Raw genomic sequence first — 72089 nt, 5'->3', positions numbered from 1 at the left:
GTATTTATAATATAGGCCTATAGCCTACAGAGTTCTTTAGTAGCCGCCATAGTATGCTATTATAAAAACATGATACAATTTGAGCGGAAATCTTCCATCTGTGCAATATTACATAGGCCTGGCTCTGACTCTGCTGTGAAATAACAGGTGTTATGGCACTTTTTTTTTTTAACTTTTGTTTTTTTCTGCCTTCTAATATTCTTTTAAGGTAATGTTTTTTTTTCTTCTATTTTTTCAGGAGTGGTTCACATCTACTATAGATCTTGGGAATATTAAAAAAAAAAATTACGTCTCCAATTCGACATTGTGTACATGTACCTTGGATGTTTCCACTAATTCCATAACAGATCATGATATGGAATGTATGTTGAACTCATTGCTAGATAATGTATGCCAGCCAGGACAGGGTCAAAGAAAACGTTACATTGATTTCCGTGAGATATAAAATGTTTTATTTGTGGCTTGTTTAAACATGCTGGCAGGTGGATTGCTATGCATGGCTCTGCGTAAGTGTGATACTGTTGCACTTCTGTCATGCCTCCGTTTGACATTGTCCCATTAAAGCCTGCTTGATAGTAAATGAAATTCATTAGCTCCGTGAAGTCTCTATGAATGATCAATAACTGCAAATCAATGGCGGGATTGGCGGTACGTGAGCACAGCCGCAACCCGGCGTCGTTTTTCCTGCCATATTTCCCCCCTCCTGTTTGCAGTGTACATAATAGCAGAAAAGCAGAAAATGGCAGCTTTGTGCTTGCAGCGGTACTTCATGCATTCCTGCTTTGTTCGCTACAAAGTGATATTTGAATAAATTTGGTTTATTATATATTATGATCAATTCCAGAGTTGCACTTTATATTACATCCACTGCAATGTTTGTAGGTAAAGTAATCAAATTTGTTTATTGCTACTTAAAAAGTAGTATTTAGAATTTTTCTGTTCCATATTATCCATCCAAGCTCCATTGGGGAAGTTGCAAAAGAATGCATAGGTTTGAGGTTCGAGCCCGGGTAGCATTTTACGAAGGTGACGTTAAATGTCGGTCCCTGATGTGTATTTTGATTGACACACATCATTCAGTGAAAATTTAACACACACATGTTTTTGTTTCAGTATCTACTAATCAATGTAATGTCAACTTCCAAATAATCACTGCACTAGAAAAAACTTTAATTGTGTATGCATAGATGTAAAGTACATGTAGAAATTTGTTATTTAACCCATTGGCTACTGAATCATGAAATTCTTTGTATGTCCTTTATACGTGGACCACCTGCTTCCGGTACACTATTAAACATGGGGTAAAAATGCTCTATGAGGGTAATTATGTGTCCAACCACATTGGGCATTTCTTTTGGGCATCTTTATTTATCCAGTGTGATGAAAACTTTGCCCATTCTTGAGAAATTGCTGCTTACTTTTTAACCTTACAGGACAATATGCTTTCCGCATTGGGTAAAATAATGCCCCAAATTTGTTGGACACATAATTACTCACGTGCTGGTTAAAATTTTCCCAATATTTTTTACAGTGTTGTAAACTGGAAACACGGGTCAATGTGAGGCCATCATTCTAATATGTTGCAATTACTTCATCCTCTCTTATTGTAAAAAACAACAACATGAATTTACTGCTTATTGATTCAATCTGTTTTGCGATGGAAATTAGCACCCGATTCAGTTTGTACGATGTATGGATTATTGAAAAATCATCACATGGGTACATGTACTTATAACGTATTCCATGTAAATATGACACTACAAATAATTCAATATAAAAGTTTCAGGTACATTTAACTTTACATAAGCCACTATTGATTATCCTGCAGAGGTAGAAAGATCAATGGATATGCATGTAAAGCTGATTCTACGATTCTACACATATGTATTCCTAGCACCACATTTTCTACCGGAAAGTCTTTTTGCTGGTCAATGATGGCTTCGTTGCTGGGCCTCCTATTTTGTATAATTTGTACATGTAACTGCATTCACTGTGCATGTATCGAGTAACATGGTCATTGTACCAGTATAGCCGGCTTTCTTGCAAAATTAATCTCATAAAGACGGGTAATCGGGCATATTGACTACTGATATAACTGGATAAAGATTCCTTTTCACTACGCTATGCAATCAATAGATTTTGAGGTCTGTGCAATCAAATGTCTGATGCTAAGGTTTGACTACATGTAGATGTGAAATTGAGCTTGCAATGTCTAATGGGTTGGAAAATTGTGAGGATTGTTTTGGAAATTTTGTTATTGATTATATTATTCGATCTGTTATGTTATCTCCCTGTGTTTACGTATACATTTGTCTGAGTTGATTTTTAAATATTCTATTAAGGACATCAATGCTACTTACGTACATATTATTGATAATGACGTTCTGTATTCAATTTTTTTATGGAAGAATGTTTTGATGGGGCTTGTCAAGAGGAGAGATCAATTGAAGTGAAAAATGATGATCAATATCATCTATTCAAGTCAAACGGAAATGATAAAAATTATAGATTTTTCGAAAGTTTGTTTTCCTGAATAGAGCATGCTGTACGCAGCTGTCAGATGATTGAGCAACATGCTTGTGTAATAAAAAAGAAAGAAGCATTGGGCTTTGCCTGGAAATGAAATTAAGCTTGTGAGGTTTAAAGGTTTGGAAAATTGTGACAGTTTAATTGGAAACTTTCTTATTAATTGTAAAATCTGATCTGTCTTCCTGTGTTTACAAGTCTTTAAAGTTGATTCTGTAACATATATGCAAGATGACAAAGACATCCCAATGTTATACCCAACATGACATTATACCCAAATATGCAAAGCTACTGATAAAAAATGATGCATTCAGGTTTTTACCAGGGTAGAGAGTGGCAAATGTAGATAAATGCCATGTCACATGAATGGGTTGACATGGATCCACGTTTCCTTTCTCTAAAAATGAATATCTTTTTTAGTGTGTCTTTATGTATATATATGTTGACATGATGTCATACACCGTTGGAATTTAGTATTTACACACTTTACACTATTTGCTTGTCAAAATACAGTTGATTTTACAAGTTACATGTAGATGGAATTTTTCAATTTTTAAACAATTTAGGAAAATTCATCCTTAATACTGCCTCTGTACTGTTCTCAGAAACTTGCCCAAGGCTTGAATCTTGAAGTGACAAAATACACAAACAAAACAGCTTGCCCCTAACATCAGCAATAAACAAATCATGAAATAGCGATCACCAGCTCGCATCTGTGCAGTCAATTACTCCATGTGTTAACGCAGTACATCTGGCCGTATGCGTTTGTTAAATCCACCAGCCGTTACTATCATCCATCTAAGCCTCCTATCCCATTACATATTTGTGATGAATAATGCACAGGCGATGGCCTATTTCTCGCCTCCAGACAAGTCCTTGTCAATACCGATTATTTTTGTTTTAGTGCGCCTAACATCTGCCTCCTGTTTTGCCCCCTAAAGCTACACTTCTCGCTGTCGCTCTGGCTCTGTCTGATCCCTTTATTTTTTTCCCCCAAAATTTGTCTGTCAATCAGTTTTTCTATACTGAATGTCTCTTTATGTCTCATGCAATCATCTCTTTGTCTCTGTTTTTTTTTTCTCTCTTTGTCCATCTGTATCCTTTCCCTCTGTTCTGTCTGCTGATGTATGTCTCCCTTGCTGTCTCTCTGTTTTCTCCATGTCTCCTTGTCTCTTTGTCTTTTTTGTCTATGTCACCCTTATTTCTCTCCTTGTCTTTTTCCATTGTTTCATCTTTCACTTTCTTTGTAATTCTGCTCTCTGCTACCATTTTCTGTCTGCCTGTCTGTCTTTCCCCCTGTCCTAGTGACAGGGTAGGAAATCATAATCTCAAGGGGCTATATTTTGTGGGGGGGGGGGGGCTCATTGGGGGTGATTGCTGAATTTGGGGGCTATACCTGTCTTTCATTCAAGGCCTGCCTTTTTTGCTCAACATGCAATAATGCTGTAGAATATTGGTTTACTATATGTTCTTGAATATTGTTTTTGGCAGATATTAGGAAAAGGTGCATGGACGCCCCAAAGCATTCCATGTTGCAAATTTCAGTTTCTCTTTTTGGATGTCATGAGGGTGAAAATGTCTGTCGCCCTGATGTATTTCCTATGCTGACAATAACGGTACTGTGATTTGTCTCTCTTCTTCTGTTCATAGGTTCTTCCCATATAGCACTGTAGTTAATTAACCCATTGCCGCAACCAATGGAAATCCAGGCATTAACCCAGTAGGCATTACCAAATCTAGCAGTTAAAGGGTTAGATAAATTTCATGTCCAAGAAACCCCTACCTCTACATTACATGTAGGCTCTTCCAGACCGACTCGATTACAAAAGTACCTGTAAATTACGAGAACTTGTTCATGCCTGAAAATACCTGATAATTTATTCATACCTATCTTTACAATTAAAGTTCTGAGCCATCAATGAGATATTCCTATATTTTGTATGAAAAGATGCACATTATTGTTTCCTTCATCTAAATGTAATAAAGTAGTTGAAATTTGCTTTCACACTGCGAAAATCCCTCCAACATTTGAGAAAACATTTCTGGTAATATAATGTATTTATCAACTTTTGATAATTTTCAATGGGATTATTAAGAAATTTGCTTTAATAGGCAAAAATACAAGGTGTTTTCTGATCTTGGTCTCGTTGCAACAAAAACATGCTTTTTAGTATTAGGCCTACTTATTTGTTTATTAGTTATTCATTCACATTTTATTTATTACAAATGGTAAAATAAGGTGGAGGGTAGTCCGGTTTAGTTATACTGCTTTACTCTTGATTATATCAATCCTTATGTGCCATGCCAATGTCATGATCAATCCCAGAAAACATTCTGGATCAGAAAAGAAAATACCAATCATTTTCTATGATTGGTCGGGTATGAAGATGCTGATAATTTGCAATCTTCCTCTCCTCCACGACATCATCCATGAATGAGAAGATTACTGTAAAACCGGTGCACTGTCTGATTTCATCCATGTCAATGGGCCGAATCTTGATTGCATTTTATGCCGGCTTTGCCTCTTCCACTTCAATAATGTCAATGAAAGTTTTCATAATCTTACATGTATGTACACGAACTTACATTTTGTATGCATTTTCAAGCTGCAGGGATCTTGTCAATAAACGACCGACTTCAAAGATATGCCGAGTTGGAAAAACAGGTTTTGTGAAAACATGGTTTACGGTACACTGCGTAGTTCAAGCCGACATTAAACAATATTAAAGTATAATTTTATAAACAGAGATAAGAGAATGTTACAGCAAATTGTTATGATTTATAAGGATGTCTGATTAGAGCAGAGCCATTTGGGAGATGGTGGGGGGGGGGGGGCAGAGTACTAGATTTATTTTTTGTACTCTTGTGGCAATAATAGTCTCTGTAAATTAGTTCTACAAAGGGAATAAATTTACAAAGTACTGCAAAATGAAATAATGAATTCAAGTTTTCCCTTTTTGATTAAGGTGTCCAATTATCATTTTTGGTGGGGTTGTATTTGAAATATTCAGTATACAGTATGTAAATACAAATTTCAAAATTCAAATGAAAAACGATCTTTATCTCAAAATAGACATGTCTAATAGCGTATATATATAGTTGACTTCTGTTACATCATAACCAACCATAACGAGCTTTCACTTCCAGTTCCAGTCTTCTCAATAGGAAAGGGTTTTTTGCTGAAATAATAGGTGGTTTCAGACCGCCTCGAAGTTCGTCTGTTCCAGGTATTTTCTGATTGGGAAATTTACCCGGATAAAAAAATACCAGGTAATATTGGCAATGTGAAAGTAAATTGCGTGTAATCTCCCTTAAAAAAAGTACCCACTAAATAGTAGGTACTTGTCAAAATAACGAGAACTTTCATGGGGATTTTCCAAGGTCGCAGGTATTTTGGTAATGTGAAAGCAATTTACGGGAACTTTTAGCCCAGCGTGTAGTTGGGTGGCTGCAGAGCTAGTGAATCTCGCGCCTCGCTTGCTTATCAGACCATACTGTGCATGCTTGTAACTTCAGGAACTTATTACGAAGGGTATGTTTCGGGGCGATGTGAATGCAGGAATAATTAATGGGCCCTTTTTAGCCTAAAAAATGTTCTCTTAATTTAACGGGGATTCTTATGATCGAGGCGGTTTGAAACCACCTTATTACATCACAACCAACCCTAATGAGCTTTCACTTCCAGTTCCAGTCTTCTCAATAGGAAATGCAGGGGAAAGGGTTTTTGCTGAAATAACGATAGACAAGCCCAGGCCTGTTAAACTAATTTCCTCAGAACCCATGAACTTTTAACTTCCTTCTAATATTAAAGAATGTTAAACCTAACACTACATTTGTTGAATTGAGCATCCTGCATGATAGATATTCTTCCAAACAATCAATTTTCAGTGAGTAATTGATGTTACATTTATTTTGTATTCAATTTTTTTTTTTTTTTTACAAAATCGTAATTTATTGAGAAAAATCATCTCTATGTCTCTATTTCATAAAGTAAAACTTACACAAATATGGTTATTAGATCAATGTTATTTCAGGTAACTTGTTTTTTTTCAATCATTTTGTTAAAAACATGGTGAGATATACACATGTTTGAATGTTTTTTTTTTTCATCTGCAAGAGCAATGCGCATTTTTAGCTTGGATGCAGCTTGAGCGCCGCAATGAGCGAGTGCGCCACGCATTTTATTATGAAATACACTTTTGGGGGGAAAAATACACTTTTTTAATCACAGAATACACTTTTTCATTCCCAGAGGTTGGCAGGTCTGAGGGTCCCGTCTTACAAATAGTTGTGATTGATTTATTAATGATATTGTTCCAGATTTGTCTCAAATTCTATTATGAAATTTTGTGAGGTCTACTATGAAACTGTATAGGGTATAGAGTCGAGTGTAAAATTTGATATTTTTGTAAGTACTCTTCATAGTCTCTACACTCCTATATATCATCTACTATGTATTCTCATAAGCTAATGTGGGGCCAGCAGGTTCCGATAGCCAACGCATAATTTTCGATGGAAATATCTAAAGCGAGAATCGAACAAGTTAACACCCCACAGGCTTTGGGCAGATGAAAAACAGTGGTGAATTATTCAGATCACCTAATGTTTCTGATAGGTCAGAGTGTTTGCCAAATGAAGGAATCACTTCGGGTGCCATTTCTAATCATCCCAGGCTTGAATTTTCATCCAAGTTAGACGCTTTCCGGAAAGGAAGGTGATTCGGGCGGCAAGAATCGCGCTCAACACAATAGTGACGAATCTCGCCTTTTAAAAGAGCATGACTATTATGAATTTATTACACGATAATGAAGGTATGGTTTATGGACTATGGTGCATTATCTTTCTAATTTGGTAGGGGTTAGGCCCTACTTGTTATTTATTAAACTCACATTTTATTTTGATCAAGGAGTTCTTTTATTGATATATATACAAAGAGAATTAGGAAAAAAACACATTTTTATTGACAACAGCTATATATATTTGTATACTTTGCTTTGCCTTTCTCAGTCTTTGATGAGATTATTATCACTATCGTTGTTGCATGATTAGCCATATTTCACAGTTATATTGGCATGGTTATGGAAGCATGTTAAATGGGATCTACAGATTTTGTTTGTGCCAATGGTAATATCAGATTACTGCATCGTCACTCTTGTGTATAAAAGGAATTGGCTTATGGTTTATTGTGAAAAGTAGCCTAACCCAAATACAATGCTCGTCATGTCAGTGCAAGAACGCCCTTAGGGAAACATTTTCGCACACCCCATCATCACCGACATGATGAATTAAACTTGTATGTACATGCATATCAGATTTTGAAGTTTTATCCATGTCCATACATGTACGAATACCTCGGTCTCATTTACTCTACGGCGAGTTGAAAACAGCCGTTTTATTCATCTTTATTCAAACCACCTATATGTAGCTGGTACAAAAAAATGTTAAAACGGCTGTTTTCGACTTGCCGTATGGCCGCCGTAGAGCAAATGTGACCGAGGTATAAATGTTGCATACTCTATATCAACCCACTTTGTGGAGCCTTGTGTTCCAGTGGATTAGTCTCTGGACTTTGAATCAGGGGGTCATAGGATCAAATCCTAGCCACGGCCTAACTTCCTTCCGTACAAAATTGATCCACAATGTGCTGCACTCAACCCTGGTGTCTCATTGGGTACCGGCAGTACAGTAATTCCTCAAAAAGCTGTGACCACTGGAATTGGTAGACTAGCTTAGCTAGGGTAATAGGAGTGCCTCGGGCACCTGACAAGGTAGATGTGAACTATATATATACACATGCCCTATTATATTAATTCAAATTTTCAATACGAATGAGTTCTTCCATGAAAATTTTCATGCAATAGTACTCCTTATTTGTTATGAAGAGATATGGTTTGTTTGCCATTTAAGACTTTTCTTTGATAGACAAATTCACTTATTTTACCTACATGTATTATGCTCCTCTTTGCAGGAGGAAATTTTAAAAATGTGGTTGATTTACTATTCAGATATTACAATGAACAATGGTTTGTTTTATGCTATGATTTGACTTTTGCTGTCACTGTTGTGGTCAATACAGGAAGTTGAGCACCATACCTTTTTCCATCATCTTACGCAACACCTTCCCAGTCCACATACACTAAAACTGTAGGATGACATGTACAGGAACCCGGTTACCGGTATCCTTAAAACCATACCAACACTTTCCGATCCCATTTTTTAATTCAAGAGAATAGCTCAGGTGTGTAAAGCGATAAGCACCAAAACAGACAGGCTTGTAGGTCATGCCTTACATCTGTGTCACCATGCCTCGATTGGGCTTCTCGTATTTCAAAATAGGACCTGGTTTCAAGTCAGTAGGCGTATTGTCATTAGCCGATTTTTTTTCAGAGTATCAATAACCTTCTTCCTAAAACAATATCCTATTTGAAGTGATACTCTGTCAGTTGGGCATTTAATAAAATACCAGTAAATTGTCATTTTAAAGAGAGATTTATCAGAAATTTTACATTGACTGCACCCTTTTAACCGAGTAATAACGGTAGTGGGGGTGTCGTGGTCTTGTGGTCATGACGCGGCTCTCAATATGAGGGATGTGGGTTCGATTCCAAGCCATGGCGTATTTTCCTTCAAGAAATTTATCCAAACTGTGCTGCACTCAACCCAGGTGAGGTAATGGGTACCTGGTAGGAATTTTGTCTGTATACTCCATCCTGTAAATGTCATTGTCTTTTGTTGATTAACTTGATGTATACCTCAAGATAAATATCAAACTTGGGCTAATGAGAATGGACCTAAATAGGATATGGACTGGAAGTGGTATCTGATAAGTGTTGAGAAAGTTTTGAGAAGTTTATCAACCTTGTTGCTAAGCTTGGTGTTTGTCTCTAGATTGTATTAAACTTGGACATAAAAATGATATGACCTGGAAGTGCTAGCTGATAAAGCGTTAAAAAGTTTATCTATCTTTGGGTGTAAGGCTTTGTGTTTACGTCTTGTATTGAATTTTGGATAACGAGAATGGACCTACATGTAAAAGGATATGACCTGATAAGTTCTGAAAAGTTTATCAACCTTCTAGCCTACATGTATCATAATAAAATCAAAACTTGGTTGCTAAGCTACAGATTGTGTTAAACTTAGGCTAATGAGAACTGACCTGAAACCACTGAACCACTGAATATGTCATTTTAGACTCTCTAGGTCCGTCTACACCAGCCAGAGTTTTCAAATGATCGCGCTATTTCTGATTTGGCAAATTATCCCGATCTGAACAATCTCGAGACTATTGTAATGGAGATGCAATCATTGGGATAGTTCGCTGGATTAATCTTAAGATGGCAATCCCAAGTCAAAAAAAGGATTATTTGCAAAAAAGCACGCTATTTATGAATTATCCCGCTAATTCGCAGGTGCAGACACACTCGGGATTATTTATTGATGGCGTCACTCCATAATGCATTGATGCCCTGCTTGAGCGCGAATTGCTCTTCTTGCGCTGGTGGAGATGGCGTTTCTTGAATCTTGAGATTGATCGTGAAGAGGGCTGATCTGGCTAAATATCGAGATTGAGCAAACTCGGCTGGAGCAGCACCGCCTATTGTCTGAGTTGCTATAAGCTTGATGTTTATCTATATAGATTGGATTAAACATAAACTAGTGGGGATTCTCCCATGATAAAGAACATGAACCCCTAAAGTGCTTTCTGATAAGTCTTGAAATGATTTCAACATCTTATGTTTATAAAGAATAAAAATCATTGTTTTGGGAGCCTCTGTCTTGGCCTTTGAGTATCTTGGGACTGATAAACTTGGGCTAATGGTGCTGAACCTAGAGAGGATACCAACTGGAAGTGCTTTCTGATATATAGTTTCCAAAGGTGTCCAGGGTCCCGTAATACAAAGGTTAGCAATTAATCGTACGCTTGATTTTCATGATTGATTGTACATTGTAGTCAATGCAATCAATCGTAGAAAAATGTTCTATGATCATTGCTAAGCTTTGTGTTATGGGCCCAGGATATGCTACATGTAAAGGAAGCTTTAATGCCCTTGCCATCTGGAAAATAGTCAATTAAACAACAAAATTATTAGAAAAAAAACAAATAATTGAAAGAAAATGTCACTTTATAACCACCATTTGCCCACTTTTAAAGCAATTCCAAATGATTAAGTTTACGAGAGGGAAAAAAGTGGAAAAATATGATTATAAAACTTTGCTCAGATTTTGTCTTTTTATATAAATAAAAGGCATGCACAAACTCCTAACAATGTTTAATACATCATCCTAGAAGCATAACTGAAATTCCCGCTAAAGTATAGTTTACATTGTCATTGCTGTACACAAGAAAACAAAACCATATTAAACAATAGGTCGTTCTGGATTCTCTGAATGAGGAGAATGCTCAGGAGGGAATATGCTGACTGAAATTATGATGATGATTGTGATGGTGAGAATAATGATGATTGTGGTGATGATAGTGATGATGATGATAGTGATGGTGATGGTGGTGGTGGTGGTGATGATGATGGTGATAGTGTTGGTGATGATGATGCTGATAGTGAGGATGATGATGCTGCTGCTGATAATGATTGTGATGGTGAGGATGGTGATGATGATGATGATGTTGATGATAGTGATGGTGGTGGTGATGGTGGTGATGATGATGATGATGATGGTGATGATGTTGGTGATGATGATGGTGATGATGATAGTGATGGTGGTGGTGGTGATGATGATGATGATGATGATGTTGGTGATGATGATGGTGATAGTGAGGATGATGATGCTGCTGCTGCTGATAATGATTGTGATGGTGAGGATGGTGATGATGATGATGATAATAAGCAACTTTATGCTTTATTGGCCTGTACAGTATTTTGTTGATTATTTCATGAAACAGATTGGTTTGCAATGACCGATGTTGAGCAAATTTGTATTCAAATGATCATTTGCAAATTTATTAATTTCGAATTGGAGATTGATTGTTGCAACTTGCAAGCAATTGATTGCAAATTAGTGCAAATGCAATCTCTGCAAGTAACCGCATGAATTTACCTTGTTTCAGACCTCAGTGTCTCTTGGTTAATATTGGAAGGGAAAGTTTAATTTTGAACATTGGAGCTCAATGAAACACTCGTTAACCGTCCGTCTTCGAGAGCTCGTTGAGGATGTCTGCTGCGTTGACATTTTGTTGAGATGTTGAAGATGTCCAATAAATCTGAGGTGTTTGAGTTGATTAAAACGAGCTGGATATTATTGGTAGGCTTTGAGCTTTAATGACCATAGAAGATTGAACAGAAGACAATTTATGTAAGAGATATGTTTTTATACTAAGGTGGAAAATGGGAAAGCATAGATATACTGGTATAATACATTCACATACCTTTCTTTTTAGAATATGGTTTGATTTATTATACTGTAATTATGTACATATGCTTTAATTTATATTCCCTAGATATTTGATGTTGTTGATATGTCCTTGGTCAAGGGACGATCTAGAGTATTTCATTAAGAGAGGGTAATATCCAGAAGTGTGCCCACATTATTTAGATAAATAAGGAGTGCGCAATGAATTACGTGTGAGTTTTCAAAAATTGTGACTGAACTTTAATTCAATAATTTGTTTAAAAGGCAAAGGGATGATTTTTATGTAAGTGTACATAAGACAATGCAGCTGAAGGCTAAAAAGCTTTCAGTACAATTTGCATACATTTGAGTTGATGGGTGATGATTCATTTCAAGAGAAAAACATTTTCAATTAACTCATGTGCAGCAATCGTTACTGTTTTTAAGCGAGTAATGGTTTCTGTTTTGAAGCTACATGTGCTGTAAGTATTAAAAAGTAAACCCTTTCATACTGCAATAACACCAGCACTGACTACAGGATCTATGTTTACATACATTGTTGCAATTATCTTCCTAAAAGCGGGTTTAGACTGGACAGTGTATTTGCTCATGTCGTTAATACATCTTTGCTTGCATTTCATTAGCGGTGTTGGACCAAGCAAAGATAATGACATGCATAATTCAACATGCAAAGTGAAGAGAAAATACCCTAAATAATAGATCTGCTTCAGCGGCGAGCTCAAACATCGGTATCAAATTGAGGTTAACAAACTTTGGTTATTAGGTCCTTTTTGCCATGACCCTATTTTTTGAGTCAGTGGAAATATTTTTTTCACAAATTTAAGAATTTTCAACCAGTTTTGTAACACATGGAAGTGAGTCTTGTTGATAGGTTGCCAGTTATAGTTTTAGCAAATGACTTTCTTGAAATTTGAATTTCAGGTGTGATTATAGCAGTGAATACTGAATACATAATTCGACAAATTACCACAATATGTGCCAACTAATTTTTGTTTGAAAATGTTAAATTTGCTGAGTTGATAGCAAAGCAAGAAAGAAATTTTCCCATTAATGGGGACTTTTCTCTTTATCACGTGCCCATGTGTACTTATTTGTGTTGGCAATTTTTTTTTCTCAACAGTTTGATTTTCAGCCACACGTAGTTCCCATTGTTTCACAACATTTGACTGCTTTTACAAACCATGTCAATCTTTGAAGGTGATCTTAAGACCACAATTAACTGTGAATTCAGAGAGTTATTAGTGGTTCGATTAACATAGATTGCATGAATTGATTTGGCTTTTAAAGACTACCCTTTGTTTCTTATATATGCAAAGTCATTCTACCTATAGCATATATGCTATAACCAGTAGTTTCACATCTCATTTAGATTATGGATATTGTTAGTCAAATAATTATTTATTTTTATATTGCTATTTTTTCCTCTAGAATATCAGATAGTCCAGGATTGTGGATGATGTTGTAAATTGAATTAATTGATAGTACTTGTAGTTTCATGTGCATGGTGTGTGTGTGGGTGTGGGGGTGATTTTTTCTCAAATAATGCTGCCCTGTTCATACTCTGTATGTTTCTGTTCTTCAAGGCTGGTAAAATGAGAGGATAATGCCAAATTTCTGTGCATGGGCCTTTTCCCCCATTTCGGCCCCTTTTCAGATTTTTATTTTTTTTCTTTAGCCCAGTAAGTAGAGATCTCTTGCAATTCAAAAACTTTTATTTTTTTAATATTTTTAAAATCTATTTTATTTTATTTACTTGGGGGGGGGGGTGCCTTTTCACTGACAAGCTAGTATTAATACCATTCAAATAAAAGCTATATTCCCTCTCTTTGAAAATCACTTCTCCCCAGTGGCACTATAATGTGATGCATTATAAAGTCATTCGCTGGTCTCATCAGCATGCAAGAACATGTCCATTGCATGTCATGAAAGTGAATTGTATATGCAGTCAGAGCGCACTCCATATCATAGTCACATTCATGTGTCCTAGGCGTGCTTTATTTGTGGATTGTATGACCGATCAGGAGTGCTTCGTTATGAAGAGGTGATATGAAACGCATCCAAATAGAACCCACTTCACCACTCTGTAATGGGGGGCCACTCCAGGCACTCAATTTTTTAATTGAAGTTACAACTGAATATTTTTGAGAGATTTTCGCTAAAATGAGGTTTTAAAGAGTCTGTAATACACAAGTAATGGCCACAATCAGGGGCCAGATGCAGAAAGAGATAATTTGGAATGCAACTATAGAAATCTAACTTTAAAAAAAAATAAGTCCTTATTAGACTCTTTTGAGTGCATGAAAAGCATGTTGAGCTTTATGTTGGGGCTTGTATTTGATTCCAAAGAGGCAAAAAATTATTTATTTATTTTTCATTTTCAGGGGCTACTTTTCATAACCGATTGCCTATTAGTCTTCTACATTGGTTAAGCTTTAATATTGCAGTGAATGGGAATTTTCAGGGGCTCTTTTTTAATTTACTAGGCTCGTTTGGGCATTTCAGAGACAAATTCGCTCTGAGCACCAGTGTAATTCCCCCCCCCCCTTAATTCCAACTCATTTTGCAATGGACCCCTGACTATTGCAGTGATGTATTGCAATTCGGTGGATTCACAATACGATGCGCCATCTATCAGTTGCAGCGGACAGGCCGAAAATTCGCAAGGCCTCATGGGAAAATGTCGGCATCTGTTGCGGGCGCTAGTACTAAAGTGCATGCATGCATGCAATAATTCAGCGCTTGCCGACGCGGCTCGACCGGATATGCTGTTTACTAGGGTCCAGGAGGTGGGAGAGAAATTTGCCCGCATATTTCTGTGCGAAATTTAGACCGTTTTGGTGAATTCCTGCCATATGGTTTTCATTTTTGAAGCATCAAAGTCACATATTACAGTACACGAGCTCTGTGCGCTGCCTGTGCGATGTCAACCCCAAAGTTTGAAATATAGCCTGTTCGCTGCAACCGATAGATGGCGTACCATATTGTAAATCCACCGGATTGATTGCAAATGATATCATGGCTGATCTGTAGTATTCCCATCAAGCCAGTGTAGGACGCTTCATTTGACAGACATGGATTTGTCCGAGGCTTTTAAAAGACTATTGGGTGTAAAGCCGACTTAGCCTTTCAATCCAGGCTAATCTAGATGTTGTGTGCTTGGATGACATACGTGTTGGTCTATGGTAATGAGACTCGACTGGTACGTCTGTACCAATGCACAACTTCAGAAATCCGATTTAGTCTTTGAATCCAAACTGATCTAGTTTTTAGACAAGGCCCGTGCTTGACGTGATTTTTTTTGTCGAGAAGCTGAATGAAGACTATCCTCGCATTAGAGGCAAATGCAACTTAATTGCATGGCTACCCAGATCTTTCAGACTCTCTTCATTGCAGGCTAGTCTCATTTCAGCCAATAAAAATGAATTGATTTGTGAGGCCTTGTCAAATTGCAAAACTGATCTGATGAAGGCCTCTCAGTTCTATATTAAAAAACGTTGAAATGCACAAAAAGTTCATTTTAGTGATGGTATGTTTACTATCAGTAATTTAATACTTAATATAGTACAATCTGAGATAATTACTTGTAGGCCTGCAGTGGAACATAATAAAGGATATAAATGTGTCAGATTGATTATGAATAACGTTTGATCTATATGAGCTGTTACACAAATATCACATCTCAAAAACTTTCCCAAGGCCAGCAACCTTTACTTTGCTGGGGTGTTAAAACCTTGTATCTCAAAATTTTACCTTTTTTCAGGACTGCTCATGAAAAACCTTGATTTTAGTGTTTTGGCTAAAGTTGCTACCTACTTTTGCCTAAAAAAAGTTCTCTACAGAAATGAGGAGACTGTTTTCAGACAAGAATTGAGGTTGCCACCTTTGCTATAATGTTAAAATATACAGCTTTTCAGAGCTGCACTCAACTTTCTCAAATTTGAGTTACAAGGTTTTATTGGACACCCCTGCGAGGCATTGCATACACATAGGGAGATTGTTCAGAGATTTGTTGGCATCTTAGCCATGTTATGGTTGCTAATGTAGCGTGATATTGATGCGAGAGGCTCAATCTTGAAGACATGGTCAATTGTGGAAGACAGCGGGTTATATGATCGGTGGTTATGTGAAGAGAGCGAAAGTTGACAGATGGGGATTCACATCGGCCCAGATCACAAAATTTCCTTCTTTTTTTTAGATATGAGAACTTGTGTAGGAGGTAAAATACCCGAAATTTCTTTTGCACATTTATACAATGTGCCAATACAATGTGCCATAAATTTGCAGTGGAAATTTGAATCATATTTTCGGTCCATATGCTTGCAAGAATATGCTCAGTGTGTACAAATAGAAAGTCAGCAAACCAGCTCTGCTTGGAATTCTAGAAATGATAGCGATGACACATGTACTAACAGAAGCTCTCAGTCACATCTTAAAATAGATATTATTGCGCAAGATATCCTGTCTGCAAAAAAAGGAAAATACATTGCTAAAAGGCCTGTCGACTTTCAATTTGAAGATGAGGTAATCACCTTTTTGGCCCACATGCTTTTCTCCCCCTACATTTCAAATTATTTCATATGGTGATATCCTGTTAGATGGACAAATGAACATAGGCCTACAATATGTAAACATTGGATGAAAATGAATGTCAGGAGAAAGATGTAGGAGTCGTGAACTTCTGGGTTGTTCTGGCAGGAACACACTCTGCTCCTGGCAGTGGTAAATTTCCATGCCTCATGCTTACAAATAGAACACGTGGAAATCTCTGCAAATAATTCTATAAACTGAAAGGATGTCACCAACCGCAAAGAGCTCACGTCTTTAAATAGACAGAATTCATCTAATCTGGTGCAAGATTTCTTGCTAAGATGGCCAGGGAGGAGAAAGCGTATTGTTGAAAAGCCTTTAATTTTTTTCTTTCTTCTAAAGAGGATGTGGGTCAGGGATCTTTTTTCTGTGACCTACTTGTACTTTAAAGCCAAAGTGACATGATCACATGGTATCATTTTTATACCCAAAATGCATCATTTTGATCATGCAGTTTTATGTTTAGTTAGAATAATTTTATGCAATTTGTTTACTGCGTCTTTACTACAATATCCCGCTATAAAAGGAACAAACAAATTCTTCTATGCTTCTTGGTAAAAATGACAATGTCAGCCTTGCCAACCAGTAGGATTTTAAACGGAAATGACTCAATGGAATTTATTTTCATTTAATAGGATTTTTGAAAACTTCTTTAACGCATATTTTTAGTTTTTTCAAATCTGAAACCAAAATAGGATTTGGGCTTGGAAATAGAATGAAAAGAAATAAAGAATAGGATTTTTCCCCAATGTGCGTTAGTGCTCAGCTCTTCCATGTAATTGATTATTAGAATTCAACAATTATATTTTAATTGATTTATACTTTAATAGTTGGACTATAATAGCACATTGGTCTATGAAGGAACCCCAGTTTGTGACTCACTTTATTGGGAGAGTGCTGCTTATTTCACCAGTACATGTACATTCATGATCGTTGTCAGGTAATAACTTTGCCACTCTTTATCCAGGTGTAGTAAGTAAGGATATGGTAGGAAGGAATTCCGTGACTGCCCAAGCACCTGATCAGGTTAGCCAAGAGCTTAAGTGGGGATAATACACAGCAAAAACTGCGGTGTTAACCGGTGTACATAGAGGACCACACCAGTTATTTTACACCGGTGTTAAATTGACAGTGTTAGTTTAGCACCTATAGGTGTTATTGCAACACCTTTGGTTGTTACATGTACACTCTTTGGTGTTATATTCAATCTCTAGGGTGTAGTTTTAACACCAAAGGGTGTGGTCCTCTATTAACACCCACTGGTGTCAGTTTTAACACCACAGTTTTTACAATGTAGTATGCAGCACTTACAAACATTGTATTATGAAGTGCTATACATGCAGAAGTCTTGCATATTAGTATTATCGTTTTTATCATCATGGTTATTAGGGGTTAATGCTGGCAACATGTAAATCCAATGTATCTCTCGTTCTCATAACACCAAATCAAAAAGTTTCGATGTCATATTTTCAGTTGCTGAAGGGAAAACAAACCCTGTCAGTGGGAAAGGACCCTCCATCTAATGCTCGGCTACGCAGTGTTTGACAGGTAGAAATCCTGATTATGATTACACGATTACGAGCTGCAGTGACTCCGATCAATAGCTCGCCGTAATATATCTGGACGGCACTTTCTCCCCCCCTCTGTCGTGTCAATTTGAGGATCAACTGATTTCCAGATAACGAGACCTGGGTAGACATGAGAGGCTTTAAGCATGCTTGCTTTAGTGTCAAGTTTATGCTTTATGAAAGCCAGTGCAAACATAGATGCTTTTTGCCCTTGTTCTTTTGCCTGGATGGTGTAAAGATCCAAGGGGTGTTTCCACTGAACATAATATACTAATTGCATAAAGGTACAGCAATGACAGGTGAATGATACTAAATTTTACCCGGCACCATTTTCACAACTTTATTTAACAAAGTGGATAATTTATGATTCTATGTTTAACTTATGGTCACACATGGTTTTCAGGAATTTGGTTGAAATTTGATTCGGAGCGAAAATATGTATTGCTTCTTCATGCATGTATCTTTCTACAAATGATTTAAGTAGATTAACAGAATTTGATCACTACTACATGTGCTATGTTACGCAAGAAAAAAAAATAGAAAGAGGGTAGATAAAAGGTAGAGATAGCGAAAAGGTAGACCAAATTGAGAATGCGGAGTAGGAAAAAAGCATTCGGAGATGAGTGATGACCTAATTTTTTAATATGCAAATTGCAATATTAACCACTTACAAAGTATCTCTCACCAAAACGTTATATGGTTATATCAGGCTTTGACTCTGCTTAGATGCTATACTCAATTCTTTTACCTTTGTAAAAATTTAATGGGTTAAGAAGTCCCTACGTCTCTGGAAGAATTAAAAAAAAACATGATTGAGTATTGATTTCATAGTATATAAAGAAAGAAAGAGGCTAAGCTTTGCCTACATTGTCATCTCCATTTTGCAATATGCTTCCATAATCCCACATAACGGAGGCAGGTGATGGCATTTATCCCGTAATGACCTCGGGGGCAATAATTTTCCATAATTTTGTTTCACTTCCCAACAATCTGTGCATCAAACACAAACAATCACAAATGGGCTACTGTAAATAGCTAATGGCTACATGATCGTCAAGGGTTGCTCTGTAAGGAGTCAAGAAATTTAATTTAGAGGTACTTCAACTAGGATGAGGTAGGCCTATATCGACTATACGAGTAGAGTGCATGCATTTTGCTATCGCCAGGCATATTCCCATATACCCAAACCCATAGATTAGAATTGGATATACAAAATATGCCTGCACTTTCCAACTGCCTGAAACAAGTGAAGTTGGGTATACATAACTTGTTGAAAATTATTTCATTCATATTTATTTCTTTATCTTCTGTCATTTTTTGTTTGTTTGTGTTTTTTTAAGGGGGGGGGGGATATCACGAGTATAGGCCATGTACTCAATGTCAAAATACCTAGTATTTTTTTAGATGATATGAGCAAGTATGAATATATGTGCCTAACCACACTGTATTCAACATGATCTGTATGAGTACAGGGGTGGATAGGGGGGGGGGGGGGTAGAATATCATTTTTTTTTTAAATTTCAGTCTGATATTCTGCAAAGACATATTTGAAGCATAAAGGGGGTTGATAATGTAGAACCGCAATCCTAAATGATTAAAACTGGATGAGAAATCACTTTAAAAAAGTGAAAAAGCTGTTTATTCTTGGTTACAATCCGATATGGATGTGATGGGTTGTGTTGCATGGCAATGATACTGTGCGTGATGTCTGGCCGGATCCCTCTCCAAGAAAATCATCTATTTTTCATTGAGAAGATCAATGAAATATTCATAACCTGACACACGATGGTTGAGTGAATAATTTCTCATGAATAAAAGGTCTTGCATGCATTAACCCGATCTCCAAACTTTCAGTTGAATGGGAAGCAAATGTAAATTCCAAAGAGTTATTTCTTCCTCTCAGACAGAGTGTTTTGAATGGAAAGAAGAGACAAAATGGTTTGATTCACTAAATTGGGATTGAAAAAAATTAAATGCACCTTAAATTTTTTGTTTGCCTTATAATATGTCAAAGGAATCACCCAAATTATATGATATTGATCAAATCCTACTCCTGAGAGTTTACAAGCACTGTAAGCTGAATGTGTGGGACTACACAGAAATATTGACCAAAATGAATACAGCAATCAGCTGGGGTTCCTTTTTTTCTTTTCTTTTTTTTCATGAATGTGAAATATCTTATCCTATATAAGTGGAACATTCATCTATAATATTGATCATTTTCTTTATATGGTATTTCATTCTTTTTTAAATATACTTTTTGTTGCCCTTTTCCTCATCCAAAGGGCAGGTACATCTAAAATAAATTAATCCGTACATTCCAACATAGCAGTTAACATGATGTGATGATTGCAGCAATAAGAAACCATCTGGATATTCCAAGCCAGCATTCCATGCCGTCTGCAAAAGGAATCGCCACTTAATGAGTCCGCTAGAACACTTTATAGTGATTTGATTAATTTGCAACTCTGTTGAGGGGCTCTCGTTTGAAATTTAATTGGATATTTAGCCTCTTATCACCACGTGATAGGTCTCCAATATGTTATCTTGCCATGTTACCTTTTCAATAATGTCAGATCTCTCCATTCCCCCCCTTTTTTTTCTTGGGGGGGGGGGACATAAAAGGCATTAAAAGTTGCCAAGTACACATACTATATAATTTAGAAACGTAATTTTGAACATTCTCGTTGAAAATCAAAGATGAATTTTCTAATGCAAACAACGGTGTGTGTTTTACCAATGGTGCCATTCAGGAACCCCTTTTTGGTGCAACTCCCATTAAGTGGCATATTGGTGGTGGGAAAGGGGTAAGTACCATATGAAGGGAGTTGAAGGGGGCCTTTTCCAGGGGATGTCAGATGTTTGAAGGGGGCAGAATTCCAGCTCTTAAGCTAAGTCCGGGGGGGGGGGGGGGTGCTTTTCGCATCTGCCACCAGTCTTTTTAAGTGAGTAGATGTGAACATGAAGATTCATCAAAGGGGGGGGGGTGTTGCTTTCTGCATCTGCTACCAGTCTCAGGGGGGAGGGGTTGCTTTCTGCATCTGCTACCAGTCTCGGGGGGGGGGGGGGAGGGAGTTGCTTTCTGCATCTGCTACCAGTCTGGGGGGGGGGGGGGTTGCATTCTGCATCTGCTACCAGTCTTTTAAAGTGAGTTAATGTGAACATGGAGATACGTTGAGGCCCATGATGTGTGGAAAGTCAATCATCATACAGAGCTGTTATCTGATTGTAAATATTATTAAATCCACTTTCATTTTATCAGCTGACCTTTTCATCTACTTGCATTGGCTTTCAATCTTTTAGTGGCCCAGACAGAGCTAAAGGAAAAAAGGAAGAGAGGGGATGGGGCGAAGGGGAGTTGAGGGGGAGGGGCGCAAGAGAGGATGGGAGTAATGGAGGGGAGGAAGGGAGGGAGGGTAGGGGGAGGGTGAGGAGTGGGGGTAGGGGTAGGGTAATATAGTATGAAAGATATGACAGAGAGAAAGAGAGTGACAGAGATATGCAAAACTTATAGAAATGGAGTCTGGGGTGGGGGAGCGAAAAAGAAAGGGAAGAAGGAGGGGGATAGGGAGGTGGGGGAGGGTGAGGAGTGGGGTTGGAGTAATATTTATGAAAGATACATAGAGGGAAAGAGGGAGACATAGAAGGACAAATGAAGAGGAACGGACAGAGAGAGAGAGAGAGAGAGAGAGAAAGAAAGAAACGGGGAGAGATAGGTACATGTATGAGTAGATTTAATTTCGCTCCTAATTGCACAATTAATCAACCTGTCTCATTTTGTAGAGCTTGTAATGATAACATCAATTGCGCTTGCATTAAATGACATTCTCATAGGGTTATTAAGCTTGATGTCTTTAATAAATGAAACTTAGAATGGTACTTGATAGGAAAAGTTTTGTTAAGCACTGTTTGTATAACCAATGTCTACATGAATAAAGTACCTACAAGCAAATACATATGAAAATGTATACTTTCCATCATTTTTGCCATAATACTGAACATTCATTGTTTGTACTGACGCTTCAAGGGGAATTAAGAAGTTTTCATAATTCAATTTATTAAAGAAAAAAGTTTTAAGAAGCCAATAAAATTCATTATTTCACTTCTTTTGATAAATCTCATATACTCTTAATACTGCCCAGAGATTTGATTTGATGATTGGTATATTATTGTACCCTGTTAAACATGTAGGAACAGGTTATAATCATTGTGTAAATCTATAGAAATGTAGGAAATTTGATCCAAAACTAAATAAATACACAGACTAATCACTTGATAGTGGATATTAAAATATTACCCTTTTTACACAGGATTTTCTTAACCCCGGACTATCGCTAACCCCGTACTATCCTTAACCCCGTACTATTTTTTTTTCCTTTTCACACATGCCAAATTGTTATCGCTAACCCCGGATAAGGAATGCTTGCTTTTCACACACGAAACTCGCTAACCCCGGACTAGTGGTTTTTGTCGATCATTCGTAGTACAAGTACTTCACTCGTACCTTTTTACACACGCTAAAATTTCCTTAACCCCGTACTATATAGTACGGGGTTAAGCTTAGCCCACTTTCGTTTTACACTAGCGATCTTAACCCCGTACTATCGCTCTTAGCACCGCAATTGCTGGGATAACCCTGCTTTTTTGCAGGGCCAAATAATCCCGTACTAAAGGTGGGGTTAGCCCACTTTGCAAAAATGCTGTGTAAAAAGAAAGTGGGCTAAGCTTAACCCCGTACTATAGGTGGGGCTAAATTGCCATTTAGCCCCACCTATAGTACGGGGTTAAGGAAATTTTAGCCTGTGTAAAAAGGGTATATGTTGCTCACGTTTTCAGGAAATGAACCATATTAGTTTTGTGAGCCGTCCATCCATGCATAGCCTTGCAATTGACTTGCTGATGCATCAGACATCATGCTTCTGCTATCAATTCTCAAACCGCATGAAGAAATTCATTATGATTGTGGGTTTTGTTTCTGTATTTTAACCTAGATTCTGTTTAGGGTAATACGATAGTGGAAAATTGGTATTCTTAGCATAATTTCTAATTCTATTTTGGTTTATTTAATTTATTTTGGGGGGTTTTCTTTTAAGGTATATAATCTATATCAGTATTTATCCTCAGGCAAAAATCACTATGTAAATACAGATATTATTATTATCAAAATGTTCATTATTATTATTATTATTACATATATTATTATTATTATTATTATTGGCAAAAAGAAGCTGCTGAAAACGGCTTATCTAATAAAAGAGAGCCAATGGAGTAAATTAGAAAGTCAATAGGGGCCTAAGCTTTCGATCCTAGCAGAATCTTCGAAGATTCTGCTAGGATCGAAAGCTTAGGCCCCTATTGACTTTCTATTATTATTATTATCATCATTATTATCCTCATTATCATCATTATCATCATCATCATCAACATTAATTATATTATTCAAACCTGTTATCATCTTAAAACCTTGTGTTGACTTGATAAACAAGCACTCTTTCTGACTTCCATTAACATTACTCAATCTTGTATCACTTTGTATGAGATAGTATTCTAGAGCATGTCAGTCATGATGTCATTAGACAGATGTAGAAACATGGGGGAAAACCCTGGGAGAGAGAGCGGTGATAAAAAGTTTCTGACTTGAATGCTGTATATATTCTGAGCAGGGACTTGGGGCCCCATCTCCCTTTTCAATTGGTGATGCATTTCAGTTATACCATACCCCGGCCATTGCTTGGCTGAACTTGAAGTGCACATCAACCTTGATAATAGATTGGAACAAGTTTTACAAATAAAATGTCATAAATATCATTCTCAGTATCAAGTGCAAAAGATGGAACAAAAAAGTTGCTCTCAGCTAATGAGACTTTGATAGTACATGTACATGTAGCTTTTAACATCTATTACTAGTATGATACATTTTTAATGACAACAATCTGTCTTAAAAAGGGCCCCAAATTATTTATAAGAAATAGCTGTACAAAGTTGTTACCTCTCGTCCCCCCTCATTTACATTTATGATGTGATGTATTTATATGAATATTTCTTGAAATGTAAACTGAATCCCTGTATTGAAAATATATTGAAAATGATTATGATACAGGAGAAATGAAAATGTTGGTAGATTCTGTTTTGTACATGTAGCATATGAATATCGGGGAAGAATGGTTCCCCCTTTGGACGTTGAAACCTGTCACATGCCTACACTTTCCGATAAGGCATTGCTTGAGAAGTAGGACGAGAGTTGAGGAAGTCACAAGAGAGATAGAGTTTCATACTTGTGTATCCATCAACAGAAGCCAATGGTAAAGTATGTCACTGCATGTATCTGTCCAGAGGAGGGGGGAAAGGGAGGAAGGAGGGGGATGTGGACAGGGGGGGGGATGGGGGAGGGGGATGGAGAAAGGGAGGGGTATTTTACAGTAGAATTTGCATTTGTTTGAGGTGTATGACTGGAGGTTGGGGTTTGATACCTGACACAGCACTTATGTCTTCGAGCAATGCATTTAATATCTACATTGATCTTTTGTTACATCAAGTGAATGATAATACTTTTAAGTTTGAATACCTGTATATCACCATCATGTACATATATGTTAAACCATTGACTAATGTATATTCTGAGATAATAATGGAGTACTGGTTCCTGTCTTTCAAAGATTTGCAATTGATCCAATCAACCATAACTATGGCAAGCCAGCAACATCAACACCTAAACTGCATGTTTTGCTTGAAATATTTTCTGGATATTCTGTAAATTCATACCTTCATTGATTTCTTGAAAATTCTCTGTGTGCTTCTCTGTGTGTACAAAGGACATTTTTCAGTTTTTGTAGAAAATATTATGACATCAATGGATTTCCATACAGTTGAGGTTGATTGGATCTATCGTAACTCTTTGTAAGATGGGCCCCTGGTATATACAGCGACCACCCAGATTACATAAGCAATGGGTTACGAAAAATATCTGATAGAAAAAGAGAGAAATAAGTCACCATGAGAATTCCTTTTCCCTCCTGATCCCCAATGATCTACCGCCCATCTTTCCTCTTAATCATTCCCTTGTTAGATATTTTCATCCTTCACCTTCCCGCTAAGTGTCCCCAATGCTCGCAATGCTGGTCATCACAGCTTCAAACTGTGACACGGCCACCGCCTCAAGGGGGGTTAAATGCTTAGAAATGAACACGCTGTCTCGTTGACTTCAGTCGATATCGGCTGTTCTGGAAGGGAGTGTACTTGCCGCAGGGTAATTGTGTCACTTTGCTCCGTGGCATTGTAACACTTGGGATCTGAAGTTGACAATGGATATTATGTTTTGACTTGCAAGCTGAAGGGGGTATTGACTAAGATGGAAGATGGGGATTTTGTCCCTGATGGCACTGGTGATGGTGTTGATGATGATGATGATGATGATGGTAGTGATGGTGGTGATGATGATGATGATGATGATGGTAGTGATGGTGGTGGTGATGATGATGATGATGGTGGTGGTGGTGATGGTGGTGATGGTGATGATGATGATGATGTTGATGGTGGTGGTAGTGGTGGTGATGGTGGTGATGATGGTGATGATGACAATAGTGGTGATAATAATGATGGTAATGGTGGTGGTGTTGATGATGATGATGATGATGATGTTGATGTCGATGATGATGATGGTGGTGATGATGATGATGATTGATGATGGTGATGATGATAAGAAGTATGCTACTGATGGTAATGTGGCGATGATGGTAATGGTAGTAATGTTGATGATAGTGGTGGCATTATCTTGATGCCTTTTGCAATGATGTACCATAATAAAAGTTATGGTAATGGTGGTGGTACAGAGGGATAGCAATAGCGATGTAATTTGTCTTTTCTATCATTATACTGTTGTACCACTCCTTATGATTGTGGTAATGATGATAATAATTATAAAGATAATATTAATATTTATCATGTTGATGTAAAAATGTTTTATTTGTAATTTTACTACCGTAGCTTCTTCAAGATTATATATATTTTTTTGGGGGGGGTATAGTATTCACTCATCATGCCTCTAAGCCTAAGAAGCAAACTTTTACGCATTCTGTATAGGTCCATAGGTCACAACTTTGCAATGATTCAGTAATTGGAGACAAACATTTCAGAGGGATGCCCAAATCAGAATACATAAATTTAGCAAGTAGTGGGAGTTTACACCTTTTTATAATCACTGACCCCTATCAGTTACTTTTTGTTTATAAACTTTTATTCATCAGTATGGTGGTGTCTTGTGACATGATAGAAGAAAGTGTCAAATATGGAAAGTGCTTCAGGGCTGCTTTCAAATTGGAAAACTGATCTCAAACATCCCTTCACATAGTTTGTTTGGAACATTGCCACTTTACTTTTTTATAATAATAATAAATAATAATATTTATGAGGCGCCAATTATCTAGTTTCCTATTCAATGGCGCACTATATGTTACCCGGTTGCAGCTCCAGCTGCTAAAGGCGCTTGGTGCATTCAAGGAATTAATCCTGCCGGGTACCCATTTACGTCACCTTGGTTGAGTGCAGCACAATTTTGGATAAATTTCTTGCTGAAGGAAAATGTTTACAGAGGATTACTTTTATATTAAACAAATTTGACTCTATAGCAGCAAGGTAAGATAGCTGCAGCTGTTGGTGCACAGTACAAAAGCCTGTTGAAGCACCATTTACAATGACAACTACAAGAATGATAACAACATCAGATTGTTTGAAGTGTTGATACTGGCCTACTTAATCGAATGCTGGATAGTATTTTTTAGGCACTGACACTATTGCGAATCTTGTATTCTGTGATTTGGTAAATTGAACATTAAAGCACTTTTGTTGGAACCTTTGTCAAATATCTGAAAAAACAATGTTCACATCTTACTTAGATTTCTGTGATGCATTTTCTGAATAATAGATATAATGATCATACTGATGATTGCCATGGTGATTAAGGTATATGTAATGAAGTAACAGTGATGATGATGGTGGTTATGTTGATGATGGTGATGGTGATGATGATGGTGATGTTGATGATGATGTTGATGATGATGATGATGATGATGATGATGGTGGTGATAATGATGATGATGGTGATGATGATGATGATGGTGATGGTGATGATGATGGTGGTGGTGATGATGATGATGATGATGTTGATGATGGTGATGGTGATGATGATGGTGATGATGATGATGATGATGTTGATGATGATGATGATGATGATGATGATGATGGTGATGATGATGATGATGATGTTGATGATGATGATGATGATGTTGATGGTGATGATGGTGATGGTGATGATGATGATGATGTTGATGATGATGATGATGATGTTGATAATGATGATGATAATGGTGGTGATAATGTTCATGATTGTGTTTGACTTTGTAGTAGTGTGAGGATAATGAGAATGATGTTAGTTTATGATGTTTTGTTGATGATGATGATGATGATGATAATGATGAAACGAAAGAGACTGAGAGGCAGTGAAATAGAAACTACATATAAGAGAAATAAAGAGAAAAAAAGAGAAATATATTTTTCATCTGAGATTTAATTATATATTGATTTTTATCAATATTATGGCAACTAAATGAGATATCGGAACCCTATTCTGCAAAAGATGAAATGGTTCTGTCACCTGATTGCTCTATTTTTCAATCTAAATTATATATGTTTCGTTATGTCCTCGTGTTATATAATGAATATTGGTTTCAAGTTTCCTTTATTTCATTTCGACTCAACAACTAATACACAAATATGAGATTATAACCATACAAATCAATACAAGGGAATATACTATGTAAGCAATATGACCATACAAAGAAAATTGATAATTTTTTTTGATGAGCAATAAACAATGATAATCATACGATTAAACATCTGCAAGGCTATTTATATATATATATATATCTTTTAGATGAAATAAAAGTTGAGGAAATGGAGGAATGCACTAAAAAGCAGGGCTTGTTAAATGTGGATCCCTCAAAGAATTGGTTTGCGCCACCATGGATCTAAGATGGTATCAGAATGGCACACACCTTTGGAGGTTGTTCCTAAGATGACTTTATTTAGAGATCAATTGAGTATTCTTTTTTTTTTCAATTCAATTTAAGTGTATTATCCTGCCATTGTGATAAAAATAGTATTCACCTGTACATCAACAAATAAATTTGCCATGGAGTTCATTTTCTCACTTTTCTGTCGATAATTTTAGTCTGACCTGCGCGTTTTGCCATTGATCAGGGGTGTCAAAGAGAGAGAGAAATGTGATGGTTGATGATATCTGATCACCTTCCATTTCACACTTGTCAATGAGCTCAAGACATCATGAAGAAAGAATAATTGTAGGGATGGTGGGAGGGGTCCTTTGTATTTCTTTATAATAAAATTCTTATTCACATGATATGAATTTATTGTTCATTGTTTAATTATTCATTTATCTTTTGTATTTTTTCATTAATTTCTTTATTGCCAATCCTTTAATGTATTAATTAATCCATTCTGTTCATCTTTATGGGGGGGGGGGCTGGTTGTATGTTGGTGGACTTGTGTCCATTTTTAAAACCCAATTTATTGTTTATGCATATCCACAGAATTGAAGTGTAATTTTTTTTTTTTTTAGTTTTCTGACAAAATAATGTACCTATTTTGTGCAACACAAATCTTGACTAAAAAGCAAATTAATACATTACTGGAACAATAAGAACAAAAAGGGCCTACATCAGGGACTCGATTTTAAGGCGCGCGAGAGCGATCGCGCGCTACATGCGCGCCTTAATCCATTTTAGGTAGCGCGATTAATAGCGCGCCTCGCGATCGCTGAGCTGCGTGGAAATCTGAATGTCGCCCCCGGAATTACTGGCGAGTGATAACAACTCAACGGCCCACTAGCGCCATATGCACGAGCTCCGCTTACCATTTAAAAATCATCCAAAATCCACACTCAAAATCATGAATAAGCCTTGAAAATAGCGAGGAGCGCAGTTTCAAATTTTGCGTCTTTTTTTCTGTACCACGTACTTCCATACACATGGTACCAGGTATGGAAAAAAAATCAACGCAACGGCCGGTAAACAGTTGCATGTAAAGGGGTCCATTATGACTACCACCATGTGCAATTTCGAATGCACATGTTTCCCCTACAGATATCACAATTCTGTGATAAAAGAGGAAATAAATACCACAGTCTAGTAACCTAGCATTGGTGAGTTGTCATTCGGCTTTGCTTTTCAAAACGGCCTATTAACATCCATAATAAGTTACCTTATTTATTAATTATAACTAAAAATCATTTGCTTTCTTTTTCTAGGGGATGAGGTAAATATCAGACAATAAATCATCAAACAAAGCTCCATCTATTTTACTAGGCCGGCGGCAGGTTCGCGCACGCATTGGCGTTTGTTCTAGCTAGCCAGTCGGAGCTCTGTCTCTCTGCCAGAGCTCTGGGGGACAATTCGCTCAGTAAAGGCCTCAATGATGGTGATTTTCTGTTTCAGACAGAGTTTACATTTCAGGTATATTATTCAAAACTGCCAATAAAGTTTGATGATTTCTTCATTGTCATGTATATTTAAGTTCTTAATGAATACATTCTCACCAAATTTAGACTCCCCCAGAGAGAAATGCAATTTTCATGGAGATCTGCGTTTTCAAAGAACTTCAGGAAAAGTTAGGGTATGTCACTCATCCTACGAACGAGGTTATGTGGGCCTTTATTACATGTACATGGCCGAGTACAGGGTATTGTACTGGAATAGACGGAGTAGAAATTAGATATTGAATTCATTTATATCCAAGTCCAACTCACAGTCACACACACACGCACACACACACCCACATCCAAGATTCTAAGCATGAAAACATAACTTAAAAAATCATAAAATATCAAACAAAAAGTAATATAATTCATTATTAATAAGTGAACAGGTATTTCTCAAAATACGAAAAGAGCATTTAAAAATAGCCCCCGAAATTTGACAAAAAATTTAAAATGGAGCCCCCGAAAAAAAAAAAATTGTCAGTGACTTAACTTTTAGCCAAAGTCAAAACCTCACTCAAACAGGTTTTATAACACACAATCTCATTACAATACATTGTAAAACAATTATACTTCAAGAATGACAATAACATGTTCCTTTGGTTGTTGATTGTAACTTAGTACATATATTTCCTCCATCCGTTTTGTTAATTGGACAAAACGCTCCCCTTGTATGTTGAAGAAGAGCTTTTTGCAGTGCTCCTCTACCGCTCTCCTTAAAAGTTCTAGGAGAGCTTTTTATTGCTCCCCTCATAATTATTAAACTGAGTCCCTGCTACATGTGCATGTTTGCTCTCATTTTGACAAAATCCTTCATCCACCCTATCTTTTTGTTGGTGGCATTATGTATAGAGTATGTGGACGTCATACTTCTTTCACACCTTTTTAAAAGGAGTCATTATGGTGATGAGAGGAGGACATACATTTGTAAGGTTGCATGAAGGATTAGGTTTAATGGAGATTAAACCAGGGTTCTTTCTCGAAATGGATGGCTGTCATTCAAATATCTATAAATCAAAAATAGTTCTGAGTGACACATTGTAAAAATGCTGTTAAAAATTTAAAGCATGTTGTGTAAGCCTGGATGTTGTTTAATTTTTAAACAATGTTTAAAAGACCCAAGTCTGTTACTCTAACAACTATTGCTTAATTTTTTATACAATTGTTTTAATTTCTTAAATAATTGTTTAAAAGTATAAAAAAAATTGTTAACAAATTTTCGGCATTACTCCTATTTGTTTAAGATCAGTATGCTCGATCTGTAAATGAAAATCATAAGATCAGTATGCTCGATCTGTAATGAAAATCATATGATCATAAGTCAGAAAAAATTGGAACCAGTGGGATTCGAACCTGCCATCTACTGCTTTCCGGGCAGCGACTCAACCACCAGGCTATTCTGGTTCACGGCTAAGCCACGATGAACTGGAATTCAAATACCCTCGATCCTCTTCTTTCTGACTCATTAATATTCAAATAATAATAAAAAATTGTTGTTAGAGTCACAGGCTTTATAAAGGACATTTTTTAAATTTTAGACAGCGTTTTTACAGTGCAGTCAAATCTGTCTATAAAAACCTCGTAAAGGAAACAAGTAAAATAATTTTTTATGAAAAGGTGGTCTTCAAAGACGGTTCATTTAATACAAATTTCAATGGGGAACATTATTCAAGAGAAACCAAACTTGTGGTCTTAATACACAGGTGGTCCTTCTATACCAGTGGTTTCTAAAAGCTGGGGGCTGTTTGTAAATTAAGAGCGACTTTAAGATAGACTAGTGAACCCTACTTATATGCGCTAAACAATCGCCAATTCAATACCATTTACTTCAAGAAAGGATCACCAGTCGTTCTTAAAGTTGCTCTTAACTTACAAACAGCTTTATGAAACACCCACCAGGTTTGACTGTATATTGATGATTTGGGTACACTGATGATATTAGATCTTACCATGGAGGTACCTCCATGATCTGACAATTGTTAATCGTTATTCTGGGGAGGAGGGAATATAAATGAGGCTTTTGGAAAAGGTTATCACTCCTCCAGACTTTTAATTGCTTATTTAACATGTCACATTTAGCATGTACCCCCCCCTCCCCCCCCCCACCCCCCGTGTCTTTTATTACCACACTTTCCACTTCGTAGGCCTATATCTTCTCCGGTGACTTCTCTTCTTAAGCCTCATGATTATTCTGTCTGCTGTGACCTTGAGGAATTGATGTTGTGTCTTCTTTTCTGACAGAGTTGTAAATCCAGGTTGAAAAAGAAATCAATAATGGTTCTACCCCATGGAATGGACATTGATAATCCTAATCATGCAGAAAGCGTTATGCTAGAGTAAGAGTGAGCAGATAATAAGTCTAGGCTATTTTTATCACTGTTTTGGGTCCCGTGGATGATTCATACATGTTTTGTTATGGTGTGTAAATTTTGAAAATAAAAATAAAAATATTCAACAGGGAATCATAAGTCCTATTAATGTATTCTAGGAAAGATTATTCCAAAGTAAATGGAGGTGGGGAGCTTGAACAAATGGGCATTCTAAAATCATACCATCTTCAGCCATTATGAGCACTTTAAGAATTAGAAAATTTGCAAAATTTCTTTAGAATCCTTCAAAGTTATTTCCATCTGTATTACTATTTGATTGTAATTATTTGTTTCTACATCATTTTCTTAACCCGAGTAATCCAAGAATGAAATGTGATATAGGCCGCACAACTATATTTGAATTTTGATCGTGAATATGACTTTTGAAATGGAGGTCCACAATTAACAATTTTCTACCATCATTGCAGACCTACAAAATGTAGCATATCCAGATGAAGTCCCAATGATTAATATGGCCTGGAGTGTAGATATACCTTACGTTATGTAGGAATACCTAGATATAGATTGATTTGTCAGAGAAAAGGGGGAAGTGCGCAATAAGAGTCTATCTACTTGAGCCAACCCCTCCAGTCCACTCCTTCATTTTAAAATCTATTGATTAGGGCACTCTTAACCGTCATAGGCTGACAATGGAAAATAAAGGCTTTCTGATCAATATTCCCTTGTTCTTCATGGTAGAAAACGGGGGGGCTCACCACATAAATAAAGCTATCATCTCCTGCCTGCAAGATGGCTGTAAATACTATGGTCAATATGGGGTTGTTATGTCCTTTTTGCAGGCAGTAGAATTGTTAAAGTAAGTAAGAAAGAAAGTAAGTGCCACTCATGATCAGCTACTACATGTATATAAACTAAATATGAGTTTGTGTGGGATTTTTTTTTTTTTTTTTTTTGGGGGGGGAGGGATGCAATGCAAGAAGATATTTCTTAAAGGTTTATACTTTGAGTTATTGCACATTAAGTGTCAGTTTCTCAGAAAGAGAGAGGAGGCAGTGGAGTGGTGGTAGGTTGTGGAGTTAGAGTAGAAGGGTCTTGAATTACCATTCCCAATAAATGAATAAATAGATAAATAAACAATACGACATATGGGGGACGAATTATCTTATTTGGGGGTATAAGAGCAGTAGTATGGATAGCATAATGGCATCATAACAGACAAAAACAAAGAAATAAATGAAAGAAAATGGTCAGTGGAAAAATAGAAAGAATAAAGGGAGGGATAGATGAAAAAGCAAAGCTAGACAGAAAAAACAAAAGATAATCTTTTTTTGAAAAATAGATCAAGAGCATGGAACTGTTACTTCTAAACCACAAGGAAATGAAATTGCACATCAAGAAACAGGATATTTTTACCGTATATGCCGATATCTAACCAACTGTAATAAAGTTTGAGGTAGTTGAATCAAATCTGTTCTGACAGGGAGATTAAAACGTATCCTTCCTTCGGATACTCTCATTTCTGGAAGATCGAGCATTGATTATGTGCATTGTACCTGGAGATATTTATACAATATTCCTACAGTCACAGGCAAGTGAAACCGACCCCAAACTGGGTGATAATGTGTCATTGAAAATAATGTAATAGGTTTGATCGGTCTGGGGGTTGATTTCATCGGTATGACATTAGCTTATGACAGGAGCCACTGCAGAATGACTCGGTGAATACTGAATTTATGTGATTCCTATTGACTTAAGTACGAAGACAAATATATTCCTGCAGTCAAAATGTTAATGATTATCAAAAGAGAGGCATGTATATTTTGTAAATTTATACATGAAACTAACAAAGTGATCTTCAAGAGACTATTAAAGTATTGATTTCACCTAATATGTGATTTTAACATGCTATTGGTTTTCAGAAAGAAAACTGATATAAGTAGTTAGGATCGAAAGTCCCCTTGCCTGTACTCTCAGTATAATCTGAAAAAACTTGCATTCATACTTCAAAACAAGTGATTTCATTCATTTAATGTTCTTCCATTGCCGTGTAATCATCCATTCATAATATCAATTGAAATCTCATGATTCATTTAATGGCAAATATAAACAAAACATATCGTTTTTCATTTTCACCTCTGCATATTTAGTTTGGAATGAAATACATGTTATTCAAACATACACCGAGCTGAACATGAGATGTCAATATTTACATACAGTTAATACATTTGGGCTTTGGTATTGTATGTTTACCAGTAAAATCTTCTGAAACAAATGATATCATTCTGAAATATTCTTCCTGCATTAGACATTGAAAAAGATGTTAATTTGATGATGAACTTAATACATTATAGATAAATATTTTTATCTATTAATAAATTATATGGTTTAAAAGCCCTAGGTTTTATTTTATACCTCTAATTGTATGTTTTATGGAGTTTTTAGTATTCAGATGGGCCCTTCTCCCTAGAAGAGATGGGGTGACAAAATATTACAGCTTCAAAATACCTAATTGTACCTGCTGGATATGCTTTGTGATATTCAGACCTGTTCATTTGTATGCTAATTGCAATTCTTGGTGGTTGATGAGCTTGGTGGACGCTTGCATGGACTGAATTGATATTGATTAACCGCGCAATGAAGCTCACTTTATATCAATTTGACTGTTTAGTCATATGTTACTTCATATTAAAACCTTAATTAGCAACTACATGTAAATAGGCCTACCCTGTGTGCACTGGACTTGCATTATAAGCAGAAAGGCAATAATTCATGGAGTTATTCCCTTCTTGCTGTCAATGGGAACAATATTATGCATGCATCTGAGAGTAACTTTATTGTTTATTTATGGTTGGGGAGTCATTCATTAAAGCAATTAGTTGGCAAAGGATTCTCCTCTAGGAGTATATGTGATCAGAAAATAAATCAATACGTCTTGTTAATAATAACAAGTTATCTTTAAACATGTATTGTGGAATTGGAGTTTGAAAGACTGAAATGCTAGGAAAGAAATGTTTTCGATTTGTTGTTTAGTGATATGTGTAACACATCTATATGATAATGGACAGATTCCTTACCATATCAAAGAAAACTGGATATTATAAAGCACTTCTTCCCATTAACTGTGATCATCATCACCATCATCATATTTTTATATTATATTTAATTTATCATCATAGTTGTTATCATCATCTTCATTATCTTCACCATCATTATCATCGACATCATCATCTCTATTGTCATCATCATCATCATTACTATCATCATCGTTGTCATCACCATCATCACCAACATCATTATTACCACCATCATCATCACCACCACCACCACCACCACCATCCCTGCCATCGACCATTTTCATGATCACTACAGCACTATGTCTAACGAGGTCACTACCATTCTTATACCATCCTCCTCCTCCTCCTCATCATTTCTTCCACCATGATCTTTATCAATTAGTTTCAAATCTACATTACTACTGCCTTGGACAGCAACCTCATGCTATTCTTAGAACTGCCAAAAAGAGTCATTTGTAGATGACACTTTTGTCTCTATTGTGACATATATGATTTTTCCTGTTCCTTCCCAAGACACATACAGAAAAATATACATTTTAAGGAATTCATAGGTAAACTCTACCAATATCCTATATCTCCCGATTTAATGTATTTTACCAGCTGTTGAAATTTCCCTGGAGATGTCGACTTCATCAATTCCGGACTTCAAAATTGAATCACATACAAATAACTGTCAGGACCACAGGATGAAAACCAAAACCACTCGGGAGCTCGTCCAAAGCACTCCCGCTGAAAAAATTCAAATGAAACCAAATACCAAGAGAAGCACTGTAGTCAACAATTTTCTCAAGGTTTTGTCTCGCTGTATGATTCTGGAACTTGGCACATGGGAAATGCAGTCAACAGACATCTCTGCTGCATGTCACAGTTAGGAAAACAATAAATGCTCTGAAAAGCTAGTAACACTTCTATGTGGTATTCTTGTGAGAATGCAATGCTTTTATAACAGAACGAAATCAAACGAAAGAAGCAGAACAAACAGAAGAAACAAAATTTAACCAAAAAAAAGCAAGGGTTTCCATTTCTCTCTAATATTTTTCATTACGAGGCTTCCCTTTTGATCTGCTACTGATTTCTATTGCAACTTTTATGCTCAATTTGTTATAAAATGACACTTGTGTGAATCGTCTCTTTATCAGATTTTTGTGCCTCCCTCCTTATGAGAATTTACACAAATTGAGGATTCTTTGTTTTCTAATTTGATGAAAGCTGAGAATTCCAGGTTGCTGGTCTAGCTTTCAGTATTGATTTCCATCTATTACCGTCTCATATTTTCTATTTCACGAGATAGAAATGACAGGAATTGAGATTGCCACACTGAAGGCACGTTCAGACATGGTCCTACAAAGCAGTAAGAATGAAATTCTTAGAACAGAAAATAGCAGAAAAATAGTTTTGTCCTTAGTTGAGCACATAGACTCGTAATTCATGACATCATGGCTTATGACATTGCATCATCGTGCGTTTGCACAAACTTTGGATGATTAATTTTGATGAAGCACTTAGATTTATTGCCAAAAGTGGCTTCTTTAGTTAACCACACTAGAATCAAGACAATTTTAATGTAAATGTACAAAACATACACTCGTAAATCATGACATTATGAAACATGATTCATGACCTCTTTATAACAATGTGTTTGTTTGTGAAAACTTTTGAATAATGATCATTTTCACATAAAATAGACAAACGTGCATATTTCACATTTATTGCCAATAGTGGGTAACTTTAGTTTGGTTTTGTTTACCACATAAGAATCAAAGCAATGTTTAATGTACAAAATGAAGAATTACACATGAGAATAATAAAAAAAAGACTTACCAAAGATACAGATCACTCTATTCAGAGCTATCAATAAAATGGCTCTCTTCTTCCTAGATATGTTAAAACTAGAATGACGATCCATTTCACTGTGTCTGAACAAGGCCTGACTTTGCCAATCATAAGATGAAATCAATGAAATCAAGAGATTTAGGGCAAGATAAAAATACATCTCTTTCCATTATACACAATGATATGACTTACATGCTGGTTTTTGTTTACTATAGGATGGATGGGCATGATGTGGTCTGGGCAAATAAATAAATAAATCAGAGGTTGCAAAGATATGTAATAAATAAATGGAATTAAATAAAAAAGAGGTATTCTTACTATATTTATGATGTAAATAAAATCATAATTTTTGTGTTTGTGAAGAATTATCGGGTATTGCTTTTTGCTAATAAATTTTCCCTCTGGTATTTTGATTAATGCATCAAAATCATACCAATATTGCTAAAACTCTGGCTAAAAAAAAATCTTTTTCCGAGTGGGGGTTGGGGCAGTGGTGTATTCCCAGAAGCGCTAATTGATCTATCACTGTAATTAAGTTTTTTTTTTTTTTCTTTGCACTGATTTTACATCCTATGAAACATCAATTTTCATTAATATTTTGTGTTACAAAACTATTATCCTAACACATACCCTTTATGTTATTTTTTATTTTAATTGAAATGGACAATTTAAACAGTAGAAAGAACTTTTCATATTGTATTTTGCTCTGCCAACCTGAGAGGTGGAAAAAACAATTCTGTTAAACAACCGTACAAATTTCAAGGGTCGCAAGGCTTACATCACGTTGGCTGATGAGAAATCCCAAGGCACTCGACGGGCAGTGGCATTACCAGGTTTCAGTTGCCATGGTAATCAGGGATTTTACCTGAATATTCAATGTTCTAAATATATTTCCTTCCACCTCTCGGGCTAGGCGGTGAGGTAAAAATAGCTTGATATACAAACTTGGCCATGCATGCACCATTTCTACCTTCGGTCCCACTCATGCTGAATTATGTAAGTGATGTCACGCACGAGTTGAAATGAAGTCAAAGCATCATGGACTTCAAAGACTCGTTGCCACGCTCTGAGGTCACATGATTACTTGTACCTATTTGACTGCCCTTGGGGTGCACCTAACACTATGCTATGTGTTCATACCGATCATAAAACATCAAATTTTCGTTTTATGTGTTTGATAGTTGAAGTTTGATTTTAAGATGCTGATAATAAGATACGTGAAGCCTATAGCTGTATGCCTATGGGTATTGAGTGTGTATTTATTCCGCTCATAGTGGAGTTAAGCGTTATTATAATCTTCACTAATCACAGTTCACATTCATCCATTGTTGCAAAAGAAGGTTAACAAGAATGAATCTTTCATGATTTTTCTCTCTATAAATGTCATACTGATGGCAATAAAACACTGTTGGGAATAAAAACAAGTGCATCATTCATGATAAATGGCAACATTTTCGATGCAAGTCAATTGCTAAATTTTCTGCCATTTGTGATGAGAAATTGCATATTTATGTAACTGCATACATATAATTCATACAGTGTATAGTATATTTCAACTTAAAATTTGGGAATGTAATATTCTCCCTGTCCCTAAGGGTAAAAATGTGAACATAAACATAAAAAAAAAATAACAGAAATTTAAAGAGAAAAATCAATCTTGCTTGTTTTCATTACATTTCGAGTGAGTATCAAAATCGATCAATGTTGGGTGTTGCATGGTTAGCAATTAGTGATAAACATGACTTGTATTTTCTTTTAACAAGTTAAACCCATTTTGATTAATGTGTAATTCATTATGACTGAAGTCCACCACTGAAAATGATATTGACCAGACAACTTTTGAAAATGAAAATTTGATATTTTTTTTTAAACATTATCCAAAAGAAGTGAAATGATAAAGCATTATTGATTACTACCTGGTACTTGTATAGATTTTTTAGACAAAAGAGCAAAGTGAGCAATTATTCAGTATTAATAATCTTTGCTGAAGTTGTTCAATGCTTACTTAAAGGTCAAGTCCACCCACGGAAAAATATTGATTTGAATAAACAGAGAAAAATCAAACTAGCATAACTCTGAAAATTTCATCAAAATCGAATGTAAAATAAGAAATTTATGACATTTTTAAGTTTCACTTATTGTTCACAAAACAGTGATATGCACAACTCAGTGACATGCAAATGAGAAAGTCGATGATGTCTCTCACTATTTCTTTTGTTTTTTATTGTTTGAATTATATAATATTTCATTTTTTACAGATTTGACAATAAAGACCAACTTGACTGAAACATTTAAACAATGCTACTTCCACGTGTTTAGGGAGGAATTAATCGTTGTTTTATACTTGACAATGAGGAGAAAATTAGAATATTTCATATTTAATATAATAAAATACAAAGGAAATAGTGACATCAGTCTCCTCATTTGCATACTAAACATGATGTGCATATGATTATTTTGTGAAATTAAGCAAAACCTTAAAATGTCATAACTTTCCTATCTTACATCCGATTTTTATTTTGCAATTTTCAGTGTTATCCTGGTTGGATTTTTCTCTTTTTATTCAAATCAACTTTTGTTGGGGTGGACTTGTCCTTTAAGGGAGAATTAGAGGATTGAGAGTTTTAGATATGACTTTTAAAAAGTGAGATTCTGCAGTGCTGATGATGGTTAGGAATATATACAACACTTCATTGTTTAAGTTGTATGCAATGCTTGTAATGCTATGCTTGGAACAAACTGAATTCTTTAAGAAATATTAATATTTGAACTTTTTTTCAAAAAAGTTGCAATTTACAGTCCAGTGACCCAAAATGACACGAAGATACATGTATGTCTTGAGAACTTTTGTCTGAAGCCATGACTGAAAAACACAATAACATTACTTACATGGCGCTCTTTGTTGTTTGATAGTTATTTTGTAATGACTCTTAAATGCATATTCAAATAATAAAATTGTTGTTACTTTTAGATTCATTTTGTATGACTTTCTGTCAATATTTGTATTTAATTTCAGAAATAAATTTATTGAATTGCTTTGCATTGAACTGATTCAAATGAAACCAAATCGAATTGAATTGAATTAAATCGAATTGAAAATAATTGAATCAAATAGGTTTGAACTGTGCACTGTACAATGAATATTTGGATAACAAAAGAAAGTGATACTCATTTCCAATTGGTTATGAGCTTTTCAAACAATTCTAAATGATAGGCCTAGTTAAAGTTATACAACACTTTTGTTAGCGAGTTCACTGGGTTTATGCAAGGTGTGAATGCAGGTGGCCAATGTCTGTGCCTTGGGGCACACGGACTTGGTTTGATGGATGTTTGGTGAGGATAGCCGTTATAAAGTCTTACCAAGGTAGCTGTTAACACAGCTGCATTGGGGTAAAAAAGGTGACTGCATTCTAGCATTGATTGGAAGAAGGACGTTAGCTCGTATGCATTGATAACGAGTTAATGCCGTTCTGCCTCTGATGGAACGTTATGATCTGACTAGGGAAGTGGATTGGTGGATAGGACTTTTTCCGACTGCAAGGAGCAGTGGGAAATTTGAGATAAATGTGGCTGAATTTTTCTTGTTTGTGTCGTTTCGACTTTCCTTAAGCTAATTGCATGAATTTTTCTCTCAAAGTGGATGAAATGAATGAAAGAAAGTCATAGTAAGACTTAAGTCCAATCCGAAGATGCATCAATGCTCTCAGTGAAATTCAACACTTCATTACAAAGCTCATTCTTACAGTTTCATTCAAGAATTATTCAAAAGTTGTTTTCCTATTCAATTATATGTAATGGAAAACAAATGTTTTAGTTTCCTCATTCTGTAACCTTGGGGTAATGATTTTATTGAGAATTAATTTACATGTCAACTATTTCTTAAAAAAGCACTTCTGGTATGGACTTTAATATTATTATTATCTTAGTCATTTAGACTTTGATTTGATAATCTGAATTTTGCAGAGTTGAATGTATATAGATATGTACTCATTATATTATTTGAGTGTTGATTTGAATGTGCAAGTTACACTTTGAATTTATTCCTTCATTTGAAAGCACAATTATTATTCACAATCAAATCAAAGTGGGCGCGTCGTGGTCTAGTGGTTCTGACTCTCGCCTTTCAAACAGAGGGTCGTGGGTTCGAATCCTAGCCATGGCGTGTTTTCCTTCAGCAAGAAATTTATCTACACTGTGCTGCACTCGACCCAGGTGAGGTGCCGGCAGGATGAGTACCGGCAGGAAGTAATTCCTCAAAAAGCTGTGTGCACCAGAATCGGTAGACTAGCTTAGCCGGGGTAATATAGGAGTGCCTTGAGCACCTAGCAAGGTGGATACGTGTGCTATACAAATCCTATATCATTAATATTATTTATTATTTTATATATTATAATTGTATTAAAACCAACTGTTTCTTTCTCCCCTGTTTCATTTTCTTTCATGTCTTCTGTCATTTTCCTGGATATTTGCACAACAGGTGAGTTTATCAAAAGTTTTTAAATAAATCTTAGTAAAAAAGACCTTAAAACTGTAGCCATTGTTGGAGATATTGCCTGCATAATTTTCCATATATAATAATAATAATATAGAGTATTTCTAAAGCGCCAAATCCACATTGATTATGTGCTCAAGTCGCTGAAATATACTTGGTATATTTTTATTACCCCGGCTGTAGCTGAGCGGCCATAGGCGCTAAAGCATTCAAGGAATAAATCTTACCAGCGGCCATAGGCGCTAAAGCATTCAAGGAATAAATCTTACCGGGTACCCATATATATATATATAGCTTTGTATTTTTGTTTTTGTTGATTTATTTGAGAATGCCTTTTGCACCACATATTTGCTGCTGTCTTTTAACAAATGCCCTCTATTTATGTTTGATGGTAATTTTTTTTTAGATAAAGGGGAATATTTCATGTTATATTATACCAAGTAAGCAAATTTTGTACCCATTGCATCCTCCAAAATTATATTAAAATTGAAGAAATGCATTGTGTGAATAGATTTAAGGGCATTCTTGCATCATTGTGCAAAAATCAATATGTTCTTATTGTTCTTACACAGTGGTGGCAAAATAGAATATACAAAATTGTATTAATTTACATTGAATATCTCCAGAGCTTATAATACATTCATATCTTCATAAGATTTGCATGTAAGTAGTTCATCGTTTTTGTCTTTTTATAGCAAACTTATCTCCACACAAGTGAACATTGCCATTTGCTAATAACTGTTAGTGATATTCTAGTCCTTGGCTCTCTACCAATACTATTTATTTCATCGTTTCATTGAAATCAGGGGTGGGTGAGGGGGGGGGGGGGTGGTTATACGTAGAACCACTCTACTCAATGACTGCTATTTCATAATTGCCATTCATTATGTCATGTTACTTCCAGTACATGGACAAAACCTATTTCAGATATTGGAATAAAGAATTTACATAATGAGTGACGGCTTCTTCCATTCTAGCTTAGGTTTTTCACCTTTCAGATTACTCAGAAATATCCCATTTCATCTTTTATCGATCCTTTGATGCGTAATCAATACAATTTTGTCTGACATTGATTTATGTGCCACCGTTGATTTATATCCTGTTCTTCCATCCGTACATCGGTTCAGTCCCATATACTGTCTTTGATGCGGTTGCACTAAAGCTCCCTCAATTATTCAGCACCCGTATACATGCAGCTCTGCAGTATTCCCAGATGAGTTGGGTTGTTCTGAATGGTTGATCTTTGTTCTCAGAGGGTGAAAGACGGCATCTAGAATGTCAGAGAAGAGTGTTAACAAATACCTGGCAGGAAGGTATGCCCCCCCCCAAAAAAAAAGGAGATAATGATAAAGTAAAATAATCTTCCTTTTAAAGGTGAAGAATTACCAAAGAATGAAGATAGAAAAGCAGGTTTAGAAAATTACAATATGGGAATGAGGGGAAAGTGGAAAGAGAGAGGGATGGTGAGAGAGGGAATAAAAGAGAAAAAGAAAGAGGGATACAGAGATTAGAGGAGAAAAAATAGAGATGTAGTTTCAAAAAAAGAAAAAAAGTTGGGGAAAAACAAGGTATGAGAGGATGGAGTGACGGAACAATAGATGGAGGATGGGAAGAAGGATTGCAAAAAAAAAAACACAAGATGACAGTATCAGAACTGAAGGGAAAGAAGAAAGTTTAAGGAAGGAGAAGATAATTATGTGTATAGGAAGGAATTAATCCAGTGAGAGATTATATCAAAGAAGATGGGGAAAATTCAAGTCTTAGAGAAGATGAAAACAGGAGAAATAGATGAAAAGAAATGAAAGAAGGAGATAAAATGGAATGTGTAGAATAGATTATGACAGTATTATATGAAAAAGACAAACAAAATGAAGGAAGGAGAAAGGTGTGATTGTTTAAAGACTAGACGAGGGGAAGAGAGTAAAGAGGAGTTTTCATCTTCTTATCAGTTATCAGGATGTAAATAGAGCATGAGTATTATAATTTTCTCTATCTTTTCTTCTACTCTATTCTTTAATTTGCATACTCACATGTTAATTCTACCTATCATCCTTTTGATACATTGAACGAAAATGTAGGTGCCAAGATGGAAATGAGAGTATAATGGTGCAGAACATTAATCAGGATTCTTAGTGGTTTGATTTCCGGCTTAAACAACTTTCAACAACTTATAGGGTTTCCATGTGTATCATTTTATTTTCCTTTGTTTTTTGCAAGGAGAATATTAAGGGGAGATATTCAATGTATTTATTTAATCTCTCTGAGTATCATTTGCATATAAGAACAATAAAGTTAACATTGATTTATTTATGCAATTAATGATATTCTTATCTAAGTGAAATAATGAAGTAAAGAAGCTACGTCCATTAAAATGATGTATTGAATTTGAATTATTACAAGGAATGTGCCCAATCTATCAACTTACATTAATAGCAAAAACAAACAACCCTAAAATGTTCTAGTATAATGGTAAACCAGTATTAAAAGTTCATATTCATTTGTGAATTCTTATTGAATGTTTCCCACCTGCAATCCAGCAAAAAAATCATTATATATAATATTCAAGATAAAATTGAAAATGCATGACTTGCAGTCACTTGATGTATCAAAAATTTGGTATTATATTTAGTATCTTTGTGCTTTCAAATTCATTGTCATATGCTGTGCCTGTGGTGCAGGTATATCGATTTTTGTGGTTTGAGAGTCGACTTCTCCTTTAACATAATGTCCATTGCTTTTTTTTCTCAAGAGACAAACATAGATAGAATAAATGAATATTATACGTGACATCTGACAAATATCTCCGGGACTGTTTGATAAAGAAGTCATACTTAAATGCCAACACATAAACTCATTAAAGGGTGGTCCAGGCTGAAAATATTTATTTCTAAATAGAGTAAAATCCACAGCAAGATATTGAAAATTTCATCGAAATCAGATAACAAATAATGAAGTTATTGAATTTTAAAGTTTATCAATATTTTGTTATATGCACATCATCATGAATATTCATTAGGTGGGCTGATGATGTCACATCGCCACTTTTCTTTTTCTTACCAGTATGCTATTACATGAAATCATAAATGTTTCATTTTTTCATACCTGTGTAAATGATGTGTCTCCATTATGATGAAATAAGTTGCAGCAATGCACTTAATCATTTGTCAATCCAATTGTTTTAGTTCTTGGTAGAAAAATTTTGATTAAACCTAATTTCATATAATAAAATCCAAAAGAACAAGTGGTGATATATGACATCATCAGCCCACCTGATAAATATTCATGAAGACATGCCTAGAACTGTTTCACCGGAATAATGCAAATTTTTAAATTTCAATAAATTTGTGATTTATTATCCGATTTTGATCAAATTTTCAGCAATTTGCTCTGTGAATTTTACTCTATTTATGAGATATAAATATCTCCAGCCTGGACCATCCCTTTAATGCATACTCATTAGTCTCGCATCCTCTTAGCATGTTCTTACTGATATATTGATGCAAAAGTTATCATACAATTTTTTAAAACCTCGTTATTATTTTCAAACTGTAGTATTTACAAGTTACATTTAAATCCTTGTGAAAGTTCCTAGACTAGCACCTTCAGTGTATCAAGAAAGTCATGAGCAAATTGTGACCTATTTGTTGTTTTGTGGTGGACAAAGTGATTGTGTGCACAAAGTATTCGTAGCCAGGCTTGCAAAACTCAAAGTATATATATACACACAAGAAGGTTTTTTGTCTCACCTGCATAGCAGAGTGAGACTATAGGCGCCGCTTTTCCGACGGCGGCGGCGTCAACACCAAATCTTAACCTGAGGTTAAGTTTTTGAAATGACAGCATAACTTAGAAAGTATATGGACCTAGTTCATGAAACTTGGCCATAAGGTTAATCAAGTATTACTGAACATCCTGCCTGAGTTTCATGTCACATGACCAAGGTCAAAGGTCATTTAGGGTCAATGAACTTAGACCATGTTGGGGGAATCAACATCAAAATCTTAACCTAAGGTTAAGTTTTTGAAATGTCATCATAACTTAGAAAATATATGGACCTAGTTCATGAAACTTATACATAAGGTTAATCAAGTATCACTGAACATCCTGCATGAGTTTCACATCACATGACCAAGGTCAAATGTCATTTAGGGTCAATGAACTTTGGCCGAATTGGGGGTATCTGTTGAATTACCATCATAACTTTGAAAGTTTATGGATCTGATTCATGAAACTTGGACATAATAGTAATCAAGTATTACTGAACATCCTGTGCAAGTTTCAGGTCACATGATCAAGGTCAAAGGTCATTTAGGGTCAATGAACTTTGGCCAAATTGGGGTATTTGTTGAATTACAGCCATAAATTTGAAAGTATGTTGGTCTAGTTCATAAAACTTGGACATAATAGTAATCAAGTATCACTGAACATCCTGTGCGAGTTTCAGGTCACATGATCAAGGTCAAAGGTCATGTAAGGTCAAAGAACTTTGGCCACGTTGGGGGTATTTGTTGAATTGCCATCATATCTCTATAAGTGTATTGGTCTAGTTCATAAAACGTGGAAATAAGAGTAACCAAGTATCACTGAACATCTTGTGCGAGTTATAGTAGTTTTCAAAATCAGCACTGCTGCTATATTGAATCGCGTGATGCAGGTGAGACGGCCAGAGGCATTCCACTTGTTAGTAATATTATTGGCATTTAGGACCTTCATAGTGGCCTTTAATATGGGAACTGTTTCACAAAGACTTGTTATAATAACAAATTCACAATATCTATAACAAGTTTGCTACCAGCCAATCAAATTGAAGGATTTCAGTGCCTTTAAACTGACATTGCTAATTTGTTATTATAACAAGTTTTATGAAACAGGGTCCTGGTCCACAGGCAGTCTTTTGTATGGAAAATCTGTACCAAATCATAGTCGATAAAAATAAAACAAGTAAAGCAAGACCAGGGAATCGGAGGTGGGTTTGCAGCTACTGTTTGTATTCTCATCGCATGAGACGCGTCTTTTGGATTTGTCAGAACAGCAAAGTTATAGCTGCAGCCCCCACTTAGATTATAGCCTTGTGACTTAATGGCCTGAGGTTTATCAGTAGATATGGTTTTTTTGTGTTTCTTGGTTATTGACCTTGCATCCTCCTACATGTACCTGGAAAACAAATGACCGTTTCTAGAATGGTTGCCATGGTTATGGACGTTTTACAGGAGATGATGATGAAGATGATCAATTGCCTGCAGCTCATAGCAAGAATGATAGATTAGTTTTCAGTGGCCATGGCATCCTTCTTGCATAAATGAATTTTTCTTGTTTGTGTATGCCTGTTTACTTTTTATTTCACTATTGATTGAGGTCAGCACCAGCTTATTTCATAACAGTTTTTATTTTTTTAAATATTATTGAAATCTGCCTCCCCCTTTCCCGTATGTCCTCACATTTTCATTGCTTATTTGTCTCTTTCCTTCTCGCTCTCCCATTCTTGACTATTACCTCTCTTCAAATTTCAGTCTTCTCTCTAACATTAATTTCCTTTCTTTCTGTCATTGTTCTTTCCCAACTACGTGGCCTACGTTGTTTTTTAAATATTCAGTTTCATTCCATTATATTTCATCTTTTCCTCCATTTTATTCATTTCCTCTATTTGGTTCATTAGAAAACTTAGTAATCCCTCCATTCCCAACCTTTTCTTTAGAAATATTAAATTATAAAAATAGGGATATTGTTCAGTTGCATGACAAAGCCATTTCTCTTCTAGCATTCAATTATTCATTTTTTTTCTTTCCTCACTATTTTTTTCTTTTCTCTGAGTTTGTTTCAATCACTGGAAATTTAAAGGGAATAGTTGCCCCCATGAGCCCCCCCCCCCTCCGCCCCGTACCACACCTGAATGTACATGTATTTATGGTCTTGCACTAATCAGACAAATCACCCATGTTATTATATTTCTTTATCTGTGATTCTTTCCGGAGCTTTATAATTACTTTCTCTCCTTTTTTGGGGGGGGGGGGGGGAGGGATGGGGCAATTTTTTTATCTAGCCAACAGACTCTTGAATTAGTACCATCTATGGATATGATTATAGTCTAGCACAGTTCAGAAATAATCACCCTTGTCATTTCTTTGTCTGTGGTTCTTTCTGGAAATCCATGAGTTTGTTTCTAATTTTTTGGGGGAGGGGAAGGGGGGGGGGGGTATAATTTTTTGGCTTGAGGCAAACTTGCTCTAATTTTCTTCATGATTAATGATTCTGGTTAAGAAGTACTTCTTGAAGAGTAATTTCTCTTTGAGTACTCCTAGTTATAAAAGATACTTGAGATTCTTGCCTTGCCTGGTTAGTTTGTGAGGAGAAAAGAATGAAGATGGTAGTGGAGTGTATAAATGGTTGATTTATAAATAGACAGTTGGGATTCAAGGCATTCGATCCTGATCAGAGAGAGGAGGATAGAGAAGAGAAATGAAAGGGCGAAGGAGAGAGTGAGTGAGAACGGAAAGGATGAAGGGTCATGGGAGAGAGAGAGTTGAGTAGAGAGTGAGAATGAGAGAGAGTGAGATTGAAGGAGCAGATAAGAAGCCCGAAGAGGGAGAGAGATATTTGGAGAGGCTGAAAGAGCAAAATGCAAAGAGAGATGGGGGGGGGGGGGGTGAGAGAGAGCAGTCCATAAAGATATCAAATATATTTCAAGTACAACATATGAAAGAACTTATGGACAACATATTGTTTCCTTCCAAATAAATACTTTAATTTAGTCCATAGACATTTGAGCTACCAACCTTTTCAATGCCCCCATTTTAGTTATTAAAAAAATACTTATTCATCATAAACACAGCCTTCCTGTGACAGAAGACTTGAAAAAAGGAGAGACAAAACAAGATGATGTCAAACAACTTAAATGATTTTATTTCTTATGAAATCTAGTGTTTGATACCACTTGTTGGTGTTGCATGAAACTTAATCTTGCCAATTTTAATGCAAGAGTAGATCTGTCCATTGGTTGGGTAGTCCGCTTTTGTCCAGGGCACCGACCATTCGTTGGAACTGAAAGCCATCCTGAATCTAGCGAGGTGCATCAGACCCGTCTGAAGAGGATCATTAGAATGCGGTGAAAGCGATACTCATGAGTTGCTGTGGCCAGTCCCATCTCATAGATATTGGAAACGTTAACTCATCGGATCTTGAGGGGAACAGAAAGGGGGTATTTCAGGTACCTAGGGTGTTGTTTGGTACCTGGGATGAGCGATGAAACTTTGAATGAAATTTGTCATGATGTTGGTGATGTGTTGATGATGATGGTGGTAGTGCTGGTGATGTTGTTGATGATGGTGATGATAGTGGTGGTGGTGGTGACGATGAATATGATGATGATGTTGATTATAGTGATGGCTTATTGATTAATTCACTTTTGGCGTTGTGGTGGTGATGATTTATTATGATGGTGGTGATGATGGTGATAATGGTGGTGGCGGTGGGGACGATAAATGATATTTATGATGATGATTATGATGATGATAATGGTGGTGGTCATGGTGATGATGATGGTGATGATGATGATGGTGGTGGTGGTCATGATGATGATGATGATGGTGGTGATGATGATGATGATAGTGATGATTATAATGAGGATGATGATGATGATGGTGATGATGGTGTTGGTACTGGTGATGATGGCGATGTAGTAGTATTAATGGAAGTTAAAGACCATAAAACATTCTTCACATAGTCTATTTGTGACTGGCCATCCCAAAACCATCAATAAGTCACCAAAAATGAATTTTTAGATTTTTATTGAGTTTGAAAAAGCACATCCTAAGCTTTAAAACGATGTATAATTTGTCAAAATTGATCTACAACAGCCTACAAGAGTACTTGATTGAATGCAGAAGATGCTATAGGTGACAGTTTCCTAGAAAAAGGAGAAAACAATGTTTGAAGTTCAGGGTTCACTCTTGAAAGCATGAAAGTGCACCATGTGCAAATTTGATGAAACTTCCAAGCAGTCTTCAAAAACTTGTCTCAAAGAAACTTTTTTATTTTGTTTTCTATACAACTGTACAACTTGAAATTTTGACAGTATGAAGAAGAAGAGCTATTCTTTCAAATAAGCTAACTTTTTAATTTTTTACTTTTTGAAGACCAAATCACCATTTTTGCTCTTTACAGAGAACCTTCCCGGGCAACTTTTTGTTGCTTTTGGGGCGGCTGGTCACATTTAGATCAGGCAATTTTGCTGAAAAACCCTGGTATTTCCTTTGCTAAAACGTTTATCATAGTGAAAAATTACATGTGTGAATAGTGTATGACTAATTTCTTTTAGATGGATGTGAACTGTTCTGGAGTATGAATTCATTAACATCCTTTTGACCTTATGTGAATGATGTGTGAGGGCAAGATTGTTGTAAATGCATTGTGTATTGTGTGTATTTGGCAAAGCTTCTTAGTATGTGAAATGGGTAGTGGACATTACTGATAAAACCCACTTATGGACACATGCCATTAAATCCATTTCCAAATTTTGCTATGCCTTGCTCTCCCATCCTTCTGTCTTCATGTAAAATAACCCAGGTAATGGCATGTAACCATAGCAACACCACATTTAGCAAAACAAAGTCTCCTTTTAGCAGACGCTAGGTATCGCCGATATGCCATGGCGATGTTGTGAAGTGGAATCCCATCCGTTTTCTGCATTTGGAGATGAGCAGATTACCATAGAAATTCTTATGAGATGGGAATTAATGCTATTCGTGGGCTCTCAACAAGTTGTAAATTCAAAGCTATTGCCCCCAAGAGCAAACTCTCTGTCATGTAAGAGGTGATACCATGCTATTTTGCATTTTGTATTGCTGCATGTTGTATATGAGAACAAGTATCTGCAATGTGTGTAAAAAGAAAAAATATTGTCTTACAGTATGTATGTCTTTCATTATTCTTCAAATTCGTCAGTTATTTTACAAACCGGCACTAATCTCATTTTTGGTCAAATTTTCTAAATCAAGTTCTTTGCATATTCTGAAAGCCTGTCATTAACTCTTTAGAATGACCCAATTTCAGATCAAAATTTGTATCATTTTAAAGAATAAAAATATATTTAAATTCTGCACGAAACAACGCATACCCATCCTTTGATTTTATGAAGTGGCACAAACCGTTCTTTCTGTACTGTAGCAGTGTCCGGAGTGGCGCGCAGATGTCAATAACCTGACCAAACCAGACCTAGATGTTGCGCGTATGCAGCGTGTATGCTTTGCATGATTTTACTAACTGGCTCAAACCATAGGTTTTGCTGCTAAAAAACGATGCGCATGGTACTTGATTTTACAAAATGGCCTAAACCCCTTGTTTTTAGTAAAAAATAGCAGATTCTGAAATGCATACCTGTGCCTCATTTTATATATTGAATAAATTTGAATTGTGAACAAAATTTTGCATATTATAAAAGGGTAGAATGTACATGTATGCTTTAAATTGGTACAGATATTTGCTCTGGTTTCTTTCAAAGCACGGAGTTATGAGCCTCAGAAAAACACCAAAAATTTGGAAGCGATTATCTTGAAATTGTGTTTTCGAGACAGCCGAGGTTTGAGCCAGTTCGTAAAATCACTGACAAATTCATTGAAGCGATCTGTCATGTAAAATGTTTCCCTAAATATTCTAAAGATCTTTCCCCATTTCCAAACATTTCACTTTGTTATTTCAAGTCGAAATATATTTAAATGAACCAACTTGCAATACACCACCTACCACGATAGACAAACATGACTCTGAAATCAAGAGATGGTTTTTAATGCATCCATTTGGAAAAAATCAAACAACGAAAATCTTGCATACATGGTGATACAATAGATCCTTCAAAAATGTACCCTGTTTTCGAGAGCTTTGACGACAATGGTCCATAATTGGTTAATTACCTAGCGTTGATACACCTGGGGAACTGTCTCGCTTTCCCACCATAAACACACAGATCTGTAATTACATCTCGGCTCCGTGAGAAATCAAATTGGCAATAATCGTGGGAGTCCGACCAATAAATGCTCTGGACTATGTCTTGCACTTTCATAACACGGTAGAGTGTACGGGGGGGGGGGGGGTGGGGGTGAGGTCTTGCATTCTTTGGTGTGATGAAGTTGCCATAGGTGTCATATGATTCACATATCTCAGAGAATTACTAGACAGTGTGTATCAATAAAAAGGGTTAGGGTTTACACTTTGGAAGAGTCCCGGAATTGAAAAATACAGAACATGGGGATATTTTTTTCACATGTATTCTTGGGTTTTGGTCTCATCTATCTAATGAAAGTAAAATTGTTACAGAATATTGCACTTGAGTGAGCACTGTCCATTTTCGTTAAGCTCACAGAAATCGGTTTGCGCAGAAATGCTCATTTTCACACAATGTCAAGGAAAAAAGGCATAAACAAAGTGACCTTGCGGAACATTTCTCATACGTTTCTCTTGCAATTTTAGCCAATTGAAATAAAACAGATACAGATTTTGTGAATAGATTTTGCCATATTCAAAAATATCATATTTCACCATTCTTTCTTTCCTTATCTTTTTTTCTCTGTTTTCTTTTTTGGGGGCTGTGGAACTTATGGGGGCTAGAGCCCCATGACCCCATTCCATCTTCATGACATTGGTATCCAATATAATGTATATGTTTGGTAGAAACAGAAAGAATACAAGTTTAACCTACATGTAGCTCTCAATCAAAGTTTCCCATTGTGCGACAATGTTTCTTGAGAAATCAAACCATGCTTAACATTATTTGAGCAAAAAATTGAATATTTTAAAGTCGTTTATGAAGAGATTTTACGAAACAACCCTTGGAGAATGTTGAGAAGTGCATTAAGTCTGTTGAATTGTATGCCTAACAAGAATATAAGAAACAAGTTATCAGTTTAAAGTGCTGTAACTTTGATACAAAGCTTCAACTGGGGATATGAGAAACTGTAACCCATTCATCAACACACATCTAAATAAAGCTGAAACGTGTTTTTACACTTTCATGTTCTTTCATGATGAATATATTCAAAACCTGGGGGTATTTCATTTGCGAACAGCGGCCCCTGAAAGTGCTTCTGTCTCCTAACACTTTGTCATCCATCAAACGGAATATCAAGATAGTCAAGTCTTGATTTGATTCTCTGCTGCCTTCTGTTAAAATTTGAAATTGATAGAACACAAAGGAAGATAATGGCTGTGTACAGTTTACAATTATTTAACCCTAAAAAAACACACGATTTCCAATGATTTGGTTTAAACCACAGTTGAATTTGAGGAATTTTTTTTTAAATGAGTAGGAGTGGAGTAGGTGCTTAATATTCTATGTGGGCAATCCATGGTCTAATGACCGGAGTGATAATTGGTCTGTAAAGCGCTTAGAGGCATTCTTCTGATGTATAAAGTGCTATATAAAATCATACTATTATTACTATCATCATTAAGTTACTTTGGCAGCACTACAAGTGATAACTTTTCTTAGAAGTAGTATTCTTCTTGATATAGTGTTCACCATTTTGCTAAGATTTTTAAGCTAAATGTAATACGGTGACACGACAATTTCTCCTGCGACAATTGCTCCGGTCTAATATCTCAGAGGGCATAAGGTTAGAGTTAGGATTGTAATAGAGTTTTTGGTTCAGAGTAATGTAAAGATAAGGAATAGGGATTAGTTACTTTCGGAGGTTAGGTTAGGATTTATGTTTGGATTAATGTTCCAATGTTTTCCATTGGAGGAATTGTCGCTGGAGCAAATGTCATGGAACCTGTAATACATGATGCGTTACAGTATTTCATGGACATGAAAATTTAATTCCTTTCTTATCCTCTTTTTTCAGGCACATCATTCCTTTGCAGCGTTTTGGTTGCTCCCGTCAAGAACGAGAATGAAGAGATTATCATGTGCATCCTCAACTTTGAGGACATCAGCGAAAACAAGTATGCAAGCACACCAGAAGAAACCGCCACGCCTCCCGCGGCTGAGAACAGCGTCGGATACAAGTGGAGGAGAGGGAGAAGTAAGTAGTCGATTTCCCTTTTGCTTCGTCTATGAGATCTCTTTGATTTATGAAGTGGACCTTTTAATGATTTACTAATGGATTCTTTGAAATTTATTTCAGGCGGCTGTATACATCGCTGACTCATAGTCATAATGGTAGTAGTAATAGATAAGTGGTTGTCTTTTGAATAGAGATCACTAAAAAACAGTCTCTTTTTCTCCACCTTTTTGAATTATATTCTTTAAATCACTAGATCAGAACAATTATATAATTAAATAAAGTGACAGGCTAAGCACAAATAATGTAATATTCTTTGATAATCACTTATTTTTCCAATGTATCATTTATTGTTGTTTCTTATGCATCCAGTATCAAGGATAGAAAAATAGTCTATATCTGGGAACATATTGTTCTGTTCATTACAAATTACAATTTTTTTATGACAAAGGATTATTTATTTACATTTTTGGGGCAAATTTCCCTCAGCCCCCATGTAATTTTTTCCCTGGTTCGTTTGCCATTTACATTAAGGCTGCTAATTAAATGAAGTAATGAGTCAGTTTAATGTTGTTTTTTCTATTCTATTTTTCACCATTTTATTTCCAAATCTAAGGATTGAGTTTACCTGTTGTTATGATGGGTAAGATTCTTAAATTACCATGGCAACACCTATCTTTCTAAATCAATACATGTCATCCACCTGTACACATTCATGATAATATTGTAAAGCTGTGATTAATAACTACTTATACCTTTTACATATTTTTTTAGGGAAAATTCAAATTCACAATAATATGTAAAAAAATTATATCACTGCTAATATCTGAAATATCTATTGATAAAGTTATAATTTCTCTAAGAATCTTATTTTTAAAGGAGGATATTGAATGCTTCATTAAAATGAAAACACTACTACGATTTCTTGAAATGACTAACTTCAACTTCACATCCATTTGTGTAAAAGATAATGTGGCATATTTTTTTTTATTTTTTATTTTGTTACAATGGCTGTTCATTAACAGGTTCTAACCTTTATATTTTTATTTCACAGTGGGCATTTCTCCATTCAACTGATTTTCATCATTTACATGTAACCCATTCGAAAAATATTAAAAATAACCATTATTGTTCACCCACGAGTTATATATTGCTCACCATGTATTTATCTTTTTTTGTACTTCATGTTATTTTCCATATTCAGGTGTATTTGGTATGGAATGGCTAACACATTTATTTGTTTGATCATGTTTATGTGTTCTTAATATATTTAAATTTTGAATTTTATCAAAATGTTCTTTTTCCTTAAAATTGGGATGAAATTTAGGATATTCTAAGCTGTGTATAGCTAGGAGATTACAATACAATTTTTGTTTGTTTTTAATTCCTCTTCATTTCTACATTCAGGAAACCAGTAATTAATCTGCACCTTCAAAATCCCAACAAGTTTATCATTTTTCAATCTCTGATCATTGTGTAATCAGTGGATGAATGGAATGAAAGAAATTGATTTCTTTTTCAATTTTTGAACAATTAATTGAAAAATTATGTTTTATTTTTTGGAAATTAATAGAAAATTGTCATACTTCATCCCCTTCGATTTCCTTATTTTTAGACAAGCTCAAAATAGCAATGTCTCTTCAGCGATCAATGAATCCCCAAAGTCAGAACCAAGGTAAGATAGAGGGCGCACTTCATTTCTCTGCAAACTTGGACACTCCTTTTTACTCTCTGTACTACACCATGTGTTGGCATTTGTCGCCGTGTGAGTTTTGTCTGGAGTGCTATAGAACTGCTGCTCTCATGTCTTTATTAATTTCTATAGTAACACCCTGGCTTGTCCTAATACCTATAATTGCTTTTCTTCCTATAACTATAGCTGCAAAATCATTATCAATTTATACTATTCTGCAATTACCCCCTCAATGCATTTATTTTGTAGCAAGCAGTATACTTTTAATTGTTATTTTAGATATGATATTTTGGAGCATAAAAAAATTAATCCCAAATTCATTAAAGGTTGCTGGTTCAGTGTATTTACAAACTTGTGAATATTAAGTATCAAATTTGCAATATATTCACTTCAAAGCTATAAAAAAACACTAAAATATTTTGAAGAATTCACTTTATGATATAAAGTATCGTACAAAAATGACACGTAGTTCTTTACATTTTAAATGTAATGAATGAATAAATAGGACGAACAGATAATATCTTGCTCTAAAAAGTGATCTTGACTTCAGAATAAATGACATAAAGACATAGCTTGAAGATAAAACCACTTTCAATCATGGTTTTCTCTCAAATTTCACTCATTGTAAGTGTGTCTAATGTATACTGTTTTGCTGTATTGGGGTGTAATTTTTCCCCCAAGTGAAAATATATTCATATAACGATTCTCCAGAGTAGATACTAGCTTTCTTTATTTATAACATGAATATATCAATGCTGCTTTACTTGCATCAATGCATACATATGCCTAGGTTATGTTATCTATTAAGCATGGACTTATTATGCAGGAATTGTTTCTGAAGGGGGGAGGGGAGGGGGAGAGATTAAATGCTTAAGTCATACAGGGAAGTGGGAAATCAAAGTGAATGAAATTTTTAGAATGACATTTTTTTTTTCAAATTGGAATGGAAGGATTGTTGCATTCTTTTGATTAATTTAAAGAAAATTTTCTTTATAAATATATGGGTGTTTTTTTTTTTTTTGGGGGGGGGGGATGTGGGACACTGCACATCTTATTTTGTTGAGCAAACTGAAGAAGAAATAATGATTTTTTACGCAATTTATTGCACATAATGAGTTAAGATAACTCCTTTGAAATGAGGAATTACTTTCAACAGTTTATTATGACAATAAAGGAAATTATATGATTGGTAGGTCTGCCTACCATGGAAATTAAAGCCAGAATGGGATTTAATGAGATGATTACTTCATGCTTACAATGTTAGTGTATATTGAATCTTTAATGTTATTTAACTAATCTCTGTTAGAGTATAGATGTGAGTTATGTCTATTATGCTATAAGCAGACAGTGTTTGAAGCCATTGATTATAATGATCAACCTAGTGATTATGTATCAAATAATATTGAAGGGAAAAGCTTTACAAAGGGGGTAGCTTATTCCATGTTATTAAAACATCTATCATATGGCGAAAAACTGCTGAAGTGGAAATATTAAAATGGGAGAGGGGGGATAGTTTCATGTGATGATTAATGTTTCAATGACTTTCAAAGGGGAGGTATGAAAGGGGATGATAATTTCATGTGATTAAAGCATCTATTAACATGAGAGCATTGGAGAAATGTATGACTTATAGAAGTGACAACCGTTTTCATTGTAATATATGCCAATGAATATAGAAGGGATGAAGTGAGCGAGGGGTGTCAAGATGGAAGACCAATTAATTGTAGATGTGCATCAGTTGATATTTAATAATGGAATGGTTTGCAGTTGGGAAAGGTGTAGGATTGAAGGATAACTTTTCACACAACTTTCATGCAACGCCCCCAAAGTCACCAAGGGACATTATTCACACAAACACCATGATAAGTATTGACTATTATCATGGAGCTATAGCTCCATGCTATTATCTACCCAGGGTAGCCACTTCGGTTGTATACAGTGGTGCTGAAAAATTAGTGAACCCCACCCCAGATGCACTCCTTCATGCTGAGTGTTGAATGTAGACAACAATACTGCAATGTTCGGCGAGCCCAGAGAAACAAACTTTATTGAATGTAATATTTCATCACCTGACCTCACAATTAAATATCTAAAAGATTGCAGAACTTGAACGCTTAAAGTATGTTCATTTTCTGGTGGGGTTCACTAACTTTTTAGCACCACTGTAGCTGTCAGCCCTTCATAATAAGACAATGTTATTTTTACTTTGCTCCAAATAAGGTAAGGAAGTTGAAGGTTCCAGTTTGATAAGTATTTGGTATGACTTGGCAGGGGATCAAATCCAATGACCTTCTGTTCCTAAGGCAGGTGATCTAACCACTGAGCCGCCATAGCTTGGATAGTTCATAATCAAGAAAGTGTGAAGTGAAGGGGGTAGGTAGTGAGAACTAGAAGTGGAGGAAAGGGCCTCCAGATTGGAAGTTTGCTTGTGAATAAAATGTCATTTAATAAAAGAAAGGGTTTGGCAGATGAGGGGCTATTATTTTAGAAGATGCCATCTTAAAAGATTGTTTCAAAGTATAAGTTTAATGGGGTGTTGCAAAAAATATTTTGATGTCTTGCAATAAATTTCAAATTTCTATTCATTGCTTGTAACAAGGAGTGTAAACCGAAATGCTCTAGCTAGAATTGACCTATCAATCTTGAAATTACAACAGAAATTTGAAATTGATTGCAAATATTTTGTTGTAATTATCCCAAGTGTGATGTCGATCTGTATGTCTTCTATCTTCCATTGGCACTGTAAGGAGGTGTTTCTCATTGTCTGCTGTCACTTCTTTCTCATTTATATATATACACAATCCACAAGTAAACAGCCTTCAATATCATTTTTTGTTGCAATTTTGCAATCTAAACTGCAAACTTCATGGAATTCACATGGTGGCACTAAAGTGCACTCTGTAATATTGAATTGCCATGATTTTGTGACCATTGACCACTGAAATACAGACTTTCCTTAGAAGTTTATGCTTTTAGGTGACCAGTTGTCATGAAATTTTGCAGCATTGTGATGCAACATAATGTTGGCCATTTGGGAAAGGATTGCAATTCCAAATTTTGGACTACAGAGTTATGATGTGGAGCGTTGTCACCCAGTGGATTAGTCTTCTGACTTTGAAACAGAGGGTCGTGGGTTCGAATCCCAGCCATGGCGAATTTTCCTTCAGCAAGAAATTTATCCACATTGTGCTGCACTCAACCCAGGTGAGGTGAATGGGTACCTGGCAGGATTAATTCCTTGAATGCATGAGCGCTGAAAGGCAGCTCGAGCTAAAGCCGGGGTAATAATAACAACAACGCGCCTCGGAATAGAATATTTCTAGATAGATGGCGCTATATAAATGCCTATTATTATTATTATTATGTGTTTTCCATAATCTGTATTTTTGACAGTTCACCAATGTGATGTGCATTACCTATGTTTGGAGTGCCGTTTCTTCCCCTTCACATATTACTCTCTGGTTATTAATGAATTGTGTATTCCTGTACATTTATCCCCTTTTCTAAACTAAATTTATCTAAAAATTTTCTTACTCTAAATCTCTGTTTGTCCATTTGTGTGTTTTGATGTGAGATATCACCGGTTGCTGTGCACCCTTTTACAAATGTTCTCTTCTTCTTGTAAGAAAAAATAATCAAGGAAACATTCTCAATTTCATATACATAGATGTTTTTCATCTGTCCATTTTTTAATGTTATGTGGGATGATCAAGGCATTTGTAAATGCTTTATCTGGGGATCCCATCTGGGGACCAATCAAAAGCTTGTATTTGGAACTTGCGTTTGGTTTTTTAGTTGTGTGAAACCAGTTTCTTCTGCAATGGTAGTACATCTAGGTTTACTTGTATACTTTTTTATGGTGAAAAAGTTTGTTGGTTTATCAGGGGTGTTTTGTTAGATGTAAATAGTCGAGTTGGACTAAAAGTCATGGTTAAACTCAAGCGGACATGTAATATTCAGTGTGTAACTAGAGCGATGCCTATTAGTGTGGAACTCTGCTGAATTTTTTCTGAGAATGTTTCAGATTGTATAACATAGGCATCTAATATGAAAGGAAATGCTATTACGTAGGATTATTTTTAATAAACATTTTTTTTAATTTGAGCTTTTCTCCAATACCAACTTTGATTCAAAACACTTTGTATATGTTTAAGCCCTAGTCAGTGATATTCATGTGCGTGTGATATTTTTAATGTGTGTTGAAGGTTCTGAAATATATCCTTTGTATTTTTACCTGTACATGTACTAGCACAAAAATGTATTCTATTTAAAAAAATGACCCCTCACTGCTTTTTGCATAGTATTGCCAATGCGATATCTTATTCCAAGCTACTAGTTTTCATGCTGTAAAATTCGAAAATAACCCAGTTGTGCCCCAAAATATGTTTAATCCCTAAACTTAGAGCAATCTAAATTGTATAGAATTTGCTCTCTCCTCAGTGCTAACTAAAAAAACTCACTTAAATTGTTCTACTCTGCAATGTCCCTTAAAGGGAAAGTCCACCCCACTAAAAGTTAATTTGAATAACAAAAGTAAAAATCAATGCTGAAAATTTAATCAACTGCAAGTTAGTTCATCAAAAATGAATTTTGACAGAAAATGGCTCAAAATGATTCAGAAAAAATAATCGTTGATATGTAAAAGCAGAAAAGGGGTTTATTTATTCCTTTTTGTGTATTGTTTACAGCTGCATTCTAGTGCGTGAGACAAATATTCTGCCCTTTATACAGTGGCTTTTATTGGATCTATTCTCTCCAATTCATTAAAAAGTTCTCAATGAATGTCTGACATATATTGAATTATAAATAAATGCAGCTTTCATAGAATCCTGTCAAAATCCATTTTCTGCAACTAATTTTATACAATTAATATAAAATTTGATATACCTACGTTATTTTAATATACTAAAAGACTTGCATAATGTACCGCCAACAGTATACTTGTTTCTAATAGATTAACACGTATATTCAATATACTTGTATCTTGCAAAGTTACACTTATACGCTTGCTTTTGAGAGCATTGTGCTTTAAAATATGGATCAAGCATACTATATCCATGCATTTTCCTGTAATTAATTTCTTATATGTGAATACAATATTTGATGATTATTCCCTTTGCTACCCCATATGATATATTGAAGCATATATATAGTATACCATATAACCAAGCGTATTATATATTCTTCCTCTTATTTTCCATTAGTATAGACACGTAGACAGACTATTGGTTTTATTTTATTTTATTTCATGACATTCTTCATTAAATTATTAGATTATCATTAGATAAGTGCAGAAAATGTTGATCTCTAATTTCATGGAGCATTTACATTATTACTGCATTTCTTGATAATTTCTTTCCCTTTTACTGTTTATAGTCACGATTAAATTTTCCCCTAAGATATTTAATTGACTTAAGTAGAGCTTGCGCCTCAATGGCATTAGACTTTAAAAAGTCTTAAGATATAACTGAATTATTTGATTTGATGAAAAATAATTTTAAAAAATTGTCAATCATTTCCAAAGTGGAAGAACAATGATTAATTACAAGTAAGCAGAGAAGCACTTTGAATTATAAAAAACATGATGAAAATACATCATGGAAAGTGATGAGACCTCAATATATATTGTGTGTGATGTATTTATCATATTTTAAAAGTTTAACCTTAGTTATAAAACATAATACATTAAGAGTGTTGAAATCATTTCGCGTAGTATTTATACTTTTTAAGTTTGTACAGATAACACAGTAGTAGTGGAAGTAGTAGTAATGGTAGTAGAAGTAGTAGTAGTAGTAGTAGTAGAAGTAGTAGTAGTAGTAGTAGTAGTAGTAGTAGTAGTAGTAGTAGTAGTAGTAATAGTAGGAGAAGTAGTAGTAGGTCTATAAATAGTAGTAGGTTTAGCATCAGTAAATATTATCCCATTGTACTGTAGTGATTATATGAAATACATGACACAAAACCTAACCCTTTCGGGTGATTCATGTAAAAGCTGTTCCTAAAGTTATGAATAATCTTACAAATTAATGGAATTTTTTAAACTTGTTATCAATGAATTATTACTATATTTCAAGCAATTAAATTTATAGTAAGACTAAATTACTTAACCTTGAAAATATATTTCAACAATATATAACCATTATCAGCTACATCATATACATGTACTCACTCTACCTTTAGCCGATGCAATTCAGGCTCGCATTTGGCTTGCCATACTTCAGTCAGTCGTAAGATTGTGCATAACTTTAGAAGCTGCTTTATGAAACAGCCCCAAATTGAAATAAGGAACTATGCATCCAGGTATGTATTTGGGGTCAAAGATGAATTTTAATGAAATCTTAATATTAAGATTTTTTTTTTAAATACTAAGGTGAAACCTTGTATATATTAACAGGTGAGTATTTCAAGTGGCAGAAACATTCCATTTTCTCTGTGAGAAAGAATTGGAGGTATGGGCTGGTATTCTGAAAATTATTTCATCTTTGGCTATTGTTCATTATTGTAATTGCAAAAAGTGTCCTTGTGATAGTTTAAAGTGCACAAATTCGAGAGCATGGACAGGAACATGAATCATAAATTTTCCATTTTAAAGCCAATTGCGCACCTGACTTCTGAGCACTGACAATTGAAATGATATAAAAGATAAAGTAGTTTTCAGAATACTAGCATGGAAGAGCCGTGGTGTAGTGGTTCTGACTCTCGCCTTGTAAACAGAGGGTCGGGTGTTCGAATCCCACCGCGGTCTAGCGTCCTTTGGCAAGGCGTTAATCCACACTTTGCCACTCTCGACCCAGGTGCTAAATGGGTACCCGGTAGGATGCGAAAGATATTGTATGTTTGATTTTGCCAGCGCCATAATGAGGCTGCGATGAATGCAAGGAATGCTCCCCAGGGAGTGGATATTGTGCACTTTTCGTGCGGGATTGAAATTAATCCAATGACCGGGGTAATAATATGCTGTAACGCGCTTTGAGCCATTCAGGGAAAAGCGCTTTATAAAAATTGGCTATTATTATTATTATTATTATTATGGGTTTTTTTAATAAATGGAAAGGGCTTTTCTTAACTGAGGTCTTGGAGGTATGAAGGATCTCAGAAGCCTTGACCTCAAATTATGATCACAGAGCTCATATAAATACTTTACATCTTCAGATTAGAACCCATTGTCTAATTACAGAATTTATTAGGCCGTAGTGGTTAATCAGAATACTTTTTTTTAAAATCCTGTTTTGAAACGTTACTTTAATAGTAGGTGTGTAAAACACCAAAGTTCTGCCCCCTGGCACACAATGGTTAGTGATTAATCACTGAATGAAATGGCCTATCATAACCATTGTTGCATGCACATATTGCTCAGTAGACTGACTAGGAACCAATCGGAATTGTTCTTTCAAATTTAGGGATTAATTGCTAACCTTTGTGTTACCGGTCCCAGGATCACATTAGGGTTGATACTGATTCTCCTCTTTTGTTTTCGTTTTGTCACGCCACTTTCTTGCAGACAACCATCGGACATTCCGGCTGAAGCTTCCACAGATCTACCGCCAGCGGGACAACCCCAACCAGTCAGCCCCGCCAGAGGCAGATGGAGAAAGGAGCGAGAAGGGCAGCCAAGAGGGCGCCGTCAATGGGCTCAGCCAGGGAGCAGGGTCGACATCGACGACCACCGAACTCGAGAGCTCCATGCCGTTGCTGAGTCTGAAGGAAGTCCCCTCCAACAACGACTTGCCTACGTCGTCGACCCAGTCAACGAAGTCGGTGCATTCGGATTCGTTTTCTGGGGGTGGTGGGGAACTTTGTTGCAAGCAAAGCACGGATTCTCTTCCTCATAGGTATATAACACATTTTGTGAAACCGGAAAGAAATCAAAAGGTTTATGCACTCTGGTCCGACCAGGAAAAAATAACTATGAAAGCATATTCAGGCATTAAAATGGCTTGACAAACTCGCATATTCATACCTACCCAAAGTGATAAAGTATTTTATAGGGAAATTTGTGTTTTATTAGTGTTTGAGTGTGCACGAGATGTTCAAATTTCTATAGAAAAGTTTATTCAATGTTTTCACCCCATCTCCCTGATGGATAAAATCCAATCCCATTCCAAAATCTATAAACATGACAAAGTGAAGTGAAGGCAAAGAAAATTGGCATATTAATGCATTGATCCACTTGACTCTCCTTGAGATGAAAGTCAATCTCTTTTGAATGAGTGGATTGGTTTAATAAAGAATTTAGAGAAGAAAGAAATTTTATGTAAAGTACATTAAAGATTAATTTGTTATTTCAACAAGTAAAGTAGAAATATAATAGAGTAGCCCCTTTGAGGTTGTGATGTATGTATTGAAGAAACTATGAATAATGCAAAGAAAATTTATCCTACAATGTGCTAGGGGTAATATTTAACACATCGATTTGATGATGCTGTAACTGTTACACAATGATCAACTTTTTGAAATTAGGTTCTATTCTGGAAAAAAAGTTTGGTTGTAGGTCATATCCATAGGTGTGATATTCTGCCAGTAGGATGTAAAATTCCTTTTGTATACACGCATTCCAATTATCAAATGAAATTAAGATAAAGCATAGTATTTTTTGTACAAGGAATAGGCAGGGTGATTTGTTTTTTGAGCATGTAAACTCAGTTTTAAGACGAGCCCAATCAATCACAAAGTTAAGTTTGTAGCATCCATATCATAGAGAGTGGATTGCTGTATTTAGGGTGAACAGCAATGGGGGGGGGGGGGGAAGTGGGTACGTAATTCCCACAGGAATTTCGGATTTTGTACAGCTGTGTATGTGAGACCCCCCCCCCCCCCGGTATGACACTACTGTGGCTTCTGGGGGAGGCGCATGTGCCTCATCACACTCTTCATGGGGTGCAAAATACAAAGTAATGGTAACCAGAAAGGGACAAAGGAAAAAGAAAAAGGGTGGAAAACGAATAAAAAACCTTTAAGTGTAATCTTACAAAATTAACAATATTTACTTTACTCTTTCTAATATTACAGAGAAGGCTCATTACGTGACGCAAACGAACACGAGACGAGCCTGACAGTTCACAACACCTTCCCAAGACACACCCCACTGGTCAAGACGTGGTCCAATCAGACGGCTCGGAGTGGTGTCAGCATCCGACGGGCGTCGTCCTTAGAGACCACAGACAGCATCACAGCGAGAAAGATGCGCAACTCCTACCTAAGTGACCTTGGTAAGATCTGGTCAGATTAATACGTTGATTTTCCTTCAGCAAGAATTTCATTTTGCTGCACTCAACTCAAGTGTAGTACATTGATATATGATAGAAATATGTAGTGTATTCCTTGAAATGCTGCACAAAGAAAAGATGCGCAACTCCTACCAAAGTGACCTACGTAAGATCAGGTCAGATTGATGAGTTGATTTTCCTTCAGCAATTTTGCTGCACTCAACTCAAGTGTAGTACATTGATATATGATAGAAATATATAGTGTATTCCTTGAAATGCGGTACAAAGAAAAGATGCGCAACTCCTACGTAAGTGACCTATGTAAGATCTGGTCAGATTGATGAGTTGAAGGGTAGTGTGGTCCAGTGGTTAGAGCATTGGACTCATAATCGCAAGGTTGTGAGTTCGAATCCCAACTCTGCCATTGTCTTTACTTTGATAGAAAGGCCCAAGAGTGATATCTGTCGTCTATTACGTCAGCCACTATGACTGATTAACCTAGACGTAAAATGTTTCCAAGGTAATTGGTTATATACCAGCTTGGCGTTTACCAGCAAAATGCTGTCCTGCCGAGTTCCTACGGGAGTTACCACAAACAGAAACAGAAACAGATTTTCTTTTAGCAATTTTGCTGCACTCAACCCAGGTGTAGTACATTGATATATGATAAAAATATATAGTGTATTCCTTGAAATGCGGCACAAAGAAAAGATGCGCAACCCCTAACTAGGTAAGATTTGGTCAGAGTTATAAGTAACTTAGGGGATGGTTCGTGCGTGCTGCACTACACAAATCATCAGGTTGACCGTTGATCCACGAATTGTAAGATTTTTTTAAAAGTGTTATTGATGCAAAAAATTAACTCGCCAGGTATCTTTAAGATGTACTCAAGCAATAATCTAAAAGTTTACCTCTTTTCCATGGTACATCAGTCTCAAAATTGATGATTTAAAACCTGTACCTATTTCTTCATGCGTTTTAAATTCACTGCTGATTTGAAAACATCGCATTAGCAATTGCAAGTGTCGCCGCAGCCGCCGGCCATGCATATCTGCATACTAAGTTCATTATTGCATCAATTATACTTTTTAAAGAAGTCTTGGAAGTCCTGAAATTGACAGTCAAATTTCAATGAATTCGCCTTTGTGACTTGTGTAGTGTAGCATGCACAAACCATCACCTGAGATGAAAATTTGATTTCTCCTCAGCAGTGAATTTATTGATATTTTGATGCACTCAACCCAGGTGTAGTAAGTGTGATAGGTATATTATACCTTCAAATTCTGGTGCACTGGGATGAGCTGCAAGATATGTAAATGATAAATGATCAATAGATTGCATTATTACCATCATCAACATCATTGTCATAATCATTATTGTCTTCATCATCATTTTCATCATCATTATTGTCGTTTAATGAATATTCTAGGCAACTGAACTAAACCTTAAGTTTTATAAAAGAATTGTAATAATGAGAATAATGGATACAAAGCAAAGCCCACTTAAGGCAGAAAGTTTTTGCCAGTTTTATGTCTGACTATTTCCTTGTCTGCAACAATGATCCCACATCTATACAATAAATTAATTTCCTAACCTTCATGCACTTTACGTACTGAAGGTTGGCTATATATCAAATTGACTAGCATGCCAAAAATAATGTAATCAAGTTATTATATTTCATTATTGAAACATGGAATCTGTACAATATATATTCCATGTCACCCAAAAAAGAATTCAAATCTGAATTCATACACAAGATTTCTGCTTTAGTTTTAGAGGGGTTAACAGATTTTATGAAAAACTAATATCATTAATGAGGGGGATGGGAAAAAAAACAATCTCTATGCTAATGTAACTATATGGTTGTCCGAGATGGAATACGAATAAAATGTCATTTGTCCATTGGCATTGGTGTTTAACCAAGCTTCAACTTGCCGCAAGGCGTGACCAATCATTGAAATTGCATGAAAAATGCAAACGTTGCATCCATATTGACTCGGTAGGATGGCATTGGACATGGGAGGCAAAGAGAGACAGAAGAGAGGGAGAGAGAGAGAGAGGGTGAGAAAAAGGGGCAATGCAGAGGATAATGGCAACTTCAAGGTGAACAAACTTTCCTAACTCAGTCGCAGAAAGTAAATGGAACTGAAATCTGATTATGGTGACATCAAAGTTCTTGAAAAAGAAATGAGAGGTTACAAAGAACCGAGAGAGAAGAGAGATAGATACAACAAAAAAGGGAAAGGAGAGTTAGAGGTAAAGAGAAAGATACATGTATTTATATATAAATAAAAAGTGAAGGAGGTAGGGTAGCCAGAAAAGAAATACACTGTAGTCTACGATCCATAAGCTTGGTTTGATTTTATTGTGAGAGATTAAAGGATTGACACCACAATTTCACAAGATGAAATCGAGGAAGGGAAGGGGTACTCCAGGTTGAAAATAATATGATTTGAACAGATTAAGAAAAATCAAACAAAACACTGAAAATTGGATCAAAATCGGACAAGGAATAACAAAGTTATGGCATGTTAAAAATTTGCGTTATTCCGGTGAAACAGTTCTAGGCATGACTTCATGAATATTCAATGAGCAAACTCATGATGTCATATCCTCACTTGTTCTTTTGTATTTTATTATATGAAATTAGGTTTATTCAAATTTTTTCCTTCAAGAACCAAAATATTGGAATAACAACAGACAGTCTGCTTAAGTGCATTACATATTCATTCCTGCAATTTATTTCATTACAAGGGAGACATATCATTCACACATGTATGATAAAATGAAACAATTATGATTTCATGTAATAACATAAGAAAAGGGAAAGTGGGGATGTGACATCATCATTAGCCCATCTAATGAATATTCATGACGATGTGCATATAACTGTTTTCTCAATACATTGCTAAACTTTGAAATTCCAAAACTTCGCTATTTGTCATCAGAATTTGATGTAATTCTCAGCATTTTGCTCTGTGAATCTTACTTTATTTTGATACAAATATTTTTAGCCCGGAGCATCCCTTTATTAAACTTATTTTCTTCTCTAAATATTCTTAAATTCTCAAACATTCACAAAGCCCTGGTAGATTGATAGTAATAAAGTGGACCTTTTTAGAGTCAATTGCGCCATCTCAAAACTTCTTAAATTATAATGCTTCAGTTACCTATTTGTATCTGTGAATTAGTAATGCATATATTTCACCATTTTTTAAGAGATGGAAAATATTTGGCCTTTAAGAGTAGACATTTTCATACCTAGAACCCTCATTTGTTAGTTTTCACATCATCTCGTGGCGAATTTCCATACATATCAAAGCAAGCAGCCTTGTTTGCTAATGAGACGTCATGTTCCAATGCCTCCGCTATGGTTGTCATTGTATCCTGTTTGGCGCCCTCCTGCATGAATAGGTGGCAAAAGCCATGGACGCCACAATTAGTGAGGCATCACGAACCTCAAATTTGAAGTGGAGTTTTAGCTGATTAGAAAGTAATATAAAAAGAAGGTTGTATTCTGGGCAAGGTAGGTTTGCTCTGATGTTCACAAGGACATGTGCAATAGTTCAAAGTTTGCAGAATAAAAAATGTTTGTAAATTCATGCACAAAAAAGGGATTAAGTGCAATGAATTATATAGTAGTTATGTAACTCATCTATGCATAAAGATACATATTCGTCAATAACCTTTTTGCCTCTCAAACAGAATCTGATAGTACTTTATATTGAAACTTCATATTGACATACTTATTCTAAGACTTGTAACCTAGCTCTGGGACATTAGAAATATGCTGTTTCAATAATGTTTTACCACATAATATACTTTTATGTATAATTTAATGTTAAATAGCAATAGTAGTAATAAACATATGGCTTCAAAGAGTGCACACACCATTCAAATATACTCATGGTGCTAGCTTAGCAACAGTTTGGTTGTATATAATTTTGAAAAATAGATAAAATAAAACATCCAAATTCGCCTAAAATTACATGATGCTTATGTCATAGTTGTTAAGATAGTTTTGTATCAGACTCTGTTTAAAGCCATTTATCTACTATTTTTATGATTTGAGGATATATAAGTATGAATACAGCTTCAATTAGCTTATTGCAAAATTACATACACAAAAGGGGGTCAGATACAAGTGTGAACATGGGAAGAATGGCTCCAATGTTAGTGTGAATACAGCCTTACTGGATCGGATGACTGTGCACACTACTAATATAGGTCACATATTAGGTGTCAAATAAGATGCTGTCCCTCTTGGGGCAGGAGGAAAACAAATATTTTCTGCTTGAGAAAACTGACCACTCATCCATGCATGGTCAGTTCTTCAGTAGAAACACTGACCAGTCAGAATATTAGATGTAGGTCAATGCAAGACCATATACAGACATCTTTTTGTTTGGGGAGGGAGGGGGATTTGGTAAACCGTTTGTAAACATATATATTTGTAATTAAGGGAAAGAACTATCAAGTTCTATTGAGGGAATTTTTTGTGTATTTATTTATTAATTCCTTCATTTATTTATTTGTTTATTTATTTTATTAGTTATTAAGTTATTTATATGTATTGATTGATTGATTGTTCATTCATTCATTCATCTTCATTCATTCATCTTCATTCATTCCTTTGTTCATTCATTTGTTTATATATTTATTTTCTCATTTATTAATTAATTTTTTTTTAAATTCATTATCATTTTGCATATGGACATTTATTTTTGGGGGAAGGGGCTGCCCTCTCTGTCCTTGCTGCATTCAGGCCTTGGATGGATGGTGTTGACTCAAGCATTTGTGAATTGGTGTGATCTTTTTTTATTAAAAATGAGTGTGTGATCATTAGGCCATATCGGTCAAAATTTCTCTCTACTTAATTTCAAAGAGGCTTTTTAAGGCTTCTTGTTGAAAACATAGTTGTATTAACTAGATAGAATTAAACTTTTGCACTCTTTTAAGTTCCTTATGTTGAATGAAGTTGAAGGGACTGTTTCTTTCTATAGATATTGGAATGAATTTGAAAAACGTGCCAAGAGCAATTCCAGCTAAAAAAGAAAACCCAGTCAGGCTTTTTGTTTAGGTGCTCAATGGCGGCACAAAACAACAAAATTAACCAATTAGGGTCATATACCTCAATAACCCATTTTACAAACATATAATAGAATATATCTAACAATATAGTAATTATGTGTGGAACAAATTACAGACATGCCTAATCAGAAGGCCTACATATCAGAACACAAGGATGTAACATCTATTCAGTTGACATGGAGGAATTCCATGAGAGACAATGGAATGAATTTGAAATTAGGGCTGCTGTTTTCTCACTCCAACAGGAAACTTTGCAAAGAACCTTCCCTCGGCAGCGTCGGACTCCGATCTGGCGAGGTACCGGCAGCTGCGCAAAGACGTATCAACCCACAGCCTCCGGAGCTTGGACGAGCATCCCTTAGATAGTGGCCTTAAAGAAGACAATCGAGATGACTCCAGTTCCTCCTCGGCGGTCACCAAGAAGATCCTCAAGCCGGTCAGAGATGCAACGCAAGTCGTCGGCAACAGAGTGACCCAGGTTAGTTGATCATGGGTGGTTGGTGAGGCGAGGGAGGCCAAGGAAGGTCTAGGAAAGCCAAGGGAGAGTTGGTTGGTCAAGCATGGAGGGAAATGGAGCATGATACCTGACGTTTTGCGAATACTCTAATAGCAACCTTGCTACCTTTTTTGTGTCATGTATACAGACCGTCCAGAACAATATTCCCTGTATGTTTTTTGGTTGTGATAATGATTATTCGGATAATGATTACGCTGATAATGATTGTGCTGAAAATGAGGATGGTGAAATTGATATATTAAGTAATAGCAATCATAATTATGGTGAGAGTGGTGATCATTAGGATGTTCATCTGTTTGTGGTTCGTGGCGATAGAAGTGATTTGATGGTGATAATGATGAGGTTGATGATCATATGATGATAAAAATGATGATGTGATGATGATGATGAGATGATGATGATATCACAATGATTATGATTAGCAACAGTGATGCTTAATATCAATGTATTATAAAGTAGCTCACTACTAGGCCTATGAGGCTTGAAAAAAACTTTATTGTGATGATCATGAGGTGATACGACATTTGCTCCTGCAACATTTACTCCGGTCTTAATATGTCAGAGGGCGTGGGGTTAGAGTTAGGATTTTAATAGAGTTTTTGGTTCAGAATAATCTAAAGATAAGGATTAGGGTTTATTTAGTTTTGGAGGTGAGGTTTTATGCTTGGCTTAATGTGCAGATTTTCCATTGGAGCAATTGTCGCCAGAGCAAATGTCATGGAACCGATCAGGGAGGTGCTGTAAAGACAGAATATACTAGGGACGATGACGATTAAATGATTTCAGCACAACAGAGCAACCTGGCAATTGAGTAAAATAATAGAACACCTTATTGAATATGATACTGTTCTCTCAATATCATCAAATATTACTCAGGAGTCTCTTTCAAAGGTCATGTCTTCACCTTCGGTAATCTTGTTGATCTTGTCTGGTCACCTTGCTGGATATAACCTAAAGAGGGGGTTGTATAACCACTTGAATTCTTGTGAAATTAAATACAATAACCTCTTGTTAGGCTCACTTACAGGAAATATTTTTTTGAGCTTTAGTATGAGAAATACCCCCACAGAGAAGTATTTGGTCACATTGTCTAAAGAATGCTTATAACCAACTTTTATGGGGTGTTGCAAGATACTTGCGATCAATCGCAAGTCTATTTTTGGTCCCTAAATTAATCATATGTCCTGCAATTAATTGCAAATCTGTGATTGATTTCTAATATGCTTCTTAAAATATTAAGTGTGATCTCATTTGCAACAATTAAATTTGATCTATCAGTTGTAAAATTGCAACAGAATATTTGCAATTGATTGCAAATATTTCCTTGGAACACCCCCATAGTCTCTTGAAATTGAATATCATAACATACCGTCATTCTCAATGATTAAATGTTGAATATGGGAATGGGAATATCTTGCAGAGAGGAATTCAATCACATTGCCAAGTGTGACCTAAAGAGGGCAGTATAACCAACTTGTATTTTTTTGGAGTTGATTCATATCTACTGCAGATAGAAGTGGTAAATGGCACACTTTGATCAACAGAGGACAGTTTTCAAAAAACTGTTTCTACAGACATTGAGCAAGTGAGATGACAGCAAACATGTGATGACATTTAACTAAAGAGGGCAGCATTCAAGACTATCAACAGCTGAGCTAAAGAATTAGCTTGCCCACTGTATGGAATGAGGCAGTGAAGGGGGTATTCTACTTTGAGTTTAGTTTAGTTTACTCCAACGATGTAGGACTAAGCCTGTTCATCGATCAAAGTAGAATGTCTATTGCTGCTCTCCTTCAGACAAAATTTTACTTTTACTTGAGAACCACCTAAAATTACCATCAAATCTAGAAAAACTCACAAAAGCAATAAATCTAAGGTTAGTGAAGATGAGTTCAAATTTTTTAATAATTTAAATAAGTTAGTGAGTTCAGTTGTTGAGTCATGATAGTCTAAAGATAAATACTAGTAGTGACAATCTCAAAATTAGTTGAACGAAATCCAATAAAAAAATATGTGCCAAGTGACTCCGGAAGAAAATGCGTAATTGCTGAGAAATAAACAATATAAACACAGAAATCCCTTCAAATGTCGGGTATTTTTCCAAGCAATATTAATACACTGTCCTAAATATGCATTTCTGTGTTAGTGATCATTAGAATTATCGGTTTTGAGCTAAGATCTCATGATTTCACAAAGATAAGTTTACATTGTACCAGATGTAGATATATGATGTGGTGACAATTAACCTTGATTTTCAAGACTTTCTCA

The 72089-nt window shown here is 35.6% G+C and overlaps 1 protein-coding gene across 1 annotated transcript; it reads left to right on the top strand.

Moving 5' to 3' along the window:
• Positions 1 to 36292: 36292 nt before the first annotated feature.
• Positions 36293 to 69824, top strand: LOC129274297 (uncharacterized). The gene is made up of 7 exons (XM_054911133.2): positions 36293 to 36350; positions 53159 to 53338; positions 53934 to 53960; positions 54933 to 54992; positions 62509 to 62839; positions 64017 to 64216; positions 69550 to 69824. Exons 1-7 carry the CDS (start codon positions 36293 to 36295, stop codon positions 69789 to 69791), a joined length of 1098 nt encoding a protein of 365 aa, XP_054767108.2. The 3' UTR covers positions 69792 to 69824.
• Positions 69825 to 72089: the final 2265 nt, after the last annotated feature.

This window comes from Lytechinus pictus, chromosome 13, assembly GCF_037042905.1.
Source record: "Lytechinus pictus isolate F3 Inbred chromosome 13, Lp3.0, whole genome shotgun sequence".
Lineage (NCBI taxonomy): Eukaryota > Metazoa > Echinodermata > Echinoidea > Temnopleuroida > Toxopneustidae > Lytechinus > Lytechinus pictus.
The sequence above is the reverse complement of the archived record's forward strand: the minus strand, read 5'-3'. Positions and strand labels throughout refer to the sequence as shown.

Coding starts and splice junctions, on each gene's coding strand:
- LOC129274297 (XM_054911133.2), top strand. CDS start 36,293: ATGACAGGAATTGAGATTGCCACACTGAAGGCACGTTCAGACATGGTC. Junction 62,840..64,016: donor ACGGATTCTCTTCCTCATAG/GTATATAACACA, acceptor CTAATATTACAG/AGAAGGCTCATTACGTGACG. Junction 64,217..69,549: donor CTCCTACCTAAGTGACCTTG/GTAAGATCTGGT, acceptor TCACTCCAACAG/GAAACTTTGCAAAGAACCTT.